Source organism: Helianthus annuus, chromosome 3 (assembly GCF_002127325.2).
Source record: "Helianthus annuus cultivar XRQ/B chromosome 3, HanXRQr2.0-SUNRISE, whole genome shotgun sequence".
Classification (NCBI taxonomy): domain Eukaryota; kingdom Viridiplantae; phylum Streptophyta; class Magnoliopsida; order Asterales; family Asteraceae; genus Helianthus; species Helianthus annuus.
In genome coordinates this window covers 26,290,154-26,362,242 of record NC_035435.2, presented here as the reverse complement: position 1 = coordinate 26,362,242, position 72,089 = coordinate 26,290,154, and the positions used below count along the sequence as shown (strand labels likewise).

General features: G+C 37.5%; 4 protein-coding genes across 8 annotated transcripts; 2 read left to right on the top strand and 2 right to left on the bottom strand.

Annotated features, from left to right (window-relative positions):
• Window positions 1–16,776: 16,776 nt before the first annotated feature.
• LOC110931341 lies at window positions 16,777–17,553 on the top strand. The gene has a single exon (XM_022174738.1). The coding sequence runs from the start codon at window positions 16,777–16,779 to the stop codon at window positions 17,551–17,553; it is 777 nt and encodes a 258-aa protein (XP_022030430.1).
• A 15,464-nt stretch (window positions 17,554–33,017) lies between these two features.
• LOC110928821 (formin-like protein 13) lies at window positions 33,018–49,313 on the top strand. Of its 5 annotated transcripts, XM_022171860.2 has the most exons (17): window positions 33,018–33,370; window positions 34,193–34,893; window positions 35,930–36,151; window positions 36,227–37,866; window positions 38,620–38,743; window positions 38,849–38,920; window positions 39,061–39,159; window positions 39,389–39,430; window positions 39,741–39,821; window positions 39,937–39,987; window positions 40,074–40,155; window positions 40,561–40,655; window positions 41,476–41,547; window positions 46,917–47,033; window positions 48,000–48,068; window positions 48,290–48,356; window positions 48,991–49,313. In XM_022171860.2, exons 1-17 carry the CDS (start codon window positions 33,298–33,300, stop codon window positions 49,173–49,175), a joined length of 3,792 nt encoding a protein of 1,263 aa, XP_022027552.1. In that variant the 5' UTR covers window positions 33,018–33,297; the 3' UTR covers window positions 49,176–49,313. The 5 variants fall into 5 exon arrangements, 3 of the variants coding, with proteins under 3 accessions (XP_022027552.1, XP_022027554.1, XP_022027557.1); XM_022171862.2 differs by lacking the exons at window positions 41,476–41,547; window positions 46,917–47,033; XR_004889281.1 differs by lacking the exons at window positions 48,000–48,068; window positions 48,290–48,356; window positions 48,991–49,313 and having other exon boundaries at window positions 40,561–40,650; window positions 46,917–46,990.
• LOC118490337 lies at window positions 44,935–46,561 on the bottom strand. The gene is made up of 2 exons (XM_035987901.1): window positions 45,360–46,561; window positions 44,935–45,180 (listed from the first exon to the last, which is right to left on the bottom strand). Exons 1-2 carry the CDS (start codon window positions 46,483–46,485, stop codon window positions 45,140–45,142), a joined length of 1,167 nt encoding a protein of 388 aa, XP_035843794.1. The 5' UTR covers window positions 46,486–46,561; the 3' UTR covers window positions 44,935–45,139.
• Window positions 49,314–58,034: 8,721 nt separating the features above from the next.
• Window positions 58,035–60,123, bottom strand: LOC110928819 (CBL-interacting serine/threonine-protein kinase 6). The gene is made up of 2 exons (XM_022171859.2): window positions 59,217–60,123; window positions 58,035–58,871 (listed from the first exon to the last, which is right to left on the bottom strand). Exons 1-2 carry the CDS (start codon window positions 59,794–59,796, stop codon window positions 58,162–58,164), a joined length of 1,290 nt encoding a protein of 429 aa, XP_022027551.1. The 5' UTR covers window positions 59,797–60,123; the 3' UTR covers window positions 58,035–58,161.
• Between the last annotated feature and the right edge of the window lie 11,966 nt (window positions 60,124–72,089).

The following is a 72,089-nucleotide window of genomic DNA, read 5'->3' as shown; positions in this document are numbered from 1 at the left end:
AATCAAAAAGTTAGAAAAGGTTTTTAAACTAAGAAAATAAAAACTAACTAAATGCTGAAAAATAAAATAAAATAAAAACAGATAGACAAGATGAATCACTTGGATCCGACTCGTGTATTAGTATAACCTTTGATTATTTTCGCACTTTTGCACTTGTTTAAGAGATTATCTTAGTTATTGTAGTAGGCCCCTCTTTTGAAGGCGACGTTACCCTCAACCCAGTAGTTTGAGTCAGCAAGGATACAATCCTAAAGGGTTGGATTATTGAAAGATAATGAATTAAGTTATTAATGCAAATTATGGTAGGCCCCGCTTTTGGCGGTGACGTTACCCTCGGCTAAGTAGTCTGAGTCAGCAGGGATACAGTCCTAAATAGTCGGGTTATAGTATTAATAGTAGTTAACTTATGAGGGGGTCAAAGAGTTCGGATCCCCGCCATCCAATACCTATGGGCATTGAAGGAGATCCTACTAAATTTGACCCAGGTCCCTTGCAGGACCTCTAAACGCTGAACAAGGGCAAGACCCTTACCAAACCATTTCCTTAACCCCCGACCAGGTAGCCAACATACCTCCATATAGACCGTGGAGATATGAATGGTGAAAATCTTTTATTTTATTTAGACAGTAAAATAATGCCAAGACACCACGGACAAACGATAAGGAAAGATCACCTTCAACATAAGTAACTAGTTGTTAAAGTCATTAATACAAAACCAAATAAAAAGTGCAAAAGATTAAAAATAAAAAGTATTATACTAAACACTTGTCTTCACCAAGTGATGTAAGAGACTTAGGCAAACATGGCCTTGATTGTCAAGAACTCTTACGATCAATCTTGGATCCCGAGATGACTCACACACTCTATGATGGACAATGGATGATGGTGGTGGATGATGGTGTTATGGTGGTGGTGGGTGGTGGATGAAGTGTGATAGAGGTGGTGTGCCAAGGGATGAGTTGAAATGAAGCCAAGCACTCCTATTTATAGGCTGAACAGAAGGCTGGGCACGGCCCCGTGTCCGATGGACACGCCCCCGTGCCCGTCTGACACTATCTCTCTTCATTAATTGTAATTCACAATTACAATTAATGCGCCTGCTGTACTTTCGCCATGCCCCCGTGCTCATTGGACACGGCCCCGTGGTAGGCAATAGAAGCTTCTATAGATTTGTCTTTTCTGCTGCTTCTTGGGCACGGCCCCGTGCTGGCTAAGCACGGGGCGTGTTCAGTCTTCTGACTTCTCTTTTTTGCTTGGGAGGATGCCGTTGAGGGGTCGGGTAATCCACTTTTGTTCCTTTTCTTGTATTTATGTTAGATTTAGCTATCTTTTTGCTTCTTTTGTGAATTTGAGCTCATTTCATCCTGAAATACAAAAGGAAGACAAAAACACTCTTTTTCCAACATTAGTACTTAAAAAGGGTTAGTTTTATGCCTCAATTGATGTAATTTATATGTTGCATTTTACACATATCACACATAAAATCAGCGATTGCGAGCTTGAAATCGGGAATAGATTGTCTTGGCTGGTAGACGTTGACTACCCAAAGTGATTCGACTATTCTCAAAGACTACGAGTACAGGTTTTGGCCTAATAGACTGTGCTCTATCACTGGCATACGGTGAATGGCACGCATCCTTTCGGTTATTCACGCGACTCGAGTCGTCGGAATCCATCAAGACTATGGTTAGAGTTTTTTTTTTTGTAAAACTAAAATAGAGAACGGAGCGAGTCATCAAGGTTCGGGTTTCATCCCAAACTTAGCGACTTCATTCCTGTTTGTGTGATAGAATCACGAGATAGAGTGGAAAATATGCGTCGAAGTATGGATTTCACTCCTGATTCAACGCAAATTCACGTGTTTATAGTAAAAATCAGTGTTGTAAAAATCGCGACTAGGCGACGATTAGTCGGCGATTAATCGCTAGTCGTCCAGCTACTGAGTAATTTTTCTTAAATCGGTCCATTAACCGACTAGGTCCGACTAGGCACGACTAGGTCCGACTAGGCCAGCCAAAAGTCGACGATTCCAGCAAAAAACCTGTATATTCCGGCCAAAACCTCTAAATGCCGGTCAGTTTCCAACCAAATCATTTGAATTCCAACAATTAATCATGTATACTTAAATAAATGAGTTGAATAAGATTTAAAACCTAGCTACTTAAAATATTTACCTATAAAAATATATATATTTATACATAAAACTGAAAATTACATATAAAAAACCCGATCCGATTAATCCCGATTAATCCCGAGTAATCCCGAGTAGTCGCTAGTCCCCACTTCACCGGCCGACTAGCGACTAGCGAGTTCTCCAACCTTGGTAAAAATGCTCGTCGAATAAGCGATCCAATCGAGAGTTTTGCGGTTTCCACACCTAGTCTCGATCTAATCACTCGTCCAAAACATTGTGCGGTGCTAGCCTTACGAAGGGCTAAGTGATAGTGCTCGACCTTAGGAAAGGTCGATGAGGTGTAGTATGTCCGTGAGTCGATCGAATAGCAGAAAATAGGCTTGCTCGGAACCCCTACCGGGTTCGCACAAGGCGGTTTGTTGGCACTTAGACTATAGACTAGGTCGTTTCTAAGACATCGACCCGGACTAGGTCGAGTCTTGCCTAATTCCCTATAGTTATGGCTCTGATACCAATCTGTCACACCCCAACCGATGGCGGAATCATCGGGGCGCGACACTAAGCGAAATAGATTGTCCAGGAAAAATCCATAACAACTAAATTACCGGAGAATTAGCATTATGTCCCATACCATAATTTATCAAACAAAACAGTTATTACAGACATAGATATCTCAAAGACAAATCATAGTTCCGACAACTCAAAATATAAATTGTTCGTTTTGTTTCTAGACTCCCCTACTTGATTCTTGAACAACAAGCATGGCACAAGCATCCTAAACACCTGTCACATACGTTAAAATAGAGGTCAATACACATAGTGTAAAGGTGAGCATACAAGTTTAGTAGTATAATAGATAACGAAAATCGGTTTACGCATAACCAGCATGTTACATGTCGAAAAGTGAAGCTAGCAGTTTATCGACAATGAAATATGCACAGACATGACTGCGAGTTGTAGAATGCGCAACACATATCACCACCGTGATACGTGAAGTAAAACCCTTAACAACCCCTGTCCACGAGAGGTGTTGAGTCCAAACTATAGTACTATCGTTGCTAAGGTGTCAGGCAACAATCACTGTGTAAACATAACATACAAGCATTCATCTAGTAACACGTATAACATGCAATAACGGTCAGCGTATAAAAGTGTTTGCGTTGTGTGTCGATTGTGATTTGAAATAGGTAACGTATGTAACACCCAAGATTGCGTAAAGCAAAAAGGGTTCGAGTATGCTCATAGATCATGTTAAATGAATAACACAGTCTTGGATTGGATTGAAGGGAGCGCTGGAAAGTTAGCCTGATTACAGAACGATAGCATAAGCGATGAACAGTGCACGAAACGGTGTCGAGTGAACAAGTGACGAAGGGTCAGATGATCGGATGACAATCCGGTCGGAGGTCGTCTGGTTGGATGGCCATTCGGTCGGAATATCATTCGTTTGGGATGGATGTGTTTGTGTATGATGACTTTGAAGTTTTCGTTGTAGCATTTTAAAATGAGAGAAGTATCTCTACATTTCAGGTCGTCCGGTCGAACGGTCGTCCGGTCGGATGGCCGTTCGCTCGGATGGCGATCCGTTCCAAGTGAGACATTTCACAAAAACAAGTTCACAGTAGGATGGTCATTCGATCGGATGGTCATCCGATCGGATGACCATTCGTTTGGATACTGACATTTATTGAAAGTTTGCAAAATGTTTAGGTATTGGGGGCCACAAGTCATCCGATCGGATTGTCGTTCGATCAGACAGTAATCCGATCAGACGGCAGTCCGTTCAGCGACCTGATCGTTTGAAACTTACAAAATTTTTATTAAGTCTGAAAAAGTTTGCGGTTTGACCGAGACGGTATGACAACGTGTTAAACAACAGAAACTCCACCAATCCAAGTCATCCGATCGGATGGGAATCACCCCGTTTGATCAGTTAACCGTTCTTGACGGTTGTTCATCTTCAACCCGCTAGGTCGGTTATCTCGTCGATAGGAATCAGTTCTCAGACTGACACTTCATTAGAGAGTGAGTGGAAGGCCTGAGTGAGCTTCGATTCTATTGGTTTTGAGTACATGAGTGTAAAGGAGTTGAAAGAAGGTTAAACCGGTTTGAAAATGTTTAGATTTAGATGAAATCGGTGTTTAAACATGTTGAAATCTCTTAGATCTGAGTTGTTCTTGGCGAAATGAGGTCACACCTTGAAGTTCATAAGAACCAATGTTTTCATAACCGGACCGGAGGTCGACCCGGTCCCCTTACGGGGTTAGAGGTCGGACCGGCCCAACCGGTTCGACCTGATTTAAGACCCGGATTACATAATAAATTATATATAAATATATATATAATATAGTATTAAAACTAAACATAACAAAGGGTCCCTGTTAACAATGAAAATTTTGAAAGTGTTCTAAATCTATTTATATATGTCTTAAAACTATATACAAATTATTTGAGTCCCTTTTACATGTGTTAATAAAACTATCGGTCCATGAAACTTCGACAATAAATTGTATATGGCCCAATTAGACCATGAAACTTCAACCCTAATATTATACTTAAGTCACTGAACAACAGCAGCCGCTACATGTATTCATGGTTTATCAAATATTCTCTCTCTAGAATTCGATCATTGATTCTTCATCACTTTCAAATGGAACTGCCGCAGTTCAATGTCGGTAATCTTTCAAGTCTGTCATTCAACTCCAACCGATGAAAGGCTTCTCGTCTTCTTTAATTTTCATCATTCAATCCCTGCAACCCATGTGATGAAGATCAATGGAGGGGACACAAACTTTGACAGATCTATTGGGCCCATGAAACTTCAACAATAATTTTCGTCATTCAATCTCTGCAACCCATTGGATGCGTTGGAGATAGTTAGAAACCTGCCCGACCCTTACTTAACGACCCGCCGGCCCGACCGCCCGGCTCCCGGCCTGACCTCCGGGTCAATGCTGAAACGGGTTAAAGGGCTGAACCGGCCCGGTGGTGTTTCCGGATCCCGGCCGGACCGGTCCGACCGGCCGGCCCGGTCCGGTTTTAAAAACACTGATAAGAACTCTTGATGACATCATCCTAGAACACCCCAAATCGGCCGATTTCATGGTGAAAAGTTAAGAGTTTATGGTGAAAATGATGAGAAAGTGTGTGCTGATTGAGAAAGTACAAGATTTGATGTAGAAACTTACAAGAATCGCGAGGAATCGAGAGAAAATAGCCCAAAAGTGTGTTGGTCGGAGGAGGAGCTGTCACATCACTGTTCAAGTGATGTGACAGGTGCTATTTATAGGTGAAGGGGAGTTAAGGTGGTGCACAGAGACGGATCGGAGGGCAGTCCGGTCGGATGGCCATCCGATCGGAGGGTCATCCGGACGGATGACCATTTGATCGAATGGTCATTCGATCGAAGGGCTCTAGCGAGTTGGTTTCTGACTTTTCGTTTCGTGCGTTGAGCATTGCGATGCGTTTAAGCGAGTGTCGATTAAGCGATGCGATAGGTTTAAATAATAGTTACACAAATAACCTAACTAACATACAATCAACATAAGTAACCTTGCATATCCAGTTTGCGATGAGATTGCGTTACGATAGAGTTGCGATTGCGTTTTCGATTAATCACCATAAAACAAATATAAACATGCACAAGTAACACATAAATAGCACACACTCATAAAACAAATTCAGAACCTATAATTCAAGTTGCGACGTGATTACGATGAGATTAGCGATAGATAGATCAGCGATTAACATGCGATTATTAACATTTACTCCACATAATACAACTAAAGTACACAAATTAAAGTAATCGATTACAAATCAAGGAGTACAATCAATAATTAAGCAAGGAGTGACAGATCGCATTTAGCAATCTTTTCTTCCTTTGACTTTGACTTCAAAGACGCGAGTTGTTACAGCCTCCCCTACTTTAGGGAATTTCATCAGGAAATTAGGCCGCAGGCGTAACGAATAGCTGTGGATACTTAGCCTTCATGTCACTTTCGAGTTCACAGGTGAACTCTGCGCCGCGTTTGCCTTCCCAGCGAACCTTCACAATGGGAATGCGTGAGCGTCTGAGCTTCTTGGTTTCTTGATCCATGATCTCGACAGGCTTTTCCACGAAGTGTAATTTTCGTCCACTTGTAGATCCTCAAGTGGTACTTGTAAATTCTGCTCGGCCAGGCACTTTCAAAGGTTCGATACATGGAAAGTCGGGTGGACGTTGCTAAGTTCCTCTGGTAGTTCGAGTCTCTAGGCCACCTTGCCAATTCTTTCCAGAATTTTAAAGGGTCCAACATATCGAGGCGCGAGCTTTCCTTTCTTGCCGAATCTGATCACACCCTTCCAAAGTGAAACCTTTAGGAGTACGTGATCGCCAACGTCAAATTCAAGGAGCTTGCGGCGTCTATCAGCGTAACTTTTCTGACGACTCCGAGCTTTCAGTAGATTGTCTCGAATTTGGAGAATTTTGTCAGTCGTTTCTTGTAGCAGCTCAGGACCGGTTATTTGTGCATCTCCAATCTCGTGCCATACAATAGGCGATCAACATTTTCTTCCATATAATGCCTCAAATGGTGCCATTTGAATGCTAGAACGATAACTGTTATTGTACGAGAATTCGACCAAAGGTAAGTGTGCATCCCAATTACCACTGAAATCTATGACACACGAGCGAAGCATGTCTTCAAGGGTACGAATCGTTCTTTCAGTCTGACCGTCGGTTTGGGGATGGAAAGCGGTACTTTGATTTAGAGTAGTACCGAGAGCAGATTGAAATGTTTCCCGAAGACGCGAGGTAAACCGACCATCGCGATCAGAGATGATATCCCGAGGCGTCCCGTGTCGACAGATGATTTCGTCAGTGTAGATCCGTGCTAATCGTTCTACCTTGCAGTCATCTCGTATCGACAGAAAATGAGCAGATTTGGTCAAACGGTCAACGATAACCCAGATGCTATCCTGACCTGAAGGTGTTCGCGGAAGTTTCGTTATAAAGTCCATGGCTATACTCTCCCATTTCCACATCGGGATCTCGGGTTCCACGAGTAAGCCAGAGGGTCTTTGTTGCTCGGACTTGACTTTCGAACAATTCAGGCACTTCGAAACATAGATTGTGATATCCTTCTTCATTCCATGCCACCAATACCGTAGACGAAGGTCATGGTACATTTTGTAAGCACTAGGAGGAGTGGAATATCGAGACTTATGTGCTTTAGTCATCAATATATCTTGAAGGTTATTGCGACTTGGAATCCAGATGTGGTCTAGATAGTAGTAGATACCGTTCGATTTGGTGACAAAATGCGATTCAGCACCACACTTCTTCATTTCCTCTCGTAAGGTATTTTCAATGAAGCAGGCATGCTGAGCGTCACGAATCAAGGCTTCGAGGTCGTGCTGGGCGTGAGTATCACGAATGCTATGCAAATAACTTCGTCTACTTAGAGCATCAGCCATAACATTTGCCATTCCAGGGTGATAACGAACCTCACAGTCGTAATCGTTGAGAAGTTCAACCCATCGGTGTTGGTACATATTTAGTTCCTTTTGGTTGAGGATGTGTTGTAGGCTCTTATGGTCGGTGAAGACCGTACACTTAGTACCGTAAGGGTAGTATCGCCGAATCTTCAACGCAAAAAACAACTGCGCCTAGCTCGAGGTCGTGGGTCGTATAGTTGTTCTCATGGATCTGGAGCTGACGAGAGGCGTATGCGATAACCTTGTCCCGTTGCATGAGAACGCAACCGAGACCAAGATTCGAGGCATCACAATAGACTACAAAGTCATCGTTTTCGTCGGGTAATGCGAGAACAGGAGCATTGCAGAGCATATGCTTCAGAGTTTGAAAGGCTTGCTCTAGTTCGGTTCCCCAAACAAAAGACTTATCCTTATGCGTTAAAGAAATAAGCGGAACAGCGACTTTAGAAAAGTCAACGATGAATCGACGGTAATAGCCCGCCAATCCGAGGAATGAGCGAACATCGGATGGTGATTTTGGAGTAACCCAACTCTTAACAGCTTCGATATTCGCGGGGTCGACGTGTATACCCTGGCTATTGACGATGTGACCGAGGAATTGAACCTCCTCTAGCCAAAATTCGCACTTGGAGAACTTGGCATAGAGTCGATTCCCTTGGAGTAATTCGAGAACCAAACATAGATGTTACGCGTGTTCGGCTTTCGATTTCGAATATATAAGGATATCATCGATAAACACGATGACGAAGCGGTCAAGAAATGGTTTACACACGCGATTCATCAAATCCATGAAAACCGCGGGTGCATTGGTTAAACCAAAGGGCATTACGACGAATTCATAGTGGCCGTATCGGGTTCGGAAAGCGGTTTTGGTTATATCTTCCTCCTGGATTCGTAACTGGTGATAGCCTGAGTGTAAATCAATCTTCGAGAAACACGTTGCGCCATGCAATTGATCAAACAAATCTTTGATTCGAGGCAGGGGATAGCGATTCTTGATAGTTAGCTTATTCAACTCCCTATAATCGATGCACATCCGGAACGATCCGTCCTTCTTTTTGACAAAAAGGACAGGCGCGCCCCACGGAGAGGTGCTAGGGAGAATGAAGCCTTTATCAAGCAATTCCTGGAGTTGATTCGAGAGTTCGCGCATTTCAGACGGAGCGAGGCGATAAGGAGATTTAGCAACAGGATTAGTTCCAGGAATGAGGTCAATACGAAAATCGATATCACGACTCGGGGGTAAACCAGGTAAACCATCAGGAAAAACTTTAGGATAATCACGAACCACAGGCACCTTATCCATTGCCTTCTTTTCCTTTTCCTCCACTACTACGATGTGTGCCAAGAAAGTTTTGTATTCCTTGCGGAGATACTTGCTTGCTTGGATACACGACATGAGTTTGAGATTCTTCGAAGGAGTTTCGCCATACACACAAAGTTGATCACCATTAGCGAGCGAGAAACGGATCATTTTATCAAAGCAAACGACCTTAGCATGATTTTCGCGAAGAAAATCCATGCCTACTGTGATATCAAAACTACCAAGCTGCATCGGGATAAGGTCGATAAGGAAGACTTGATTGTTAAGTTCAAGCGTACAATCACGGAGAACAGAACGAACAGTAACGGTTCTTCTAGTGGCAACTTCAACATCGAACGTCTTAGGGAGATGGGTGCGCTTACGATTAAGGAGCTTTTCGAATTCTAACGACACAAAACAGTTATCGGCTCCAGTATCAATTAAACACGAAATATATATACCATTTACGAGAAACGTACCATTAACCACATTGTTATCTCCTTGAGCCTGGCGGGCGTTGATGTTGAAAGCATGTCCGCGGGCTGCTGGCTGCTCCTGCTGTTGAGGCTGCTGCTGTTGATGTTGTTGCGGCTGCTGTTCTGGCTCTTGCTTCACCACTCTGTTGGGACACATGTTTGCAAAGTGGTTGGGATTACCACATGCAAAGTAGGCTCTCGCATGAGCTACAGGTGCAGGAGCTGCTTATTGGCCCTAGGGGGCAGGAAGGAGAGCTGATGGTGCAGGAGCTTGACCTTGAGCTTGAGCTGGAGCTTGGCGGGGACCAGTACGACAATTAGCAGTAAAGTGGCCGTACAGGTTGCAGTGAACACAAAATTTTCATGCAATCCCAGTAGGATGATGATAAGTATAGGCAGGGCAAAGTGGGTGAGGACCAGTATATGCACGCTTGGCCGGCGGTGCATTGGTCATATGTGCCGCTACTTGGCGGTTCTGGGGTTGCGGTTGAGCAGAGATGGCATTCATTGGCACGGCAGCTGTCCCTGCACAGTTCTTCTTGTTGTTGTTCTTTCTCTTGCGACGGGAGGACTTGGAAGCTTGCGTGGTGGTGGTGGTTTCAGCGGTGGGAGCGGCGGTAGCTTGATGGAGACTCTTCGGAGCGTTCTTGAAGTATCCGGCGAGAACTCGCTTGTCATTAATCTCGGCAACGAGTAGGTAGGTCTCTTCAATTGTTGTTGTCTTCATGGCTTGCACGAAGTCAGCAACACAATCCGGTAGAGCACGGATGTATTTCTTGATCATCATATCAGGTGTTGCCACCTGGCTTGGACAAATGATACTTAGCTGCTTAAAGCGAGCTGTCAGACCGGCGTTATCGCCACCATCCTGCTTGATGTTCCAGAACTTGTTTTCCAGCTTCTGGCGCTCGTGGGGTGGGCAGAATTCCTTCATCATGAGTTCTTTCAACTCATCCCAAGTGAGCCCATAGGCTGCGTCGTTCCCATGTTTTCGTGACAGTTCGTAGGTGTTCGGGACATCCGCTCTGGTTTAGCGTGACTTCGATTGAGTCGAACCATTGAAACATTGCGCTTGGTCCGTCTTCGCCTGTGAAGTCTTTTGGGCCACATGCCTTAAACTGCTTAAAGCTGAAAGTACCCTTAGGCGAGTCAGTCCTTGATTCCTCAGAGGACTTGCTGGCGTTTTCATTAAGCTCGCTGGCGATTTGTGGGATAACTTTAGCCATCTGCTTGGCGACTAGAGAAGCGATTCGCTTATCAGCATGATTTCGGCGTGCGGCGCGGGAGTGATGCGATCCATATGACGACATTGTCTGCAACAAACATCGCCATAGGACTCAAACACTATATAATCGAATCTCATCTCACACGCACTACTACTAAATAAAGCTTAGGAACACATCGACGTATAACACGTAGTCACACAATCATATAGGCACGTATTCCGCATAGTCACGTAAGCACATAAGCACAGAGGCACATAGTCCACGTAAGCACAGAAGCACATAGTCCACGTAAGCACATCCTCCACAATATTTTGCACGTATTCACCTATATATATATTGCACGTATTCACCTATCTTTCACGGTTGTGTAAGCGTTCGAGAGTAGCGATTGCTATTAGCAAGTAACACAGCGAGTAGTATAGCATCAACGAGTAACATAGCATGCGATTTGTTAGCGTTGTGTGGTGAGTTACGTGTGTTAGGCGGAGCAAGAAGCGTTAGATCGAAACCATCAGTATCTTAATACGCTAACAAATAAACATACAAAACCACATAAAACACATAAATTCAAATAAAAGAGATAAATCACAGAGTCAGCGGTTGTGGGCTCAGAATCAAAACACATAAAATTAGCGATTGCGAGCTTGAAATCGGGAATAGATTGTCTTGGCTGGTAGAAGTTGACTACCCAAAGTGATTCGACTATTCTCAAAGACTGCGAGTACACGTTTTGGCCTAATAGACTATGCTCTATCACTGGCATACTGATGTGTGTAAAATGCAACATATAAATTACATCAAATAAGGCATAAAACTAAGCCTTTTTTAGTACTAATGTTGGAAAAAGTGTGTTTTTGTCTTCCTTTTGAATTTACAAGGCCAAATGAGCTTAAACTAACAAAAGGAACAAATATACAGCCAAAACCAACATAAATACAAAGAAAAGGAAGAAACGTGGCATGCCCGACCCCTCGACAACATATCCCAAAGCAAAAAATAAGAACAAAGTTGAGCATGGGGTTGTGCCCAGCTGAGCACGGGCCGTGTCCAGCGGACACGGTGCCATGTCCAGGCTTCTGCAAAAAATACAAAGCTATAGAAGCTTCTATTCCCGACACGGCGGCGTGCCCAACTCAACACGGGGCCGTGGTCAACACTAAGATTCGCAGAATCTTGCAAATCTTGATAGTACAGATACACTTATGCACACGGGGTCGTGCCTAGCAGACACGAGGGCGTGTGGAGCTAATAAAGAGAAATTGTAATTAATGAAGAAAGAGAAAAGGGTGGACACGGGGCCGTGTCTTAGCTTCTGTGCAGGCTATAAATAGGGGTGCTTGGTTCACTTCAAAGACATCCCTTGGCAAACCACCTCTCTCACACTTCACCCACACTCCACCACCACCCAACACCATCATCCACCATCATCATCCGTCATCCATCCTAGAGTGTGTGTAGTAGTCTCGGGATCCAAGATTGATCATAAGAGTTCTTGACAATCAAAGGTCATGTTTGCCTAAGTCTCTTACATCACTTGGTGAAGACAAACATTTAGTGTAATACCTTTTATTTTTAATCTTTTCGCACTTTTTAATTGGTTATGTATTAATGACTTTAATAACTAGTTTCTTATGATGAAGGTGAGTCTTCCTTATCATTTGTCCGTGGTGTCTTGGCGTTATTTTACTGTCTATATAAAATAAAAGATTTACACCATTCATATCTCCACGGTCTATATGGAGATATGTTGGCTACCTGGTCGGGGGTTAAGGGAATGGTTTGGTAAGAGTCTTGCCTTGTTCAGTGTATAGATCCTGCAAGGACCTGGGTCAAGCTTAGTAGGATCTCCTTCAATACCCACTGGTATTGGATGGCGGGGGTCCGCATTTCTTGATCCCCTCATATGTAAACTACTATTAATATATTAACCCGGCTACTTAGGACTGTATCCCTGCTGACTCAAACTACATAGCCGAGGGTAACATCACCTTCAAAAGAGGGGCCTACCACATTACGCATTAATAACTTAATTAATTATCTTTCAATAATCCAACCCTTTAGGATTGTATCCTTGCTGACTCAAACTATTGGGTTGAGGGTAACGTCACCTTCAAAAGAGGGGCCTACTACAATAACTAAGATAATCTCTTAAACAAGTGCAAAAGTGCGAAAATAATCAAAGGTTATACTAATACACGAGTCGGATCCAAGTGATTCATCTTGTCTATCTGTTTTTATTTTATTTTCAGCATTTTAGTTTTTTTTCTAGTTTAAAACCTTTTTCTAAATTTTTAATTTGATTAGACGTTGAGGATAAACCGGTATTAAAAGCTCTTGTGTCCTTGGACGACCTCGGTATCTTACCAACACTATACTACGCTCACGATGGGTGCACTTGCCCATATGTGTGTTTGGTGTTAGTAAATATCGTGTTTTATAAATTTAAAACTTGACTAAAGTGGTTAAAAAGGGCTAAAAATATATATAAAAACCTATAACACCAACTACGCATCACATACGGTGAACGACACTCATCCTTTCGGTTATTCACACGACTCGAGTCATCGGAATCCATCAAGACTTTGGTGAGAGTTTTTTCGTAAAACCAAAATAGAAAACAGAGCGAGTCATCAAGGTTCGGGTTTCACCCCTAACTTAGTGACTTCATTCCTGTTTGTGTGATAGAATCACGAGATAGATAGGAAAATCTGTGTCGAAGTATGGATTTCACTCCTGATTCAACGCAAATTCTCGTGTTTATAGTAAAAATGCTCGTCGAATAAGCGATCCAATCGAGAGTTTTGCGGTTTCCACACCTGGTCTCAATCTAATCACTTGTCCAAAGCAGTGTGCGGTGCTAGACTTAGGAAAGGCTAAGTGATAGTGCTTGACCTTAGGAAAGGTCGATGAGGTGTAGTATGTCCGTGAGTCGATCGAATAGCAGAAAAAAGGCTCGCGCGGAACCCTTACTGGTTTCGCACAAGGCGGTCTGTTGGTACTTAGACTATAGACTAGGTCGTTTCTAAGACATCGACCCGGACTAGGTCGAGTCTTGCCTAATTCCCTATAGTTATGACTCTGATACCAATCTGTCACACCCCAACCGATGGCGGAATCATCAGGGCGCGGCACTGAGCGAAACAGATTGTCCAGGAGAAATCCATAACAACTAAATTACAGGATAATTTGGATTATGTCCCATACCATAATTTATCAAATAAAACAGTTATTACAGACAAAGATATCTCAAGACAAATCATAGTTCCGACAACTCAAAATATAAATTGTTCGTTTTGTTTCTAGACTCCCCTACTTGATTCTTGAACAGCAAGCATGGCACAAGCATCCTAAACACCTGTCACATACGTTAAAATAGAGGTCAATACACATAGTGTAAAGGTGAGCATACAAGTTTAGTAGTATAATAGATAACGAAAATCGGTTTACGCATAACCAACATGTAACATGTTGAAAAGTGAAACTAGCAGGTTATCGACAATGAAATATGCACAGACATGACTGCGAGTTGTAGAATGCGCAACACATATCACCACTGTGATACGTGAAGTAAAACCCTTAACAACCCCTGTCCACGACAGGTGCTGAGTCCAAACTATAGTATATCGTTGCTAAGGTGTCAGGCAACAATCACTGTGTAAACATAACATACAAGCATTCATCGAATAACACGTATAACATGCAATAACGGTTAGCGTATAAAAGTGTTTGCGTTGTGTGTCGATTGTGATTTGAAATAGGTAATGTATGTAACACCCAAAAGTGCGTAAAGCAAAAAAGGTTCGAGTATACTCACAGATCGTGTCAAATGAATAACACAGTCTTGGATTGGATTGAAGGGAGCGCTGGAAAGTTAGCTAGATTATAGAATGATAACATAAGCAATGAACAGTGCGCGAAACGGTGTCGAGTGAACAAATGACGAAGGGTCATCTGATCGGATGACAATCTGGTCGGTTATCCGGTCGGATGCCCATTCTGTCGGATTGTCATTCGTTTGGGATGGATGTTTTTGTGTATGATGACTTTGAAGTTTTCGTTGTAGCATTTTAAAATGAGAGAAGTATCTCTACCTTTCAGGTCATCCGGTCGAGTGGTCGTCTGGTCGGATGGCCGTTCGCTCGGATGGCGATCCCTTCCAAGTGAGACATTTCACAAAAACAAGTTCACAATAGGATGGTCATTCGATCGGATGGTCGTCCGATCGGATGACTATTCGTTTGGATACTGACATTTATTGAAAGTTTGCAAAATGTTTAAGTATTGGGGGCCACAAGTCATCTGATTGGATTGTCGTTCGATCAGATAGCAATCCGATCGGACGGCAGTCCGTTCAGCGACCTGATCGTTTGAAACTTACAAAATTTTTATTAAGTCTGAAAAGTTTGCGGTTTGACCGAGACGGTATGGCAACGTGTTAAACAACGGAAACTCCACCAAGTCCAAGTCATCCGATCGGCTGGGAATCACCCCGTTCGATCAATTAACTGTTCTTGACGGTTGTTCATGTTCAACCCGCTAGGTGGGTTATCTCGTCGATAGGAATCAGTTCTCAGACCGACACTTCATTAGAGAGTGAGTGGAAGGCCTGAATGAGCTCCGATTCTATCGGTTTTGAGTACATGAGTGTAAAGGAGTTGAAAGAAGGTTAAACCGGTTTGAAAATGTTTAGATTTAGGTGAAATCAGTGTTTAAACATGTTGAAATCTCTTAGATCTGAGTTGTTCTTCGCGAAATGAGGCCACACTTTGAAGTTCATAAGAACTCTTGATGACATCATCCTAGAACACCCCAAATCAGCCACTTTCATGGTGAAAAGTTAAGATTTGATGGTGAAAATGATGAGAAAGTGTGTGCTGATTGAGAAAGTACAAGATTTGAGGTAGAAACTTACAAGAATCGCGAGGAATCGAGAGAAAATAGCCCAAAAGTGTGCTAGTCGGAGGAGGAGCTGTCACATCACTGTTCAAGTGATGTGACAGGTGCTATTTATTGGTGAAGGGGAGTTAAGGTGGTGCACAGAGACGAATCGGAAGGCAGTCCGGTCGGATGGCCATCCGATCGGATGGTCATCCGGACGGATGACCATTCGATCGAATGGTCATTCGATCGAAGGGCTCCAGCAAGTTGGTTTCCGACTTTTCATTTCGTGCGTTAAGCGTTGCGATGCGTTTAAGCGAGTGTCGATTAAACGATGCGATAGGTTTAAATAATAGTTACATAAATAACCTAACTAACTTACAATCAACACAAGTAACATTGCGTATCCAGTTTGCGATGAGATTGCATTACGATAGAGTTGCGATTGCGTTTTCGATTAATCACCATAAAACAAATATAAACATGCACAAGTAACACATAAATAGCACAGACACGTAAAACAATATTGAGAACCTGCGATTCAAGTTGCGATGAGATTAGCGATAGATAGATCAGCGATTAACATGCGATTAAACTGCGATTATTAACACTTACTCCACATAATACAACTAAAGTACACAAATTAAAGTAATCGATTACAAGTCAAGGAGTACAATCAATAATTAAGCAAGGAGTGACAGATCGCATTTAGCAATCTTTTCTTCCTTTGACTTGTACTTTGACTTCGAAGACGCGGGTTGTTACATGATGGCTGTCTTCCGAGCTCGTATTTTCGCTTCTTCCTCCTGGCCTTCTCCTTGAGGAATTCAAATCGGAAGCACCAAACAACAAGAACAATTCGAATGTTTGCAGATCCCTCTGTCTGTGAAGAATGTGTTGAAATAGGGGTGAAATTAGGGTTTTTTTTTGTGTTTGTGCGTGAAGACAAATAAAATACAAATCAGATGATAAAGAAACAGTTGTGTTTTTCTTTTGATAGTTTTCAATAAAACCACTTAATGGTTTTAAATAAAATAACATTTAAATATAATTATTACTTTTTTTCCAAGTAAAGCAATATATACAAAGATATTTTAATTAAATATCACCCAGTTTATACAATACGGAATTATACCAGAGTTTCTAATTTCCTACTCTATTATTAAAACGGTGTAAAGTATAGAACCTACATTTCTACCTATAGAGAACCTGAAGTTCTCCTATGATATATATTTTATATTGCGGCTCGATTTTAAATCTATGATTCTTTCATTTGAAGATAAAATGTCGAACTTATCAAAGCTTGAATTCACCGCACTTGACATCTCGGGTAACAACTACCTCCCATGGACTCTTGATGCTAAAATTCATTTGACGGCAAATAATTTAGGGGAGACAATTATTGATAGTAATCAAACTTCACCTCAAGATAAAGCGAAAGCTATGATATTCCTCCACCATCATCTTCACGAAGATCTAAAGCGGGAATATCTAACTGTTGAGGACCCTCTTGAATTATGGACAAACATCAAAGAACGTTTTGACCACCAGAAGTTGGTCTTACTCCCCAAAGCCCGCTATGAATGGCTTCATTTACGACTGCAGGATTTTAAGTCTGTCAGTGAATATTATTCTGCCTTGTTTTGTATTACCTCTGAGTTAAAATTATGTGGTGAAAAAATAACCGATGAAGACATGCTTGAAAAAACCTTCTCAACGTTCCATGCCTCAAACATGCTCCTGTCGCAGCAATACTGGGAACGTAAATTTACTAAATATTCTGAATTGATATCATGTCTTCTGGTCGTGGAGCAAAACAACAAGTTCCTACTACAAAACCATCAATCGAGACCCGCCGGTGCAAGCCCATTCCCTGAAGCGAATGTGGCCAATTATCAAAGCGGACGAGGTAGAGGTCGCGGCCCCAGCAGAGGTCATGGTCGTGGTCGAAGACGAGGATATACATGGCATCGAGAGTCCCAGAACACTAAAAATAGCGGTGGTGAATCGAGTCGACACAATACGGGGCGACCTTCGAAAGGGAAAAGTAGCGGGAACTAAAGCAACATTTGTTATAAATGTGGGATGTCAAATCATTGGTCCCGCACATGCCGCACCCCTAAACACCTCGTTGAGGCATATCAACGCATGATGAAAGAAAAAGGAAAGAATGCTGAAACTAATCTGATTGAGGATGCACCTTCAGCCACGATATCAGACGTTCATTTGGATGCACGTGATTTCATTGAAAATGTTCGTGATGTTTAAACATATTTAATGTACCTTTTATGTTTTACTTTTCACACTGTGACCTTTGTATTTGGTTTGGTTTGAAACTCTTGCAATGTTTCATTTTACTTCTTTGCATTAACTTTTATTTTTTTTAATTTATTTCCTGAAGAAATATGCATGCTAGCTCCAGTAGAGCTATTATTGGTGATGAATGTCTGGTAGATAGCGGTAGTACTAACACTATTCTCAAAGATATAAAATTTTTCTTTGAGTTGTCTCCGGCAGAGACACCGATTGGTACTATATCTGGTGTCAGTAACCTTATCGAAGGCTCTCGCAGAGCATACATAACATTATCTTCGGGTACCAAATTAACTATTGATAATGCATTATATTCTAGTAAACCCAGAAGAAATTTACATAGCTTTAAAGATATTCGAAAAAACGGTTACCACCTAAAAAAAATATCTGAAAATAATATTGAATATCTTCAAATTACTTCAAACAAAAATGGCAAAGAAACAATTGTTGAACAATTAGAAGCCTTATCCTCTGGATTATATTGTACTAATATCAATCCTATCGAATCATACATGGTGAGTAACCAAAAGCTGTTAGATAAAGACACATTCAATATATGACATGACCGTCTAGGTCACCCTGGTAGCATAATGATGAGACGAATAATCAAAAGTGCAACTAGGCACCCTCTCAAAAACTTAATAGTTTTGCTACCACAAGACTTATCAAGTGCAGCATGCTCTCTGGGCAAACTTATAACTCGGCCCTCACAAACTAAATTGATACATGAAACCCCATCATTTTTAGAAAGAATCCAAGGGGATATTTGTTGGCCTATTCATCCTTCGTGTGGACCATTATGCTATTTCTTGGTCTTAATAGATGTATCCTCAAGGTGGTCACATGTGAGCCTTTTAGCTACTCGAAATGTAGCATTTGCCCGACTTTTAGCTCAAATCATACAATTGAGAGCCAATTTCCTCGATAATCAAATTAAAAACATCCGGATGGATAATGCGAGAGAGTTCACATCTCAAGTTTTTAATGACTATTGTATGTCAATTGGGATAAATGTTGAACATTCTGTACCTCATGATCACACACAAAACGGTTTAGCTGAATCTCTGATTAAACGATTACAAATAATCGTTAGACCACTCTTAATGAGATGTAAATTACCATCTTCTGCATGGGGTCATGCTATTTTGCATGCCGCTACACTGATTAGATTGAGACCAACTGCTGATCACGAATACTCCCCATTGCAACTGGTCTCCGGACGAGAACCAAGTTTGTCCCACCTTAGAATTTTTGGTTGTGCGGTATATGTACCAATACCGCCACCACAACGTACTACAATGGGACCCCAAAGATGACTGGGTATCTATATTGGTTTTAACTCCCCGTCCATAATTAAATATTTAGAACCAATGACGGGAGACATGTTTACAGCTCGGTATGCTGACTGTCATTTTGATGAAACAATGTTCCCAGTCTTAGGGGGAGATAAGGACAAAGAAAGACTGGTAACATAAGAAATAGCGTGGAATGCATCATCACTATCAAATCTCGACCCCCGAAGTGGTCAATGTGAATATGAAGTCCAAAAGATCATACATTTGCAAAGAATAGCGAATGAATTACCAGATGCATTCACAGACACAAATAGAGTGACAAAGTCACATGTACCAGCATCAAATGCACCTGCTCGAATTGAAGTAATCCCAGAAGCGATTACCATACAACAAAAGCGTGGGAAACCAATCGGTTCCAAAGACAAAAATCTACGGAAACGAAAAGAGCAAAGTAACGCAGTTGGTGAAAACTCACAAAAGATTATAAGTGAAACCCCGGTAGAGGTAAATGTCCCAGAAGAGACAACTATGAATCCAGAGGAAAATGAAGTTTTAGAAGAAACACCGGTACCGAGTGAAAATGAGATCTCTATTAATTATGTACAAGATAGTACAATGTGGAACCGGAATAAAACACGTGTTGATGATATATTCGCATATGCTATAGCAACGGATGTAATCAATGAAAATGATACGTACCAAAAAATTTAGAAGAGTGCATGCATAGAAATGATTGGCCACGATGGCAATAAGCCATAAATGCTGAATTGAATTCGCTCGAAAAGCGACATGTTTTCGGACCTATAGTCCAAACGCCCATAGACGTCAAACCAGTAGGTTATAAATGGGTGTTTGCAATAAAGAGAAATGAAAAGAATGAGATTATACGATATAAGGCTCGACTTGTAGCACAAGGGTTTTCCCAAATCCTAGGAGTTAATTATGAGGAAACGTATTCCCCTGTAGTGGATGCGATAACCTTTAGGTTCCTAGTCGGCCTCACAATCTCTGAAGGACTTCATATGAGACTAATGGATGCCGTCACCGCATACTTATATGGGACACTTGAAAATGACATCTACATGAAAATCCCTAAAGGATTAAAATTGCCTGAAGCATTAAAATCAACACCTTGAGAAATGTGTTCTATAAAGCTCCAGAGATCTTTATATGGTCTCAAACAATCTGGTCGTATGTGGTACAATCGACTTATTGAATATCTCGAAAAAGAAGGATACAAGTCTGATATAATTAGTCCATGTGTTTTTATAAAAAAGATCACTCTCAAATTTCACTATAATAGCCTAGTCTATGTTGATGATATCAACATCATCGGATCTCCTGAAGAGATAGAGAAAGTTGCTTAGTTGTTAAAGAAGGAATTTGAAATGAAAGATCTTGGTATGACGAAATTATGTACCGGACTACAATTTGAGTATCTGTGCAATGGCACATTTGTCCATCAATCAAACTACATCCAGAAGATGTTAGTACGTTTCAATATGGACAAAGCACATCCGTTTAGCGTACCTACGGTTGTCCGACCGCTAGATCCACACAAGGATCCTTATCGCCCTCAAGAAGAAGGCGAAGAAGTACTTGGTCCAAAAGTACAGTACATAAGCGTGATCGGTGCTCTTATGTATCTCGCAAATAACACAAGACCTGACATTGCATTTGCAGTACATGTACTAGCGAGATACAATTCGAATCCAACACGTAGACACTGGAATGGTGTAAAACATATATTCTGGTATATTTGCGGGACACAAGACTTAGGTCTTTTCTATCAGAAAGATCAAAAGTCCCAGCTTGTTGGGTATGCGGATGCCGGATATCTATCAGAACCCCACAAAGCAAAATCTCAGACAGGTTATGTATTCACATACGGTGGCACAGCAATTTCTTGTAAGTCAACTAAGCAAACACTTACAGCAACATCATCAAATCATGCTGAATTGATAACACTATATGATGTTGGTCGAGAATGTGTGTGGTTGAGATCAATGATTAATCACATACAAGAAGTATGCGGATTAGAACAGATCAAGAAGGAGCCGACAATTATTTATGAAGACAATGTTGCTTGCATAGCTCAGATCAGAGAAGGTTACATCAAGGGTGATCGAACAAAGCAAATCTCACCAAAGTTCTTCTCAACATATGACTTGCAGAAAGAAGGGGAAATTGATGTTCGCCAGATCAAGTCAAGTGAAAATTTAGCTGACCTGTTCACAAAATCTTTACCAAGAAGCAGTTTCGAGCAACTATCACACAAGATCGGTCTCCGCAGATTGAAAGATGTTTGTTGAATTCAGGGGGAGAATTATACACACTGTACTCTTTTTCCCTTAACTAAATTTTGTCCCAATGGGTTTTCTTAGTAAGGTTTTTAATGAGGCAGTACAACTGATCCAGTAGTATCAGTTTATTTATTCAGGTCCTGAAGTACATATTTAACATCATCCTGAAGTATGTTGTTAAACTGTGTATAATTCTAAATGTCTGAGGGGGAGTGTTATAAACCAGACATTTTAGGCCCAACCCATTACTTATGGACTTTAGGGTTTATAGTTATGTTTATCTATATATCGTAATGTTGAATAGAATGAAGAATTCAATTCAGTTTATCTCTATTTCTCTTTGGTTTTTCTCACTTAAACCTTTTTGTGAGTGCTCAAAATTAATTCATACGTTAATTTACGCCATGATTAACAATACCTTGAATATTGTTTCAGTGAAAGTTCTTATATATATTAAGTTACATTAGTTTGAAAATGTGTTATCTTGCAACATACTCTACATGTCACTGTGGTTGATGAATGAGATATATAAAGCCATTTTTATAAAAAAAATGTATTCTTCAAGGAGTAAAAGCCTTAATAATATGTATCAACTACGACAAGTACTTGGGTATAATTTGTTGATAGGTTTGTATGAGATATTTAAAAAAAAAAAACATGGTGGAACCAGTAATAAAATCGACAAGTACTTGGGTATAATTTGTTGATAGGTTTGTATGAGATATTTAAAAAAAAAAAAAAAAAGCATGGTGGAACCAGTAATAAAATTCATGCGTGTTTTATGTGTGACCTCTTTTGTTTTGCATTAATGTTAGCTCAATAACAGAAAGTGTTGATATGAATTCAAAACTGAATTTACACCGTACAATATTGGGTTATTGGATTTTATCACCCTTAACTATTGATCATTGGCTGCTGCCACCCCTAACTATCACTTTGACACCCGTCACCCCCCACTTAACACTAAGTGTGAAAATTCGCATATGAATTATACTAGAGGCTATGGAGGCTGGCTGAGGCCTGGTTAGGACCGGCGCCGGTCCCCCACACTGGCCCTCTGGGCTCGGCTCGGCAACATCAGCTCCCCACAGACGGATGAGACGGGCCTACTTTTCAAAAATTGAGCCGTTGTAACGGCTAGTTGTTAAATAAAAAAAAATCCACTTTTCTATAAAACACACCCATTTTCACCAATTTTTCCCCACTTTCAACTCAAAAAACTTTCATTTTTATACCATTTTCTCCCCACTTTTATAAAAAAAAAATTATCTTTTCATCCACAATGCCATCTAATTCTTGGTGGTCCTCGTCTTCGGACGAGGAAGAGGAGATGTTTTACGCAAACGCTGTGCTAAGGGCGGCGCAGATTCTTATAGAGGAGGAAGAGGAAGACGTCTCGTCTGAAAACGTTATTACCAGACGAATACAAATTAACAGAGACCGCCAAGGTTTATCATTAATAAATTTTATTATCCTTATTCCTTTGTATGTACGCTTGCATTTTGCTCCATAACATGATTATTGAAGACGAAGGTCGGACGATTTGTGAGTATGATGAGAATACATCTATCGGGAATACTGTCCCGGTAGATCTGCCACAATAGGATTTAAACTCGTTCTCGCTAACCAACGACTTCACGCATGCAAACCTTCAACAGGATTTGGTAGAACATATATGGAACAACGTAAACGTCGAGGACGGTGACGAAGACGAAGACGAAGACAAGTAGTGTGATTTTCATAAATTTTTAAATCTAGTCTTTTTTATAAATTTTAGGTAGTGTAATTTTTTTAGGTTATGTAATTTTTATTTATGTTATGTAATGGATTTTATTATCTTCTTTTATGTCTTATTTTTATTTAAATTTTTGAATAGTTTTTATAAAGTTAAACAAATAAAAAAGTTAAACATTTAAAAAGTTAAACAATAAAAGTTAAACAAATTAAATAATTTAAACAATAAAAAATTATATGAGGTATGCTCATCCTCCACCCCTCTCAAAATGCAAGGAGGCCCATCCTCCATAGGATGGTGATGTGACGTCTATGTGACGGCCCATCCTCATGGGGATGAGCCTCTCCATACCCTCTAGTCTTACCGTTAAGTCTACAAGTGTAAGTTAAAAACCATTTATAATAGCTAATAAAAAAAAGAGTTAAATGTCATTTTAGTCCCTGTTGTTTTGAGCCATTTTAACAGTTTAGTTTAAAGGTTTCATTTGTGTATGTGGGTCCAAAAAGGTTTCACTGTTGCCATTTTAGTCCACTAGGTTAACTTCATCCATTTTTTCTGTTAACGAGAAGGGCAATTCGATCATTTTAAATGTAATTCTGTTAACTAGAAGGGCAATTCGGCCATATAAAATGATCGAATTGTCTTTCTCCTTAACAGAAATAATGGATGAAGTTAACCCAGTGGACTAAAATGGCAATGTGAAACCTTTTTGGACCTACATATGAAAAAAGAAATCTTTAGACTAAACTGGTAAAATGACCCAAACCACAGAGACTAAAATCACATTTAACTCTAGAAAAAAAAATTAATAACAATAGCATAACAATGTTTATCTTTATGGTGTAAGTTGTATAATTTAGTTATTTATTGTGTTTGTGATATTTTAGCTATAAATATAACATATTTTTATCGAGTTGATCTTTTGGTCAGTTTTAATGGTTATGCATGTACCAAAGAAAAAAATGTGGATAACTTTACTAAAATACAATAATACATATCTAATGTTAAAAACTTATTTTATTAGAGTACTCAATTACAAATAAAAGGATCTAGATGGCTTCCATTTTGCTGTATTGTTTAATGGTTCTCTACTCTAATGAACATTCCCATGTACTCATATGATGATTTTGCAATGCGCCAATGTGGCAACAACAAATAGATCTTGATCGACAACCTGTTTGTTTAGTTGCATGTTGCTCTTGAACAATCATAGGGAAAGAAAATGGGGGTGGTCGGCAACATGCGTTTTTAGACGAACGTAGAGAATTAGAGATAATGTAACATTGTAAATAAAACATGTCGTCTTTAGATAAAATAAAATCATTAGGAGACGCCATGTGTCTAAAGCAAAAATATACAGCTCTAACACGAATCAAAGGTGGAGCAAAACACACTCTATAATCAATAGGTAAAGATATACCACAAATGCACCAATATGTGGGAGTAGAGAGTAAATTGAGCACATCTTTATATGGTGAGAATCCCACTATTAACTTTTTTTAACTTAACAAACTCTCCTTTTTAACATAGCCTTTCATTATATATATTTTCTTAAAGCCTCCAACCCAAACGGGCAAAAAGCCTTTCATATAATACACACATATTAGTTTTAGTCGTGGTCCGCCTTTGGCAAAGGAAGGTGGGAGATTGTCGATGGCCTACTTTCGCTGGGGCCAAAACTTTTAAACTTTTTTGATATATTTTTTTAAACAAAAGCATATTTATATATACTCTAATTTGTAACATAAATAGGCAAAAGATGGTTGTAACTTATGCTTAATGTGTTTTTGTTGCTTGTCTTTGTTGTACTCTTTGCTTAAGGGGTATGATTTTGTTTTTTCTCACCTTGGAGAGTCTTCTTGGCATCCTCATTCTCACTTTTTCTTCAAAAAGAGACATTTGATAACGCACCACCGCTACACCTCCGCTCCGCCGGTTCACCTCCAGGCGGCGTCACCCTCCACGCCGCCGGTCCTTACCCTGCTACCGTCACTCGAAACCCTACGTTTCTGGCCGCCGAAACATAGGAATTTGAGAAAGAGAAACATAGAGAGAGAGAGAGAGAGAGAGAGAGAGAGCAAATAGTGTAGAAAGACAACGTGGTGTTCGAAGGACCTAGCCGCCGCCTCCGGCGAGAGGGCGGCTAGGGTTCCGACTTCCGACGAGTCTGAACTCGCTTGCATGCTCCAATTACACACAAATCGCCAGTTTTTTCTGATCTCTAGGTAAATATCGTCGTTTCATCTTCTTTGTTTATATATGAAAGGTAGAACACATGACGTATGAGCTGATCTCTGTATATGTATTTGTTTAGTGTTCTTATTTTTTCTATTTTTTTTACAAGAATCAGAGATTTTTTTGTTGATAAAATAAGGGGTTTTTACAAGAGAGTTTATAAGTATTAGGTTGGTGGCTTTTCTTTGGGTATGCTGCTGTGATGGAATTAATTATCGTGAATTATTTTTGTGAAGAAAGACAGGCACAAGGCTGATCATAGAACAAAACAAATGTTTTTTTAAATTAGCTAATTAGTTATTAATAATTTGTTTAGGATTGGAAAGTGTGATGATTTGGGGTCTAAACTAGAGCTTTATGAAGCTTAAGTAGCGAGTTACAATGTTGTGTGATGTTTTTAAACTTGACCGGGTATGATAGTATTGAAACAGGTGGCATTCTCACTTATTTACTTATAAATGAGTTGATTTGGGCAAATTATATATTCTGACATAGAAGAACAAGAAGAAATTGGACGTTTGAGGTGCGATTCTCTGTCAGTTTTCAGCACTGAAGGATATGCTTGATCAGGTTCGCAATCCAAGATTTATATTCGTATATTTTTATCTGTTTTGGAATCCATTTTATTAGGTTTTTGATCCGTCTAGGTGAACGAAGAAATATATGCGAATTTCCAAATTACTAGAGACATGGAATTAGAAATTGTTGAGTGTTCCGAATTTGAGAGAACTTTAGTTGTTAGTGAGCCCGAGTTGATGAAGACGATGTACATGCATCAGTTTGAATTAAAAGGACTCATGGCAATGAATGGTAACAAGATATTTTCCAAATTTTTATGTTTTGTTCCTTGTAATTCATTCAGATTTACATTTGTGACTTTGAGGTGTTATGAATAGTAACTGTTGCAAGTCTATGATCTATTTTTAATTTACATTAAACACAAGCAATTAACAAAATGTAACTAAGGAACTAAGCAAAATATTAGATGATATATTTATGTTTGAAGATTTATGTTATTGTTATATGTCTACTTAATACTTGCACATTTTGGCAATGATAGTATATATTCTAAGTTCTCATGATTTGTTAATCGGTCTGATGTGTATCACGATTTCGTAGTGGGCGGGTGGTGTCTGTGTGTTGTTTTGCACGAAATGCTTTATGGTATGACAACGTTCTACGAGCTCACAGGAGAATAGCCGCGTTGCATGGTTTGATCCGTAAATTGCTCCACTGTTGTAGGTATTTTTTTTGTCCAAATCTTTTGTAGGTTTTGGAATAGATTTATTCAACATTGTTGCAAACACTGATCATCTTCCTTTAGGATGCCACCAAATATCCAACAGGTTCCATCCTAATTCTCTATGTTTTTCAATTCATCACACGAAATCCCCCTTATTTAACTCTATCTACTTATTATTTGATATTTCTTTCAACTTCTTTGCATTGAATTTCCTGTGCATTTGATCGAGGCAGCTTCAAGTCCGTAAAGAGTGTACGAGGTATATATAATTACTTTTTTATGTGTATATGCCCTAATTTTTAGGATATTTGTCTACTAATTAATTTGCAACCTAGAAGGATTAAGAGATTTGGGTTTTTAGGTATGTTTTATTCACGTTTGACAAAATGGGCCCACGTGGGAAGCACGAGGACAGTGGTGAATGGAAGTTTAAGAGCTTGGCAGACGGGTCAACTAGACCACAGTTGATAATCTTTATTTTCCTTTCAATTTAAAGGTATATTTATTGTTGTTTTGTTAATCTTTCAACTGGCATGAGAGAGAATTCCAAGTTGCAACTTTACCATATAAGCCAGATTTCAAAGTGGTGCCAAAGAGTCATTCATATGAGCATTTGAACGCATTTTATGAACAGTTTACGTGTCTTGATGTCGGCTGACTAGAAATATAAATCCAGCCCCCGCCGCATCGCGGTGGGTTGCGCTTCTAGTATATATCTAAAACCCAATAATACTTACATCCAAATATGATTTTTTAGATTCATTAACCTATTTAAATTTGGCTCATTTAAACCTATTTTTCATTTAACCTAATCAAACCTTATGTAAACCATTGGAAACTAAAATTCTAAACCCAATTTTGTTAACAAAAATCCTTTTTTGGCAGTGACTACAATGGTGAAAGGCTAATTAACTTATTAGTCATCTCAATTATTATCGTATTATAAAATCAGACACATTCTAACTTTTAGGATTTACAAATCTCGATTAAGAAAACACACAAAAAGACAATCTAGCAACCTCAAGCAATTAAGGCAAGTAAAAACACAGATAAAGTGTATTCAAGTCAACAACCATGAATGCAAACCCAATATAAGCATGTGTCTAGCGAAGCTTAGGAAACCATCATCGCTTCGACGACCATGTAAAGGCCACAATCGGAAGATAGAGAAGGAAAAAAAACTTCAAGCGACAACCAACGACGTACAGATAGTCGGAAGAAAGATCATCGCCGACAAAAATAATCGCCGGAGAAGATAACATCAAAGAGAGAGAGAGAGAGAGAGAGTAGGGGGTAGAAAGAGAGAGGGAGAGAAAGAGAGGGAAACTTTAAAAGTGAAAAGAAATGTGTTTGATATTTAAGACAAACACGTTAAAGTCAAACGGATAGAGGGACCCCAAGTGACATATCCATCAAATATCAAGGTTTAATGTAAAGATAAAAGATCAAATACAAATAAAATTAACATACAAAATAGACGAACTGAAGGTTTTGCTGGAAAAACGTGGTGGCATTTTCGTAATTATCAGTAATTATCAAAATTACTCTACAAATGATCCTGTAGATTAATTTTGATCTTCGTAGAGTAGTTTGTAAAATGTTCTTGTAGAGTAATTTTGATCTTGTAGGGTAATTATCAAAATTACTCTACAAGTGTATCAAAATTACTCTGCATCAAAATTACTTTACAAGTGAATCAAAATTACTCTGCAACTTTATTAAACAACATACAATTCAAAATTACTCTACAAATGATCTTGTAGAGTAAATTTTGATCTTGTAGAGTAATTTTGTAAAATTTTTTTAGCATTTAGTTATAGGGTTTAGCTTTATGGTTTAGTTTTTAGCATTTAGTTTGTGTGTGTGTGTGAGGGGGGGGGGGGGGGTTAGGTTTTTTGGGGTTTTTTTTTATGAGGTATAGTTTTTTGATCAAAATTACTCTACAAGAACATTTTACAAAATTACTCTACAAGATCAAAATTACTCTACAGTATCATCTGTAGAGTAATTTTGATAATTACCATACAAACAGATAATTACAAAAATGTCACCGCGTGTTTTTGTTCTTTTCATGCTATTCGTACGTTTAGTACATTAAAGTTATTTGTACAGGAACTTTACACTTAATGTAAAATACAACTGAGGGACTAAACATGTCAAAAAGAAAGTTGAAGAGTCAAAACCGGGAGCAACATTTCCTACCAACTTTGGCTTTTAGTATAAAGAATAATGTGTTTTTTTAACCATCAGTGTGTGAGTATATATGTATAAATTTTATGAAAAAAATGATGGATATAAATTAAAAATCTTTTGGGATCATGCTTAATGTGTATATTTGAACAAAACTGAAACTAAAACAATTTCCAAACACACACATATGAACACTTCTTTATGGACCATGATTGATTGTGATAGATAAACACCAACATTCTGAATGTCTTGATTGCCATACCAAGGTAAACCTGATACTAAATTGTGTTCTCTTCTATATTAATACTACCAAAAAGATACATAGCAGACAAAATAACCTTTTGAGCATGCTAGTCTATTAATGTTTTTTTTTCTTCAAATGTTTATATCGCGTACAGAATAATTAGTAGGGAAAATCAGGAGTGGACTGCGGACCCATTGTATAACCATGGGTCAATAACCCTTCAGAAAAAGAATATTTTAGTGTTTTTTATATGCTAAAATCCCGATCACCCCCTATAAAATTTTGATTAAGCCCTGATCACCTCATGAAAAAAATTATAGGCCCGTCACTAGCGAAATTAAATGGCCACTTTCATTGAAATTATAAAATAGATAAAGATGCTTTGTTTATCTATATAGGAAACTAGCTTATAACCCCGTGTATTACACGGGTTAAATGACGAAAAATGTAAATTATAAAGTTGTATATAATCCTTATTAATGAAATGACTTATTTAGATAAAATAGTAAAATAAAAGAATAGTTATATTTCGCTATTCAAAATAATTTTCTAAGTTTTCACTTCTCTGTTGAGATACTACAATCCATTTTATTATGTCTTAAAAAGAAGTAACACTAAATTAGGAAGTTGGACCATTTTTTAAGATGAAAACATATTGATAGTAACATAAATGTAAAATTGGAAAAAAATATTGAACACGTGTATTACACGGCTTAAGTAAATATAATGTTATGTACTTAATGGGAAAAAAATATGTCTTTTAAAAACCATTTAGTGTTCGCTTTAAAGATAATTTGGTACTTTATTTAGATAATCCGCTTGTGATTTTAGTCTTCTAAATTATATACTATAAGTACTTGTACATGTGATTTGATACTTTATTAGTAATTATTGTTTATATCCAAATAATATATTTTATCTTAACAAATATATATGGTTAGGGTAAAATGAAAATTTTGACAAGTTGTGAGAACTTAGAGAACTTGGCCTTACAAAAGGTTTTTTGAATTTTTTACAGGGGGTGTGAATGAGCGATTAGAGACTCATGACGTTAAATTTTTTGATTTTGGATTCAAGTGGTTAAAACTACTAAAACATAGGGACTCAAAAAGTAATTTACTATTAATTAAATTTGAAATTATACGTTTGATCTCTAACTATATTAAATAATATTATACTTATTATATTATTTGATACATTTATATTTGTTATAGATAATTATTAATTAAATTTGAATTTATACGTTTATCTCTAACTATATTAATTAATATTATATTATATTTTGTGTATAAAAATTAATATGTAATACTATTATTAAAATGGGGGAGGCAACAAAGAGTGACACGTGTACAAAAAGATTTTTGTTTATTAGTATAGGAAGATTCGTAGTACAGTATCGTAAACGAAGATAAATATAAAATATACTACTTATATATGAACTAAAGTTGATTCAAACTGGAGTCTTCAACAATGTTCTTGGCTGCAACATCTTCAACTGTAAGACTTGAACAAACTAAGATGTTAGTGGTGGTTGAGGATTTTGTGTTAAACAACATGAGTCTTTTAAAAGAATTTCGCACATCTTTTTCGACAAATGTGTATGTTTTCAAGGATACAACAATCGGAACTATATGTTTATTACTAGATATGGCTCTTCTACCTAAGGTAACACCCAACCTTATGGTGGTGTTTTTTTAAACCATGTTAGAGAGTACCCCTCTTTTAATTTGCTGCAAGGTTTCTAGTGTTGTGGTTTTCTATGCACTTTGAAAAATGAACAAAAAAGTCCATTTATATATTCACACAAGTTCAATTTGTAATAAACACAATTAAAGTGCTCATGGCCCACGGAGGCGAATTAGCGTGCTTTACAGTGCTTGGGTTCCTCTTTTGCTTCTATCTATGGAATCTGCTCTCGTCATTATTTTATGCGACACCTGGTGATGATGAGAGAAGACAGAGATCGCTAGTTCGATTCTTGAACTGAGCGAGTTTTACCTCACCGCACTATCGTGCCTCCGGGCGAGTGTTCACAGTCTTCGGGCCTAGATAAGGGTTTTCCCGGTTCAGAGGCGAGTATATCCCGATGTGATACATTACAATTTATGTACTTCAACAATATTTAGAATTTGAAAAACTTACCGCCACTTTTCCCCGAGTTTGGAGAAACATATTGCTCCACAGTTGTTACAAAATTACATATCAATCGATATAAAAATAAAATTTCAATAAATATACAATACTCTTCTAATAATCTTTTCCATAGTTGTTACAAAACGTGTTGCTCCACAGTTATTACGAAATCACAAATCTTTTCTACCTTCCTTCCACTTCCTTTCTTTTCTTTCTTTAAAAAAGACTCGGGAACACGGCTTAATCGATAAAGAATGAAATGACACTAGTAAACCCGGGACACAAAACCCAAGGGCCAAGGTTAAAACTAACCCAAAAAAGAACAAAGTACAACAAAATGGGCCTAAGACTCGATTTAAACCTAATGTCTAATCTAAAGCCCAAAGGCCAACATAGGCCCAAGTATAAAACCAACACAAAACATGATTCTGAGCGCACCAAAGAAACCATCTATAATACACAAGAGCTACACCATCTATAATCAAGGTTGGAGAACCTGCTGCTAGTCGCTAGTCGGCCGATGAGGTGGGGACTAGTGATTACTCGGGATTAATCGGATAGGGTTTTTTATATGTAATTTTTCGTTTTATATATACATATACACATTTTTTAGGTAAATATTTTATGTAGCTAGGTTTTACCTCTTACTCAACTCAATTTTTTTTAAGTATACAAGATTAATTGTCGGATTTCACATGGATTAGTTGGAAACTGGCCGAAATTTAGAGGTTTTGGCCGGAATATACAGGTTTTTTTGCGGAATCTGGCCGGAATCGCCTATTTTTGGTTGGCCGACTAGGTCCAACTAGGCCCGACTAGCGATTAATTGACTGATTAATGAAAAATTACTCAGTTACTGGCCGACTAGCGATTAATCGCCAACTAGTCACGATTTTTACAACACTGTCTATAATATACATAATCATAGTTTCTTACGTTGTAGTTTCTATCAGGAAATGTACTCAAAAGATTTGTGAAAGATGATAATCTGAACTCTTATGCAGCAAAGTATCCATACTTCACAATAACAAACGTCAAAACTCGTATATGACATGCTCTAATAGTACCCAACAAATCCAAACAAATTTATCATGATGCCTGAATAAATGAGATGACAAAAACAGATACAAAGAAAAAACTGTTCTTTTCCACTAACATTGCGGAGCTTCGTTGTTTGTCATATTCAGTGACAAAATGGCTTCAATCTCTATTGATGTGTAACATATTGGGACTTCTTTGTCTTAGACTATATGAGAGAAATCTTATTGTAATTAATTAATTCTTGATGAGTTGTTATCTGAAGAAGCAGTTTGAATATCAATATAGTGTAAGTAAGTCGAGCTGAGCTCATCTAGGCTCGAGCTTGTTTAACTTATGAGAGCTCGAGATAGGTTTGAGCTTTGTTACTAAAGCTCGTGGCTAGTTTTTCAAGCACATAACATAATATATATAATTTAGTTATTTTATCATATTTTAAAAAGGAATAACAATTGTTATATTTATACATATTTAATATTTTCAATAAAAAATATACAAATAATAGGCTCGTTTAGGCTCGCAAGCCAGCTCGAGCTCGACAAGTGAAACTCAGGACGAGCTCATTTATTAAACAAGCTCATTTTTGGGCTCGGGCTTGAGCTCGCTTAAGCTCTTCTCATTTCGAGCTTTTTTCGAGTCGATCTCGAGTAGCTCGGCTCGTTTACACCTAACAAAAATTGGAGACTAGCATTCACAATCGTTTCTCTAAAACAAAATAAAAGAAAGTTTTAGGGTCCGAATCGGAAATTAAGACAAGTTGAGGGGGGGTTAAGAAATTCGTAATTTCCGAGCGAGCAACGGCAAACTAATCTGAGAACATTCTACAGCTTTTTCATACACGCACACGTACGAACAAACAACACAGAAGCATATCGATCAAATTTTTACACTCAAATCAATCGCCATTGATCCTACACACAATCCTCATAGCTTCGTAACAAAATACAATCAGACAGAGAATCATATTCGTGTATATATTCACCTACATCGATGATTTGGTTGATTCTGACGCTACATTGCAGTTTCTAGGGTTTCATTCGCGATTTTTGAAACAGAGACGTCATCGATTGATACAAATGACGTTGTTAAAGAAATTGTGCTACAAGAAGCCGCCTGATGGACTTCTCGAGATTTCTGAACGAGTTTACGGTATTTTGTTGTTCATTCAACCGGTTTTGTTTTTCGTTTATTGAATTTATATCTATAGTTGGAGAATTTGTTTGTTTTAGGTGTTTATGATTGTTAATTAACATGAGTCATTTTAGGTTGCCAGTTGGATTAACAATTTGTTCCTGCTAACATGAGTAATTTTCGTCGAGTATATCGATATTGATATTGAAGCATATATTTATCAAATTCTAAATTAGTATGAGTGATATTTGGTGGTTAACAGTTTGTTCCTGCTAACATGAGTGTTTTTGTCGAAAGCCATAGGTATATAGAAACTGAAGCATATAATTGTCGAATTTTAAATTTACATGAGTGATTTTAGTCGAAATCCACGAGTATATAGATAATGAAGTATATACTTGTCAATTTTTGAATTAAAATGGGTGATTTTAGGTTGTCAGTTGGATTATGCTCTTTATCATGGTGGTTAAGAGTATATATACTCCTGCTATCATGCGTGATTTAAGTTGAAAGCCACTAGTATATAGAAATTGTCAAATTTTGAATTAACATGAGTGATTTAGGTTGTCAGTTGGATTATGCTTTATCATGGCGGTTAACAGTTTGGTCCTGCTAGTTAGTTTTTCATTATGCAAAGGAAACCAGTTTATCACTTTCTCAAAGTTTAATGTTAATTCAGACTCCATCCAAAAGCCAAATGTGGAAGTTTACTTACATAAATTTAGGAATGTACTTATGAACCTGCTTTAGCTTATTACTATAGTTGTTTTCAGCTTTTTATAAATCAAATGTGACATTTATGGATGGCTCTATCTAATGAATTGTCTGTTTCATGTGTAGTCTTTGACTGTTGTTTCACTACTGATGCATGGGATGAAGAAAATTACAAATGTTATGTAGGAGACATAGTAAATAACCTTAAGGATCATTATCCACACGCTTCAATTCTCGTTTTCAATTTTCGCGAAGGAGATACAAAAAGCCAGCTAGCCTCCGCTTTATCAAGTCACGATATGACCATAGTGGAATATCCTCGTCACTACGAAGGTTGCCCATTGCTCACTATGGAAGCTATCCACCATTATCTAAGATCATGTGAAAGCTGGCTTTCATTCGGGGCACAAAACGTTCTTTTAATGCATTGTGAGCGTGGTGGTTGGCCCGTTCTGGCATTCATGTTGGCTGCACTATTGATTTACGGTAAAATTTACTCCGATGAAGCCAAGACATTGGACATGGTTTATAAGCAATCCTCTAGTGAGCTATTACATTGGTTTTCAGCGTTGAATCCTAGACCCTCTCAAGTGAGGTATTTGCAATATGTATCGAGGAGAAATGTGGCTACGGAATGGCCACCGTTGGATCGAGCACTCAGTTTGGATTGTGTGATGATGACATTGATTCCCGATGTTGATGGAAACGGTGGTTGTTGTCCTGTATTCAGTATTTATGGACAAGATCCTTATATGCCTGGTGATAAAACTACCAAACTTTTGTACACGACCCCGAAGAGGAGTAAGAATGTTCGATATTACAAACAGGCATGATTTACTGCTATTCTATTTAGTACACACTACTAATTCGATACTTGACTTAGAAGTGGCAATTTTGATCTATTTACTTAGAGTAAAGCACACGGATGGTCCCTGTGGTTTACCAAAATTTTGGATTTGGTCCCTAGCTTTCCAAAAGTACATGGATGGTCCCTGTGGTTTGCACTTTGTAACGCGTTTAGTCCCTTGCCAACAAATCTAAAGGTTTGAGTAGATTCAAGTTAAGGACTAAATGTGTTACAAAGTGCAAACCATAAGGACCATCCATGTACTTTTGGAAAAAGCTGAGGACTAAATGCGTTACAAAATGCAAACCATAGGGACCATCCATGTACTTTTGGAAAACTAGGGACCAAATCCAAAATTTTGGTAAACTACGGGGATCATTCGTGTACTTTACTCATTTACTTAAGAATGGCTTGATTCAGCTATAATAGAAATGGGTTTAATGGGTCGAACATGTTAAAACTGTGAAAAGGTGCAGTTTTAATGCATGAAACCTTTTGAATCAAAATATTGGAATAGTTAGATTATTATTGAAATAATAAAGCATTTGCAGACAAATTTGATCTTGCTAATTTTTAGAGTAAAGTACACGGATGGTCCTTGTGGTATACCAAAATTTTGGATTTGGTCCCTAGCTTTCCAAAAGTACACGGATGGTCCCTATGCTTTGCACTTGGTAATGCATTTAGTCCCCAACTTTTTTTTCCCGAAGTACATGGATGGTCCCTGTGGTTTGCACTTTATAACACATTTAGCCTCTAACCTTTAGATGTGTTGGCTGGGGACTAAATGCGTTACAAAGTGCAAACCACAGGGATCATCTGTGTACTTTTGAAAAGCTAGGGACCAAATCCAAAATTTAGTAAACCACAGGGACCATCTGTGTACGTTACTGTAATTTTTATATATAAGTTAAAAAAGAGTTTAGACAAAATGTTTCGGGTCAACCCACTACCAAAACTAAAAACTTAAAAGGGGATTAACATCTCATTAATGAACTCTTTTAATTTTATTACAGGCAGACTGTGAAATTGTTATAATAGACATTGCTTGCCATATTCAAGGTGACATTGTGCTGGAGTGTATTAACTTGCATGATGATTGGGAGCATGAAAATCTAATATATCGTGCGATGTTTAATACATCATTTATCAGATCAAATATTTTGATTCTTAATCGTTATGAAATTGACGTACTGTGGGATGCTAAGTATCAGTTCCCTGATGACTTCAAGGCTGAGGTATTTTTATTGACAGTTATATTTATTTTATAGTTTACCTGATATTTGAATTTATATTTAGATTTATATATACAGTTTCTTTTCTCGGAAATGGATTCTGCAGCTTCTATAGTACCTGTGGATTCATACTTTTTTCAGAAATCAGAGGGTCTCCCTATTGAAGCATTTGATACAGTCCAAGAAATGTTTAATAGTGTGGATTGGCTAGACCCTAAAAGTGATGCTGCATTTGATAAAGATCGTATTGGACCATTAAAACATGATCCAGCGAGCCCTAAAGAGAAGCCCGTTAATTCACAAACATCATTAGATAGTTCAACAAGTTCTATCTCTTCTTCTACCCCTGAACCTGTGCATCCATACCTTCTTGGAAAGCAAGTTACTGGTGATAAAGAATCTCTGTTGACCAAGTCTGACCAGTCTTTACATAAACCGTTAGATATTGAGGTTAGAATGCGTCCTGCTGAATCAACTTCTCAAATGGGTTCTCCAACTCGGTCTATATTCGTTCAGCCTAGTCCGCGGTTAAAGAACGTTGATACTAAGGTGGGACCTTCTACATCATCTAGAGAGGAGCAATCTCCTGCACCACAAACAGCACGCACACCACGCACACCAGGCGGTTCACTAGTGTCTCCACCACCGTCTCCTCCAACTCCACCAGGAAGAGAGAAGTTAGCAATGGGCGATGGGCCCACTCCACCATGGTCGCCTACAAAAGAGACAACTAATCGACCACCATCACAACCGCTATCACCACCTCCTATAACCGCACCTACGAAAGAGAAGACTGCTCCACCGTCACAACCAGTATTACCACCTTCTACAACTGCACCCACGAAAGAGAAGAACGCTCCACCGTCACAACCAATATCACCACCCCCTACAACTGCATCTACAAAAGAGAAGACAACTCCACCACCATCACAACCGGTAGCACCACCTCCTACAACAGCACCTACAAAAGAGAAGAGCGCTCCGCCACCATTGCAACCGCTATCACCACCTCCTGTAACTGCACCTACGAAAGAGAAGACCGCTCCACCACCATCACAACCAGTATCACCACCGCCTACAACTGCACCTACGAAAGAGAAGAACGCTCCACCACCGTCACAACCGGTATCACCAACTCCTACAACTGTACCTACGAAAGAGAAGACGACTCCAGCAGCAGCACAACCACTGCCAGCGGTACCGCCATCACAACCAGTATCACCACCTCCTACAACTGCACCTACAAAAGAGAAGCCAGAAACCAAAGCTGGATCCTATACACCAACACCACCACCACCAGCGCTACCGCCACCTCCTCCAACAATATCTCTAAAAGAGATACCAACAAAGATAGGTGGTCCCACTCCACCACCACCACCGCCGCCGCCATTTGGTTCACCATCACCAGCGCCACCACCACCTCCCCCTGCTCCCAGCTCCGCATCTCCACACCCCCCACCACCCCCTCCTCCTGGGGGCGGTGTTCCACCACCACCTCCTCCTGGGGGCGGTGTTCCACCACCACCACCACCATCAAGAGGAGGGTTGCCCGGAGCTCCAGCTCCACCACCACCATTAGGAAGGGGGCGCGGTCTATCACCGGCAATGTCAAGAAACCAAAATGCAAAGAAACTTAAGCCTTTACATTGGTTAAAGTTAACAAGGGCAGTACAAGGAAGCTTGTGGGCTGAAACATCAAAATCTGGTGAAGCTGTGAAGTAAGTTCTCTTTTCACTAGGGCTGTAAACAAACTGAACAAACACGAACAAGGCCTTGTTCGTGTTCGTTCATTAAGGAATGAACATGTTCATGAACGGTTCACAAACGCTTACCGAACGAGATTTCTTGTTTGTGTTTGTTCATTAAGGAAATGAACATGTTCATGAACACTTACTTACTGAACGTAGATGAACGCAAATGAACACAAACAAACGTTATATATTCATTTAAAAATACAATCTGCATTTTTCATCAAAAAGAATACGAAGAATCTACCAAAAATAAATAAATACTTAACATAATTAACACAAAAATTAAGAAGTTTATCAAACTTTAACACAAACTGAAACTGAAATGATCAAATGAGGGATGTTGGCGGAGGCTAGTATAACTATGGTTTTAAATTTTAAAACTAAAGCCAATAAAATAAAATTATAACATAAAAAAACATTTAAATAAACAAACACAAATGAACATAAATGAACACATCACAGAATGTTCACAAACATAAACGAACGAACGCAGCCTCTGTTCATCTTCGTTTGTTTAACTTATCAAATGAAGTTTCTTTTTCGTGTTTGTTCATTTATTAAACGAATGTACAAAAATGAACTTCCCGCCAAACGGTTCACGAACTGTTCGCTGAACGTTTTGTTCGTTTACAGCAGCAGTTTTCATCTTTCTTGATGACATTTTCTACCAAGCTTGTATTCTTAATTTTTTTCATTGATTTTATGATTCACTTACATTAGGACACCAGAGATTGATATATCAGAACTTGAGAATCTATTCTCAGCTGCAAATCCCAATGCAGATAAGGGGGCTGCAAAATCAAAATCTGCAGCAAAAGCTAATAAGCCTGAAAAAGTGCAACTGGTAAAATAGTATATTAATTTTATGCTATGAACTTGTACCTTTATTCTGGTTTCTGAATATGCTCTATTTAGAAATATCATTTTGACACTTATGAACTTCTTTCAGATTGATCATCGGCGCGCATACAACTGTGAAATCATGCTCTCAAAGGTGAAGATACCATTGCATGAACTTATGGTAAGCTAAACTATTTTCATTTTCATTTTTGTTATTAAAAATTTTGTTTTTAGCTAACAAATACAAAAGCCTGAACATGTGCTTGATCTGAAAGGCTGGATACTTGACATTGATTTTTTTTTAAATTTTTTGAAACTTAGGATTATGTCCTTGCTTTAGATGAATCAGCACTGGATGCTGATCAGGTGGAAAACCTTATAAAGTTTTGTCCTACAAAAGAAGAGATGGAAACGCTAAAGGTAATATATCTTTTTATTTCTGTAAATAGTGATGGTACCCTACTATCTTGCACCTTTGACCCGTCTCTAATTCACGGGTCAATGCAAAACACAAGCTCCATATGGACTGGGAAAACTTTAGGCTTTTCAGCCAGTGTTTGCGGCCTTTAATCTTATACTTTTTTGTTTATGAGGTTAGGTATGATTCAGATAAGATAATCTGTATTTACCTTATACCTGTTAATCGCAGGGCTACAAAGGAGAGAAGGATAAATTGGGAAAATGTGAACAGGTTTGTTATTTGGCTATGAATGTGTTATTGATCGAATAGGTCAAACGGGTTCAAAGTTGCCCGAAGCATATCATACAGTAATTGACTTTCTAAGTTTTATAATATTTTATTTGTAGTAAAATATTATCTTAACGTTGTAATATTATTTATCTGTAAGCATATTTAACACGATAACTGTTTATATTATCTTTTTTTTAAAGCAAGGACAAATGGTGTTTGCAGATCAACCCATACTAAATATGACCCATGTTAGTGCAAACCTGTTATGACTTATTACCATACCTGAATGTACATTTAACTTTTTTAACAGTTCTTCATGGAGCTAATGAAAGTTCCACGTACAGAAGCTAAGCTCAGAGTTTTCTCTTTCAAGTTACAGTTTGGATCACAGGTCGAAAAACAATTACAAGCTACATATATATTTACATGCATTTCCTGCTTTTGTAGGTTCTGAATTTTGATGTAATGAAGGGTTTTTTTTTTTTTTTTTTTGATTATATATTTAGGTTTCTGATCTTAGGAAGAGCTTAAACGCAGTAAATTCAGCAGTGGATCAGGCAAATCTTTTTCTTTGTTATTTGAATCTTCAAGTCTGCAACAATTTAATCCAATTATTTTTTATTCAAAATGATGCTTTTCTCAGGTCAGGAATTCCTGTAAATTCAAGAGAGTCATGCAAACAATTCTCACTCTTGGAAATGCTTTAAACCAGGGAACCGCAAGAGGTAAGTACGTGTCAAAACGGGTGGGTCGGGTCAGGTTGAGCAAATCACCCTTATTCAAGAAATAATTTTATTTAGCAGTTAGTTTGTCAATATATGATTACACAATTTATGTTATCATAACAATAAACGAGGCATTAAAAAATGATTTATGAGGTTTTATGCATTAAAAATACACTTTGGGCAACTTTCGACTCGTGTCCTTTTAAATTAGTTCTTTTAATTTTACTTGTTTGAAGTTTGAACTGCTAGAAAAATAAATTCCTGAATCAACAAATTCATAAGTAAATGGGTCAAAAATGCCTACTCGATCAATAGAAATTTATGGATAGCTAAATGCATTATTAATGGGTACCCCTCATCAACAAGCTATTATTTTGGTTCTCAAAACTTTGGTTTTTGTTTTAGGGTCTGCTGTTGGGTTCAGATTGGATAGTCTCCTCAAACTTACAGATACCCGTGCAAGGAACACCCGAATGACTCTCATGCATTATCTTTGTAAGGTATTTTTGATCTTGAAACTTTTAAACCTAAAGCTTGTTTAAGCAAATTACTACATGGTTTTCAAGATAATGAAAATTTACTATATCACCGACCAAAACAACCCCAAACTTTCAAAATAGGACCAAAACACCCCCAAACTTTCACAAGTACACCCCTTCTTCTTTAAGTAGGTTACACATTCACTTCTAACTTATGGTAATTGATAACTTTGACCCTCCAAACTTTTCTACTTAATAACTTGACACCTCACTTTGTTTAAATTCCTTTTACGACTTTACACCGCAACATGCAACACCTTATTATACTTTTTTTATCTATGCCTGACCACGTTAATGCCCAAGTTACTTTTACGACTTTACATCGATGTCTAAGTTACTTTTACAATTTTACACAATGACTGAGACATCATCGTACACTATAACCGCAATGCTTATACGGTTTTACACGAACGTAACGTGTGTAACAAAGTAAAAAACACGTAATGTCACGTGCGGGCACCACACGTTAATGTCATCATCGTACACTATAACCGCAATGCTTATATAGGTTACACTGAGTTAGATCAGATACGTCTAAACACACGTTTTCATATGGTTAACGCATCACATAACGTGCCACCAACTATAAACAACTAAGGTGTTGCTACCGCAATGCACGACCTATGGTAGCCATCTAGTATTAATAATAATAACAATAATAATAATAATAATGATAATAATAATATTATGATAAGAATAATAATAATAATATAAAGTCCAGGTGGAAGGTTTTGTACTTGTTTTCACTTTTGTTCATGCTAGCTCTGGTGGATACCTCTAGGTGCTTGCTGACAAACTACCAGAACTTCTAGATTTTTCCAAGGATCTTAACAGTTTGGAACCTGCATCAAAGGTGATCCTTTTGGAATTCACATAATTCATATTTTTCTTTTTGACAATTTTATTCAGAATATGTAAAGGCAAAAAGTGTTTGTGGTATGAAAGTAAAGAGTAAAGTACATGGATGGTCCCTGTGGTCGACTAAAATTTTGGATTTGGTCTCTAGCTTTCCAGAAGTACACGGATGGTCCTGTGGTTTGCACTTTGTAATGCATTTAGTCCCCAACTTTTGCCAAAGGTACATGAATAGTCCCTATGGTTTGCACTTTGTAACACATTTAGTCCATAACTTCGACTTGCTGAAATCTTTAGATTTGTTAGCTGAGGACTAAATGCGTCACAAAGTGCAAACCACAAGGACCACCTGTGTACTTTCGAAAAGATAGGGACCAAATCCAAAATTTTGGTTAACCTCAGGGACCATCCGTGTACTTTACTCGAAAGTAAATTTGTCAAAGTTAATTTTTTTTTTGTTGTGAACGGATCCGTTTTGTTCGTGTACAACTGTAAAAGTCACCTTTCATTTTAAAAATAATAGAACGTAAAGATTGTATTATTGATGTTGAATAATGATTACAGGAATGTCATATATATATAGAACATAAAGATACACTTTAGTACCACTAAATATAATGATATATAAAACTAATCTGTAACTTAATTATATGGTCTATCATCCCCCCGCAAGTTGAGGGCGGGGAACGACCTGCAACTTGGACCTCAGCATTAGAAACCTTTGAGACGGTAGCGGCTTGGTGAAAACGTCGGCTATTTGATCATGTGTGGAGATAAACTTGACCTGAAGTTTTCCCTGGGCAACTTTCTCGCGAACAAAGTGATAATCACACTCAACATGTTTTGTGCGAGCATGGAACACAGGATTAGCGGACAAATACGTGGCACCTAGATTATCACACCAGAGTGTAGGTGTAATCTTAGAGATGATACCGAGTTCATGTAGAAGGGCCTCTAGCCATGTTAATTCAGCAACAGTGTCGGCTAGAGCTTTATATTCAGATTCAGTAGAAGAACGTGACACCGTACGCTGTTTCCGAGCATTCCATGATATAAGATTGGAGCCCAAGTATATGGCAAACCCCCCGGTGGACCGGCGATCATCTGGACAGCCGGCCCAATCAGCATCAGAAAAAGCTCGCAAAGTGGTGTTCCAGTTGACATCAGTGAAGGCATGAAGAGTAGAGGCAGAGTCATGACGAATAAACAGACCAAAATGAGAGGTACCTTTGAGATACCGCAGGATCCGTTTAACAGCCGACCAGTGGTTTTCTGTGGGAGTTTGCATGAACTGACACACTTTGTTTACTGCAAAAGTGATGTCAGGTCTAGATAATGATGCATACTGAAGAGCACCCACAATTTGTCGATACTTGGTTGGATCAGCAAGAAGTTGGCTGTCACCGAGGGTGAGAAGCTGAGATGTGCTCATAGGAGAAGGAACTGGTTTGCATTCGGATAACCCAGCTTTGTGAATCAAGTCAGAAATGTATTTCCGCTGAGAAAGGATTAAGTTGCTGCCATGACGAATAACCTCAATACCCAGAAAATAATGCAAGTCCCCCAGATCTTTTACCGCAAATGATGTGCCTAATGTTGCAATGACATCATTGATAGCTGTTGTGTTGTTCCCTGTAACTATAATGTCATCGACATAGACCAAAACGTAGACCAAGGTCCCACGGGCTTTAAGTATAAAAAGTGAAGGATCCGTTTTAGAACCGGTAAAGCCCATATGATGTAGGGTGCTGCTAAGACGTTCAAACCATGCTCGTGGTGCCTGTTTCAGGCCATAAAGAGATTTATGCAGCAAGCAAACATGATCGGGTTTAGAATTATCAACGAACCCCTGTGGTTGTTGTAGGTAGACAGTTTCCTTTAGATCACCGTGAAGGAAGGCATTTTGAACGTCTAACTGTCTGAGAGACCACTGATTTGTCACAGCAAGAGACAAAAGAACCCGTATCGTTGTTGCTTTGACAACAGGACTGAAGGTCTCTTGGTAATCAACACCGGGTTTTTGGTTAAAACCTTTGGCAACGAGTCTTGCTTTGTAACGAGTGACCTTTCCATGTGCATCCTTTTTGATCCTGTAAACCCATTTTGAATCAATAACATTAGTATTCGCAACACGGGGAACAAGAGACCATGTCCCGTTCCGAATAAGAGCGTCAAACTCTTCAGCCATGGCCTGGCGCCATTCCGGTGATTTGTTGGCGATAGTAAAAGAGGAAGGTTCAATAGACTCGGAAGAATTTGTAGAGACATGGTAAGCTGAAGGATCATATCGAATGGTTGGCTTAGGATTTTGGCGAAGATTAGGGGGACGAGTACGTGGTGGTGAAGAGGAAATGTGAGCTGAGGACTGTGAGGTAGTAGGAATTGAGGTGGAACAGGTTGTTTCAGGGCTGGAAAGGGTCGGTTCAGGGCTGGAATGAGTGGGTTCATGGCCTGTTGTGTGGGACAAGTTCGAGGGTTGTTGGTTATGGGTTTGATGGTGGTCCGAAGGCTGTGTTTCAGCTCTATGAGGTTCGGTTGAAGGTTGGGAAGTAGAAGTGGAAGTAGAAGTGGAAGGACAGGCTGATGGTATGGGGTAGGAAGAATAGTAGGAAGGTGATTGTGTAGGAGATGTGGGTATGAGTGGTGGTTTGAATGGAAAAATGTGTTCGTTGAAGCGAACATGACGAGCAATGTAAATCCGGTCAGATTGTAAATCTAGGCAGCGATACCCATGATGAACTGAGCTGTAGCCTAGAAAAACACACGGGGTGGACCGGAAGTCCATTTTATGATGATTATACGGGCGTAGGAAAGGGAAGCATTCACACCCAAAGACTCGTAAAAATGAGTAATCAGGTGATCGGTTGAATAAGTGTTGGAAAGGTGATTTGTTTGAGTTGATTCTTGAGGGCATGCGATTTATTAGGTAAACCGCGGTTTCAAAGGCAAACTCCCAAAAACGTTGAGGGGCATGAGAGTGAGCAAGAAGCGCCAAGCCAGTTTCAACAACATGGCGATGTCGGCGTTCGACAACACCATTTTGTTCACTCGTATGTGGACATGAGCGTTGGTGAATTATGCCAAGAGATGTTAGAAACGAAGCAAGATTACGAAATTCACCACCCCAATCAGATTGAACTCTTTTAAGTTTCGTATTGAATTGTCTTTCAACCATTTTAACAAACAATTGAAAAACAGAGAAAACATCAGATTTATTCCTTAAAGGGTAAAACCACATATAGCGTGAATGATGGTCAACACATAATAAGAAAAAGCGACAACCATTAAAGGAAATAGAGGGTGCGGGACCCCAAACATCACAATAAACCAAATCCAAAACATTGTTACTACGAAAATTTGATAGTTTTAACGACAATTTGGAGGATTTCCCCATTTGACAAGAAGAACATAAAGAAGAAGACACTTTATTGGAAACAGGTAATTGACTACTAGACATTATAGATTGAAAAACTCGAGCATTGGGATGGCCGAGGCGTTGATGCCAGATCGCTGACGGAGCTTTAGTTGCTGTGAAGGAAACATGTGGAAGGGACTTCAATTTTGGAAGATAAAGTGAGTAGAGACCTTGTTCACTTGGGCCCGTGAGTAGGATGGTATGTGTAGACTCGTCCTTCACAACAAAAAAAGAGGAATGAAATTCAAAGAAAACGTTATTATCTAAGCAAAATTGTTGAACTGATAAGAGATTTTGTTTGAGTTCGGGTACATGAAGAATATTATTGAGAGAAAAGGTTTTATTAGGAGAATAGAATTTTGAGGAACCAATATGACAAATAGGGAGAGGATTACCATCGCCAACATGAAGGAAATTGTTACCAAGATAGGCCTCAGAGTTGTCCAAACTTGCAAGGTCGGGTGTAGCATGACCATTTGCTCCTGTGTCAGGTTTCCAGAGTGAACCAGTTGTAGACCCAGCTTCAGAAAAGGCTGCATAATTTGCTTGGGGCGAGTCGCGTGTGGAAGATTGACCAGCCTTGTTAGGACATTGTGCAGGAATGTGGCCAATACCACACCGGTTACAATGACCATACACGGTGTTCTGAGTAGAGGCCCAAGCAAACTGTGGTTGACGGTTCTGGGCACCAGATGTTTGAGACTCATCACGGTTCCTGTTATAATTACCACGATAGTTGCCACGAGAATTACCACGACGGTTACCGCGATAATTGGTTGGTTGACGGTTGGTAAAGAAGGCCTGCGGCTGTTGGTTTTGGGTAAAAGCAGGGCTGATGTTATACCCTAGCTGAGCAGCCAATTGTTGTAAAGTAGCCAGTTGATTCTGTGGTGGTGCCGGGTTGGGGAGAAGGCCAGCAGTGCTGTTGGCCGTAGGTGGGGCTGAGAAAGTGGAGGCTGTGAAGGCAGTAGGAATGGCTGGTGTATGTCGAGTCATCATGAACTCATGATCACTCAGCAGGCCGTGTAATTCAGTAAAGGCAACAGGTGGTGAACGAGCAAGTAAATTGGCTTTAAGTCCGCTATATTCATCTCGTAGACCAGCAAGTGTAAGCATTACTATATCTTTGTCTTTAAAGGGCTCACCAATATTGGCCAAGGCTGTTGCATATTCCTGCACACGACTCAGATAAGAGGCAGAAGTCTCATCAGCCTTCATCTGAAGCTTCAACAGCTGCGTTTTTAGTGTGTATTCCCTGGATGAGTTATTCGGGGCGTAGGCTCTTTCAAGGGACAGCCACAAGTCACGAGATGTTACACCCTGAACATGCGAAAAACTGGATTCAGAGATGGTGGAGATGAGAATCATTCGGACGTGGGCATCATTGGAAACCCAATACAAGTGGCTGGGATTATCAACAGAAGCTGTGTCGGTGGTGGCCGCAGTTCTGGAAGGTGGGCATGGTATGGTACCATCAATGTATCCAAACAGGCCATTAGTGACTAGGAAGGGATGAATCATGTTCTTCCAGAAGCCATAGTTTGTGGGAGTTAATTTAAAGGCGAATTTATGCGAATTGTGGGCAGTTTTCTCTACAGTGGTGAAGGGTGAGAGCATCGCCATTGGAATGGTTGGTTTAGAAGATGATCAGAGGTTTAAAAAAAAGAACAGAATTGCGTGACGGCAGCAAGTTTAGAGAGAAGGAGCTGCGACGGCAGTAGGGTTTGGGTAGGGTTAGAATGGCTCTGATGCCATAATAGAACGTAAAGATTGTATTATTGATGTTGAATAATGATTACAGGAATGTCATATATATATAGAACATAAAGATACACTTTAGTACCACTAAATATAATGATATATAAAACTAATCTGTAACTTAATTATATGGTCTATCAAAAAACGGAAACTAACACATCTTCATATGTGTTGATTTTAACGATTCTCGTTAGGTACAACTGAAATATTTGGCTGAGGAAATGCAAACTATTAGCAAAGGACTTGAGAAAGTTGTCCAGGAATTGTCCACAGCTGAAAACGATGGACCCGTCTCTGAAAAATTTCGAATAGTAAGATTTAAACGGTCAATTTGGGATGTCCTTTGTTGGTTACAGGCCCGACACGTAAAATGTGGAAGATTAACTAAAAATGAAACGGGTCAAAAAGGTTAAGTGTGTCACATTTACGGCTGTAAACAAACCAAACGAACACGAACAAATTAAGTAATGAACATGTTCATTAACGGTTAACGAGATTTCTTGTTCGTGTTCGTTTATTAAGGAAATGAGCATGTTCATGAACACTTGCCCAACGTAGACGAACACAAATGAATCCAAACAAATATTCATGAACATAAATGAACGTTAGATATTCATTTAAAATACAATTTGCATTTTTCATCTGAAATATTATGAAGAATCCACAAAAAATAAATAGATACTTAACATAATTAACACAAAACTTGAGAAGGTTGTCAAACTTTAAAACAAACTGAAATTGAAATGATCTAGTGAGAGATGTTGGCGGAGGCGTATAATATAACTATGATTTCAAATTTTAAAACTAAAGCCAATCACATAAAAAATATAACATCAGAAAGCCTTTAAATGAACGAACACAAATGCACATAAATGAGCGAGCATAAATGAACACATTACCTAACATTCACGAACATACATGAACGAACACAACCTCTGTTCATGTTGCCTGTTTAACTTATTGAACGAAATTTCTTGTTTATGCTTGTTCATTTATTAAACGAACGGTCATAAATGAACTTCCCACCGAACGGTTCACGAACTATTCGCAGAACATTCGGTTCGTTTACAACCCTAGTCACATTGGTTGAACATGTTATTTTGTTGGTCATACTTTATACATTAATAGTTTATAAAACACTAACAAAAGGACATAAAGTGTTGGCGTGTAGGCCCAAACCAATAACTGACAAAATGATGGAGTTTGTAGCTTAGCGTTTTGTTTCATATTTTATGTTTAAATTGAACTTAAATTGCGTACTTTCTTATAATTCTCAGGCATTGAAGGAATTCCTTTGTTCAGCAGAAAGTGAAGCAAGGGCCTTGGCCTCACTCTACTCATTGGTGGTATGTATCAAATTTATTTCTTATTAGAGGTGGAAAATCAGTTGACTCGTTAGAGTCAAAACATGACCCAAATTGACCCTTTCACAAGTAAATGGGTTGAATTACCACTTCCATCTTTTAGATTCATAATCAGGGAGTCTAAAGATGTTTTTATCGTTCAACAAAAGTCTTATACATTCATATATACCTGTTGTAAGTTGTAACACCATGTTGTTTTATAGGGTAAAAATGTCGATGCTCTAATTCTTTACTTCGGGGAGGATCCAGCCCGTTGCCCATACGAGCATGGTAATTACTATTCAGCTAAATATGTTAACATTTTTAGGGGTGCAAACGAGACGACTGGCTCGGCTCGGTTCGAGCTTTGTTTTCAAAACTCGAGTTCGGCTCGTTGGTAGTTTCTCACGCTCGAGCTTGGCTTGTTTATTATCTATTAATTAATATATGAAATAAAAATAATATAAATAATACTTATTTAGGCTCGTGCACTCAATAGTGAAGCTCAAGCTCGCTTACCAAACAACTTATTTTTAGGTCCGGGCTTGGCTCGTAAACAAGTTTAAAGAAGCTCGGCTCGGCTCGTTTACTATACAACTTTAAATAGGGTTAAATGTTATTAAATATAATATAAACTAATATTACACTAAGGCTCGACGAGCCTGACGAGCTTCACATGCCAAGCTCGAGCTCGGGTTCGATAAACAAACGAGCTTTATTTTAGGCTGAAGCTCGGCTCGGTAAGGCACGGCTTGTTTCGAGCTTTTTCTCGATCCGCTCGGCTCGTTTGTACCCCTAAACATTTTTAATCTTTAAAAATGTAGAATACCACCCCCCCCCTGCGCGCGCGCGCGCGTGTGCGTTCATTTTTACACGCACACATCATATCACTTTGCATCAAATCCATATTATGGTTTCTTTTCAGTTGTTTCAACTTTGAGGAACTTTGTGAGATTGTTCAATCAAGCACATGAAGAAAATCTCAAGAAGATAGAGGCCGATAAGAAGAAGGCAGAGAAAGAGAAGGAATCCTCAAATGAAATGTCGAAAAATGATTCCAAAACCGAGTTAGAAAATACGAAAAAATCTTTTGTCAAAACTGTAGAATAATAAACTCTCTTTTCTTTTTATTTTTCCCACTTTATTCATTCTTTTTTAGTGGGAATAAAAAAGGCTCTGTCGCCTATACGTATATCAACCGTGTAAAGTTGTATACTATCACTGTTTCTGCTTCAACATTTTTGATCATCGTGTTTCCATCAAAGGTTAGTCTCTAAACCCTTCTCTCCTTTCACTATTTATTTCTGTTATAATTAGGGTGTTCATAAACCATTGAAACCGACCTTATCGAAGCAAATCAACCGGTTTGGCCGGTTTGAGATTTATACTGCTCACTTCACTGTTTGGAACTTGGAACTGGCCGTTTACCTTAATTATATTCATGAACTGTCTTTATCAGTTTTATAAATTTAGTACAAACTAATGATTTTTATTAAAAAAAAGGGTGGTTTAAACCTCCCAAATTGAACCGTTATGCCAACCCGACTGATTTGGTTTACCGTAGTTAGTGGTTAGACCAATTATTTTTTTTTTCAAAACCAGCTGAACCGCACCATAAACACCCCAGGCTTAAAGATCACACGTTGACTTTTGAGGTGAAACATACGACTTTCTAATTTGAAATTCACTTTTTCTGTTAACCTATTTGAATCCACTCCCACATACACACGTGTGTGTAGTATTGGCTAGTTATGAAGTTTACTATGATGTTCACACTTAGGATTCTTAGTCATTTACATTTAAATTTGATGTATTTCTGTAGCAAAGACGTGGTGGAATCGGCGCAGGATGGCAGTTTTTGTAAAATTATAGGAACCTGGATATCGAGCATGGGAGCTATACAAACTAGATCGACATGCTCTTACCTTTTTGTTTGAACACGAAAGCGCGTGTTTGGTGATAAAGGCACTTAATAAAGAGCCATTTTGGCCTGACCCTGCAATGGCAACTGTGGTTTTGTTTTTCTTCGTTTCGTCTCCACATGGTACTTGTCAATTGAGATGCAGCTTCATCGATCATTAAGCGTTGTGGCACAAGAGGAAATTAGACTCACTTTGCGGTTCGAACCGGTGAGACACGAAAACTTGTGGCTCAGACCAATTTGATTTGGCATAGCAAAGATTGGTTCCTGGATCAAGTCTGCCAATTATTCCCGGGTCGTTGTTTGCTTCGTCTCTTGGATCGTCTAGGTTTGGCCCGTCATCATAGATATTCTGATGATAATAAAAGCCAATAATCACATCAGTCATTTGCAAATATTAGTGTAATGTATATCCATAAATAGTATACGACTCGAAAGCTAATCGAGTTTGATTTTATGCTTGAGCTCAACCTCAAACTTGATAAAAGTTTAAGGGGCTGTTTGGTAGCATCTGAATGGTCATTAAGAGGCTACCTCTTAATGGAACCATTAAGAATTTTACCAATGAGAAGGTAGAAGAATGTGACATGTGATGATTTACCATTCAGAGGTTACCTCTTAACCATTCAGACTTGAGGTTACCTCTTATTCATTCAGAGGTTTTAAACCATTAAGAGGTAGCATCTGAATGGTCATACCAAACAGCCCCTAACTTGTTTATAACCCTATTTTAACTCCTTGTTTATAACCCTATTTTAACTCCTAATTTGAGTCATTTATGAACATGTTCTGAAAGAAGATACTGGAGACAACAAGTGGTGAATAATATTTTTGTATATTGAATAATTGGGAAAACCAAATCTCTTTATACACAGAATTACGATGACAGGATAAAAGATAAACCTAACTCATTATAATGATTTATCTCTAAGCAAATAATAACAAACCATCGACTATAATAAAAGAAACCGATTTTTGGACATGTGTTATTCATTGAAGGTATCCTCAAATCTATACTTATCTTATATTATATTAATTCAATAAACAATAAATTAATATTAAATCTTATCATACTTTAATAAAATATTATCCTCAAATCTAAATTGTTAATTTAACATATTTTTAAAACAAATACCTTTCTTTCCTACTTATCTTATATTAAATGTTATCCTAATTTATTAAAAAATTAACTTTTTTATTATTTGGTATACAAAATTATATTTATTCAATGTAAAACGCGATATAAATTTTTTTATTATTTACTATACAAAGTTACATTTATATAACCCGTATAGTACACGAAATTTTTAAAGATATAACTTTTTTATCATTTGCTATGTAAAATTAGATTTATTCAACACGTTTAGTACACAAGGTTTTTTAAAGATATATTTTTTTATTATTTGGTAAATTTTTCAACCTAACTATACATGGGTTTTTTAAAGATGTGACGTTTTTAGTATTCAATATACAAAATTACATTTATTTAATCTATGTAATACACATGGTATTTAAAGATATAACTCCCTTTTAGATCTATTCAACACGTGTAATATACGGGGTTTTAAGGATGTAATTTTTTATTATTTGTTAGATTTATTCAACTCGATTATACACTGGTTTTTTAAAGATACGACGTTTTTAGTATTTAGTATACAAAATTACATTTATTTAATCTGTGTAATACACATGGTTTTCAAAGATATAACTTTTTTATTATTTGATATATAAAATTACATTTATTTAACCCGTACAATATACGAGGTTCATAAAGATATAACTTTTTATTATTTAATATATAAAATTACATTTATTTAACCCGTTTAATACACGGGGTTCTAACCTAGTACTAATAATAAACCAGATATACAACATATATTTGTACACCAGATATATCATTAATATGCTCCCTCAAACTAGAGGTTTAGAGCAACTTGGAACGGAAAGTAGCAAACTAAGTGTTGAGCATCTTGGTGAGAATGTCGACAACTAAAGAGTAGTTAGAGCACAACAAACGCTCAAAGTCTGTGCTAATACCATATCCCTAAATCCTAATGAAGTGTAAGTCAATCTCAAGGTGTTTTGTACGTTGATAAAACACGATATTAATAGCAGGGTATCATCAAAATGTTCCAAAGGCGCAAAAGTATCCTTGACTCTTACATCAACTTGTTCCTTCTTTTTACAAGAAAATCTCGCCATCCTTAGATGAAGTGATGAACCCATAATAAAGGGAAGGGTAAATTACAGTTTTCGTCCTTTATGTTTGTAGCGGGTTGCAATGGATGACCTTTAACTTTAATAATTACAATCACAGTCCTTTATTTGCAAAACCTATTACACCTTAGGTCCTTTGACCCTAACCTGGTTAAAATTTTCCGTTAAGTGAGATCATGTGCAACTCATGTGAGGGCAAAACAGTCATTTAATAAAAAAAAGAATTTCAAAATTTAAAAATTATAAAACATCATCATCGTCTCCTCCCTGTACCACACCACTTCCAACTTATAGGCCGATAACACTCACAAATTAACACAACAGTAACCCAGTTTGCTTACATTAGCTGCTAATATGCTATGTCATCAAAAAAGCCAAGTCATATGTCACATCATCAAAAAAACCAAGCCAGATGCGATGTTAGCTGCCACCTCATAAAAAAAATTCAAGATGTCACGTCAACACACGAGTGCCATCTCAGCAAAAAACTAACTGGGCTAAGGTTCAGTTAGTTTGGGAGTGCTATCGGCAAATAAGTTAAAAATTGGGAGTAGTGTTGTAAAAATTGAAAATTGAGAGTGCTGTCAGCCAATTGGTGAAAGTTGAAGCTATTTAAATCCATTATCCCTTTTTCAAATTGCTACAATGTCTGTCATTGATGCTTTCTCATTACCTAGACATGCTAATTATGACCTAACAACGTTCGACCTCCATGTAATGGCCTCGCCTATGGCCACACTTGTCTGGTGAGCTAAAAAAGCCTCTACCCTCCATCACATTGATAGAGTTCAAGAAACTTAAGACTTTCTTTGAACTAAATCAAATTTGTTCAATCCTAAGTGATATCAAGAAATCCAATGTAAATGTATTAATGTGTATTAAACTTCATTTCAATAAATCTTAGAAGAATTTTTACTCATCTTTAAGCATCTTAAACTATTATCGTTTTTTAGTATATATTATCGTGTGTATTGAACTTATAAATCTTAAAAGATTTAAAGCCTTTGGAAGAATATTCCATAATCTAATTCTAATTCCCCAAAATAATCACAGCAAGAATGGTTACGCTACTCTTGTTTACTGTGGCCATGAACATCTCATTTGGTAGCGAAACCTTTTGATGTCTCGTTTTATTTTCATGTTCATTAGTTGCTTTAGATTTACGTTAAAGCAAGGATTAGAATCTAAATAGTACGTATAAAAAAAGGGATATTGGATTTTAATAATCCTAACTATTCGCCGTTGGCCGCCAACAGTCCCAACTTCAGAAATTACCACTAACAGTCCCAACTATTAACATATTGGCTTCCAATGGACCCTGACTAACAGAACCCTGACGTCGTTAGTCTCCGGTCGCCGGAAAAACATTTTTGGCTGAAAACTTCTTTTTGGTCAGAAAACTCAACTTTTTTGTCCCAAAGCTCTTTGTAACCTTATTACGGACCTTTAGAAACATTTTTCTACTAAAAGCCCCAATTATTGAGGTCGCTGAAAAACTACTTTTTCGCCAGAAAACTTCTTTTTTGCTAGAAATCTCAACTTTTTTTTCGGAAAACTCAACATTTTCGTCTCAAACCCCTTTGTAACCTTAGATTGGACTTTTAGTAACTTTTTTCTGGCCAAAAACGCTTTTCCGGTGATCGAAGACTAACGGCGTAATAGTTCTGTTAGTCAGGATCCATTGGAGACCAGTATGTTAATAGTTGGGACTGTCAGTGGTTATTTTTAGGGGTGCAAACGAGCCGAGCCGAGCCAGGCTCGAGCTCGAGCTCGATTAACTTATGAGAGCTCGGGCTCGAGCTCGGCTCGTTTGTATTTTATCAAGCTCGAGCTCGGCTCGGGCTCAGCTCGTTTATTATCTATTAATTAGTATATTAAATAAAAATAATATAAATAATAGACTTTTTAGGCTTGTGAGCTCGATAAGTAAAGCTCGGACTCGGGCTCGTTTACTAAATAATCTTATTTTTAGGTTCGAGGTCGGCTTGTAAACAAGTTTAAATAAGCTCGGCTCGGCTCGGCTCGTTTACACTAAGGCTCGACGAGCCTAACGAGCTTCACATGTGAGGCTCGAGCTCGGGCTCGATAAACAAACGAGCTTTGTTTCGAGGCTCAAACTCGGCTCGGGCTCGATAAGGCTCGACTCGTTTCGAGTTTTTTCTCGAGCCGATCTCGAGTAGCTCGTGAGCCGCTCGGCTCGTTTGCACCTTTAGTTATTTTTGAAGTTGAGACTGTTGGCGGCCAACGACGAGTAGTTGAGATTATTAAAATCCAATATTCCTATAAAAACAAAACTGGTTTAAGGATTTTTTTTTTAAATTACCATGTTACATGTTAGAGAAAAATAAACAAAAGATACTGCTATTTTTATAAATTACTGTATTACATATTGAGAAAAATAAACAAATGATGCGCTATTTTAAGAGTGTCACAAACGAGAAGAGGTTATATATGCCTCACTTTCTTTCTCTTCGCGTCAACCATTATCACGAACGCACCCCTCTCTCATTTCTCTTCATCTATTGCTGTCCTTGACCGCTTACTTCTACTACGGATCCCGACAGGTCTACCGTTGAAGATGATGTAAAACCAAAAACTGATTGAAACGAGTTCACTTCATGTGGATTGATTTCATCTCTTCCACAAGATCTGTGACTTCTAGCTGGGCGATATCTTAGGGGAGGGACATGATCTTTTTTTTTTTTTTTGTATTGGCTTTGCCAATTATTGTTCAATTATTTACTTTTATCACATTAAAATTGTAAAAGGGAGTGGGCTCCATATAAGACACGATGTAATCCAGAAAACAATAATTGCTTCCCAACCTTTTTATCTATATATCTACACCAAATGTACTCTATTGTTTCTCAAAACTACAATATATTACTAACTTTACCTCACGTTAAAAATAAGAGCCTCTACCATTCGGTCAAAGCTGTAGAATAACGCTACAGGACTTCCTGTATGATTTTCTATTAGGTTGTTCTATATGCGAACATCAAATTTATGAAGCAAACTTTGAATGTCTTTTTCATTTAATGTATCTTTTTCTTTTATAAACATTTTTTTACAAAAGGTGTTCGGTCTAATGATACTACGATGTTAGATGAGACTTTGCCTTTCAAAGTGGTGAGGGTTCATTCCTCATTGTGAATAGAAAATTGTGTAATTAAGTAGTTAAATTTACAGAGTGTGAGAGTTGTGGTTCTAAAAAAATTTATTATTATCTGTGTTTTGATATTAATTTCTAGAGTTAATTGACCGGATGGTCCATGTGGTTTTTTCCCACCTTTTCAAAATAGCATATTTGTTTTATGTGGTTTGACAAATTGTTACTCGTATAGTCCTTACAATGGGTGAGCGCTAAGTAATTCAGTTAATTGTGTGTAAAATTAGAAAAATACCCTTACCTTTATAGGCAAAAGATCAAATACAAATAATCTTAACATACTAAACATACAAATTGAAGGAAAACCCAAAAAGACAAGGTGGCATTTTTGTAATTACCACCAACTATCAAAGTTACAACCAAAAATACCTAAAAAAACACAATTTTTTTTTTTAACATTTTTTATTAAAAAATCGCTACATTTCGTTAGCAAAAAAAAAAAAAAAAAAAAAAATTGTTTTGCTGCTACTAAAAGTAGCGATTTTTTAATAAAAAATGTTAAAAAAATAAAATAAAATAATTTGTGTGTTTTTTTTTTATTTTTTTAGATTTTTTAGGTTTTTGGGGTTTAGTTTTTAGCATTTTAGCTTGGGGAGGGGGGGGGGGTTAGGTTTTTTTTTTTTGGGGGGGGGGGGTTAGGTTTTTTGGGGGGTTTAGTTTTTAGCATTTTAGCTTGGGTGGGGGGGGGGGTGGGGGGGGTTAGGTTTTTTTTTGGTTTTTGGGGGTGGTGGGGGGGGGGTTAGGTTTTTTTTTTAGGTTTTTGGGGGGTGGGGGGGGGGTTAGGTTTTTTTTTTAGGTTTTTGGGGGGTGGGGGGGGGTAGGTTTTTGGGGGGTGGGGGGGGGGAGTGGTTAGGTTTTTTTAGAGGTATTTGTAGAGTAACTTTGATAGTTATTGATAATTACAAAAATGCCACCTTGTCTTTTTGAGTTTTCCTTCAATTTGTATGTTTAGTATGTTAAGATTATTTGTACAAGAACTTTACCCTACCTTTATAAAACAATAATTAAAGATATTTTTGTAATTTTTCACACACTTAACTGAATTACTTAACACCCATTCATTGTAGGGACTATCCTAGTAAAAATTTGTCAAACCATAGGGAACATACACGCTATTTTGAAAAGGTAGGTACTAAAGGTGAAAAAATAGAAAATCACAAGGATCATCTGGCAAATAACTCTAAATTTTATCAATAACTGAGTTATATAAAAGATATTTAATTTGTTAGATGCGAATAAAACTTATATCGAGATGTAGACTAAGTTGACATCTTAAATTTAAATTTATATAAAATCATATGTTAAAATTAATAAAAATAAAGTATCATTTAATATAGGCAAATTGAAGATGGTAAAACAACTGTATAAAATTATTATACTTATACAAGTTTAGTCTCTCGCAATCTAAATTTTTATTCTTAAACAAAATTTTCAGAACAAATAGAATCTCAAGAAAAATTGGTTAGCATGTCATTGTCATTAAGCAAACATGTATTAGTTGAGTTGTTTGCATTGAATATGACTTCTAAATTAGAAGTAAACCAAACCATTCAACTTGTCACATAAAACAAACTACCCCATACTTTGTCGGGTCCTTGGCCCCTCTTGCCTATCCTTTTCTTGTATTTTCCAATCACTTTGATTATATGTTTTGAACTTTTTGTATGTATCAACCATTCAAGATTAGGTAAGTGAGAAATGAAAGGTGAAATTCTTGCATTATTAACATATCCAAATTGCTACAATATCAACCGTAGATGTTATCTCATTACCTAGTCATATTGATTATGACCTAACGACATTCGACCTCCATATAATGGCCTATAGGTCACACACGTGAATGAAAGAGACACTACCCACCATCAGATTGATAGAGTTCAAGAAACTAACTTCCGTCCCACTCAATCAAATTGGTTCAACCCCAAGTGATACAAAATACAATGTATTAACATATCAAATCAAATAGTATTAATGTGTCTTAAACTCTATTTCAACAAATCGTTAACAAATTAACAAGTATCTCAAATCAGTGGCGGATCTAACCCAAAACTTCAGGGGTATTCTTTGTATAAAAAAATAAAAATTTTACACTAGTAGACATAGTTGAAGGGTATTTTTACACTACGGAGACAGAATTACCCCTCCTTATACATTGGCTCCTCCCCTGCCTCAAATTATTGATTTGTTATCGATTGAATAATTGCAATTAAGTAAACAACAAAAATCATCATTAGATAAAAAAAGTTACATAAAGTGCATGACAAGATTCAAAACCCTACAAAAGGATACAAAGTCACATGAATAATATCCCATAATCAAATTCTAATCTCGAAATTATTACATCCAAAACATAACACATGTTGATTATGATCTTGTGACATTCCACCTCCATATAATGGACCATGGGCCACACACTCATCAAGTGAATGAAAGTGACTACCCACCATCACATTAACAAGAGTTCAAGAAACTTGACTTTTGTACAGCTAAATAAATTTGGCTCAACCCCAAGTGATACAAAAATGTATTAACAATTCAAATTGTATTTCCAACAAACTTTTAAAACAATTAATATGTTTAAGTACCTCAAATTATTATTTTATCATCAACTAAACAACAAAATTCATCATGAACCAAAAGTTAAATTAACCATACACTAGGATTTAAAGTCACATTAACAACAATATTCCATAATTAAATAAATTCTAATAACAAAATGATTCAATTAAACACATAACACATACATGATAGAATTAAATTTAAAAACACTTAACAACAATATGATTAAATCATGCAGGAAAAGAGTGACCAGCAGCAGATCTCCAAACAATATCTCTAAGAGCTGGCCTAAGCTCCTTGCTACAGAACTGATTATACTCCAATGTATCACCACTAGACTTCTTCACTTCCACCACCAGAAACGACGGCGTTACTGCGAATATCTCAGCCGCAATCCCTAACTTCCCTTTTCGACCGTTTTCACGTCCCTGCAGGCGTACACTGCTTTCGTCCCCGCTCTTTCTAACGCTAAACTTGGACGATTTAGCCACTTCCTCCAGCTTAGACACAACTGCGGTCGCAGGCTCTGTGGTTGCAAACCTCATTTCCTCCTTTTGTTCTCTCTTCTTCTCCTCAAACAACGGGGACAAATCGAACCCTTCGGATAATGAAATGATGTGAAATGCGTTGAGGGATTTCGCTTCGAGTCCTTTCGATTGTATTACTTCGTCTTCTATTGAAAACTTTGTGTTTTTAGGTGCGGATTTTTTGAACCATGGTGATTCCATGATTTTTGAGATTGTGATACGTGTGCTTGGGTTTGGATCTAACATTTTTGTGATTAAGCGGCGTGCGTCCGATGAGAACCATGGCGGACACTTGAAATCGCCACGGTAGATCTTTCGATACATCGCGACGATGTTTTCGTCTTGGAATGGTAAGAATCCGGCGAGAAGGACGTAGAGGATCACTCCACATGACCAGATATCTGCTTTCGCACCTGCAGATATATAATATATTAGTTAGAATTTATTGTAATTTTAACGTAAATTATATAAAATATTTTAGTTAAAAGGTGTAAACAAGCTGAGCTAATCCTGAGCTCAGCATTGCCTTGTTTAGGCTTTTATTTGTAAAGCTCTAACTTTGGCTTTTAACTAATTTTTCAACCTCAAGCTCGGCTCGGGCTCAACTCGTTTATTATGTATTTAATTATTTTGTTATATATTTTGATAACTATATTTAAGTATATTTCTAACTATAACTTTACATAAAGTACAATATGTACTGTTTATTTGTAAATAGCTGTCTAAATAACAATTAGAATAGATATATGCAAACATACCGTCGTATCCTTTCTTTCCGATGATCTCCGGTGCGACGTACGCTGGAGTTCCACACGTGGTGTGCAACAACCCATCCTGTCGGAGATGATCACAAAACGCGCTCAATCCAAAATCCGTCACTTTCAAATTACCTTCATCATCCAGCAACAAGTTTTCCGGCTTCAGATCTCGGTGATACACACCACGACTATGACAAAAATCAACAGCCGATATCAGCTGCTGAAAATAACTCCTAGCAACCTCTTCCCTCAACCGCCCTTTCGCAATCTTACTAAACAACTCACCGCCTCGAACAAGCTCCATAGCGAAATATATCTTGGATTTACTCGCCATAACCTCATACAACTCAACTATATTCGGATGCTTCACCATTTTCATAACCGAAATCTCTCGTTTGATCTGATCCGTCATTCCAACCTTAATAACCTTTTCTTTTCCAACAACTTTCATCGCTACGTTTGTACCCGTATGCAAGTTTTTCGCATGGTACACTTTTGCAAATGTACCATGCCCGAGCTGGCGCCCCAGCTCGTACTTGCTGTGTAAAACCCCATTGTTTTTGTCGTCACTCGCCGCCATGTGTTGTTCTAGGCAATGCTTCAGATTAATAAAAGTAAAAACAGAATAAAACAAAAACAAAATTAATCGACGCTGTCGAATTAAATTTAGAGTCGGGTGAATCTATCTGGAGATTGGTTCACCCGTCTTCTACGTGTTTTCGGTGGCAGTTTCTGCCGCCAATTGGACGTTTGGTCCTTCCTTGGTTAGACAACAACGAATCTCCTCTCATCTCTCTGCATTCCCTAAGTAGAAGATGAAGTCGCTCAAAGCTAGTTTTTGCAATTTAGGGTTTGAAGGAAATGTGGGATTTTATAGAGGGTTATGGAGGGGGGAATTACGGTTTTGTCCTTGAGATGAGAGTTTGATCTAACGGTTGTGAGTTGAGCTTTGTATCTGACAGAGTCGCTATCGGTTGGACACGTTACGAATGGTGATACGATGAATATATAGGTGATTGAATTTGCTTTTGTTTTATAGATCGAAATCATTGGTAATTTAATAATCAACAAAATATACAAAATAACTATCACATGACTGAATATACAAAATATAGATGCTAAAAATTTAAGGGTAAATTACCCTTTTCGTCCTTTATGTTTGTATCAGATTGCAATAGATAGCCTTTACCTTCAATAATTACAGTCACGGTCCTTTATTTGAAAAACCCATTACACCCTACGTCCTTTAACACTAACCTAGTTAAAATTTTCAGTTAAATTTAAACATAGTTTCACTCGTTTGTTTATGTAAAAAACCCTATCTCTACAGTTTCTCTTCAGAATAAAAGGAAAAGAAAATCCGTTATCACGGTAAACTAAAGGTGTAAACGAGTTGAGTTGCTTTTGATCTACTCGACATTAGCTTTCTAAAGAGTTGAATCGAGTTGAATTTACAAGAACTTTAGTTAAACTGTTGCTCATCTAATAAATGAGCTTTAGTTTCACTACACGTAGTGGTGGAGCCAGATTTATTTTCTTGGGGACTTAACCAAATTTTTAAAGGTGACTGGAAGGTGTTTTTGACAGTAACATAGAATAAAGGGGTTAGCTCTTTTGCTCTTATGAATGAGATGGTTCTAGCCTTTCTAGCAGTTGAGCTTGTTGAGGTTTCTGTGGTGGGTGGCTTTTGTGTAGTGACTGAGTGTTTGAGGGATTCTATCTCGTTGAATAAGGAGGCTAACTATTGGCTTAATTCTTGGTTCAGTTGGATTTGAGCTTTAGGCATACTGGTGACAATCTCCATGAGATTTGAGACCTCAACTCTAAGGTAGTGTTTGGTATATGCAGGAATGAGAGGTGGAATGAAATGGATGATTACGAGGGAATGAAGAAAAAGGTGGTTGGTCAATGGAATGGAATCACCAATTCCAAAAAGCATTCCATTCCCTCAAAATCATTTCATCCACCCCCATGTTTTTTTTTTTATTCTATCCTCTCTTGCACCATTCATCAACAACACCACAACCCACCACCTTCGCCACAATCCACCACCCACCACCGACGCCATCGCCTCACCCCGACAGCCACCGCCGCCGCTACCCACCCTCCACCGTTATCACCAACAGTCGCGACCAACCGCCAACGCCACTCGCTGCCGCCGCTCACCACCATCGTCAACGCCACCACAAACCACCAACGGCCGCCTTGTCGCCACCACCACTCGTCGTCGCCGCTGCACCGCCACTCGCCGCCACCTACCACCGCCACCTATAACCACCCACAATCACTACCACCGGCCACCCCCACCACTCACCGCTGATTTTATTACTTCTTTTTTCTTGCCTACCTAACAATACACAATAGTAATTCATTCCATTCACACATAGTAACCAAATAAGACATGGAATGGTAATGATCCATTGCATTCCCTCGTCCATTGCATTCCTTCATCCATTCCATTACCCCATACCAAACATACCCTAAGCTCTTTTTTTTAATTCTTTGAATTTTTTTAGCATCATACAATTTAATGAATTTTTTGAGCATCAAAGTGTGTATCAGGTAAGGTATTTGAACCTCTGGGACACTCTTTGATGCCCCTTGTTCTTGGTATTGGTGACCCCTAGTTGAATTTTCACTTCTTATGGTTTCTCAGGCCAATAGAAGTTTATCAGCTATTCTTGTAGTGTGGTCTTAAGTATGTTACCACTATCCTCAGAAGTGTGAAGTGTCAGTAGGCTCAACATGAGTAGTGGCAGCCACATCTGCAATCTTAGCATTTGGATTTACCTGAGTTGGATGTGCCTCTTCATCTTGTGGGCTAGGGATAGGTTCCTCATGTTCCTGACCTCTGTTTGTGGTTCAATCTCGATAATTTGTTGGTGAGATTGGTCCATTTTGTGGAACAAGGGAATTCCTTCCCTTTACAAGACTTTGGAAAAAAATTAAGAGTGGTGAAGTAGTAGGCTTTTGTTTTACAACAGGTTCCTTTTGTGAGGAATCTTGAGGAGGTTGGCTGGTTTGAGGTGATGAAGCATGATGTGAAGAAGTAACATCCGCTTCAATTTGTTGAGTTTGTGTTTTAGCCAGGTTCTCGGGCACCTTATCTTCCTGAGTAACCTTTTTGTTGGTTTTTTTATTTGGTTTTGGCTTAAATTTTGATTTTTTTTTCTTCGGGAAGTTTTGTGGTGGATTCCTCAAGGTTGGATTCTTCCAATTCATCAGCATGGGTAGTGGGCTCATGTTGTTGTTTATCCTTGTCAATCAAAATAGTTTTCTCTGGTTCCATCCTCATAAAAGTTTGAAGTTTAAAGAGATTTGATGGTAATCGGATTACCCTTTTTGAAAACATTGTCAGGTAACAACTTTTGAAGATGTGCAATCACTCGCCTAGCATTACATCAAACATTTTGTTTTAGAACTTATATTGAAACCATGTTTTTTGTAAATTATTTTTGATACTTTAAAGGTTTGCCTAGTGAAAATTTCATAGGTAGGATATTGAGTGTGTTATGGAACTTCATTCTATGTACTACTCATTCTTGAAAATCATTGCATAAGGGTATCAAAATAAGGATTTTAGGCTTGCAGAGCATTTATCCTTATCTAAAGTTTGTTTATTTATCCAACCAAGATAGCCTCTCTCGGTTAATTTAGTGTACATGAGAGATTTTTCAAATTGGTCTACCCTGTGTTAATCACCAAGCTCTAGGTTTGTTGTGAGAATCTCAGGTGTCTCTGTCACTAACTTTGTACCGATATCTAACATGATTGAGATAACCTTGCCTGAATCATCCATGATTACCTTAGCATTTTCCCATAAATCTCTTAGGGTTGTCAAATATATGGGTGATTTAACACTAAAAGCTTTAATGTAGGGTGATTAGGTTATCTAAACAATTATTTTGATGATATTGGGGATGATCGGGTGACTTTGCAAGGTAAGGTAACAAGTTATGAGTAGGTCTGATGTCCATGACAGTGATTGATGAAGAGAAATTGAATGTTTTGATGTGCTACCAAGGGTGTAATCATTAGCAGTTTTTCGATAGGTTTGAAACTTCTTTTTCTGGTTAATTTCTCCCTCATAAGTTGGTAGTTTACCATGAAGTTAAGTCAATGATAGATCCTTAAAACTAAGGATGTTTCTTATCACAATAACACTAAATCCCATTTCTCATGTAGAGATCTAAGTAATTTGTGGTTCAATGCATTGTTTGTGTAAGTTAACCAATATTAATTCACTAATTAAACCATTATGCCTTACAAAATGTTGAGTTAATGTTTCACCTTAACATGTCCAGATGTCTCATACTTGTGATTCAATATTCCCCTATTATTTTCAATTACTTTTGTTGTTCCACCAAAGGGTTCCTTCAAGGCACCCCATAACTCTTTTGCATTTGAATAGTGTAACAATCCAACATAGACCTCGTTTACTAGAGCCATAACAAGCATTGCAAATGCTTTGATATCGAGTTCAAATTTTTGGAAATCCTGTTCAGAGTAATTTCTATGATCCTTTGGTTCTTGCACGTTAGGTTTCTCAGTAGTAGGTGCAGTTGGAACATATTGTTCGTACATCACCGATCTCCAACATTCGGTGTGTTGGTTTGACATAAAATGACTCATCTGTCATTGCCAGATATTATATTCATGGCGAACGAGCATTAGAGGTTTTGTTGATGATCCATTGTTGTGAGGATCATAAGATATTGACATATTTGGTGAGTTTTAAAAAATATAAGATAACAGAAGACAAAGAGCTTTAATAGCTAAGTGACAATTTCTCAAAAATCGAAGTCAAAGTTGAATATTAATAAGTTAATTGAGCTCAGAACTTTGTTCTAAATTGACTGTTGGACCGAATTTAGAGATCTAGCTCTAATACAAATTGTTAGGATCTGAGTGTGTGTTTGTGTGTGTTTTTGCAAACTAATCAAACAGTAAATCCAAAAAATAGTGAAAGTGATTAAGATCAGTTAATACACAACAAACAATATGATAAAGGATGAAGTCATCACAAATTTCATTAAATTGAAATTGCAAAGTATAGACTGATAACTCCCCTTACCAATTGCTCTTACTCATACTTTCTATCACTAAGGGATCTGTACTCTTAGTGAAGTATACAAGTGGTAGATTGTTCAACAAGGAATAATCTATTTACAAATGAATGAAAACATTTGGTGATGTCATCATGACAGTGTCTCTAACTAGTCTAACAAAATGGATTCACAATATTCTGCTGAAGAATATAACAAACTGCTGAAAGCCTGAAACAAATAAACAATTGGTTTGGATATAACTACTGGCTTTGTGGGAACTGCTGGTGAATAACCTCACCAACAGTTTCCCCATCCAGCTCATCGGAGAAGCTCCTTTCTCTTGTCTTGATAATAGCTCTTGTATCGGTAGTTTCTAGCCGGATGTTCTATACTTGGAGAGAATCAGCAGCTTGTACTTGTCAAGTTAAATTTTATTCTTCCGCATAGTGCTAGTTAATGCCTGGAGTTTTGGCTTTTAGAATTAGCAGTTCTTTTCAGAACCCAACAAAATTATTTTTAAAGAGAGAAGTGAAAGGAAATAAAAGAAATTGAAAAAAATGTTCTTAAGTTTTATATGAAAAAGAAGTGGAAAGAAAAACAAGGAAATTTTTAATAATCGTCACTCTTAACATTCTTCCAAATGGATGTATTTGAATAAAAAAATGTCCTTCCTAATGTTTTTTTAATTTTCCTCGTAATTTCTTTTCCTTTCTTCCTATTTTGTTTCTTTACATTCGAATTCTGGAACACGAAATTGCATTAATCTTTTCTTTCTCCTACCTTTCTTTTAGCTCCTTGTTTTCCTTTCCCTTCTTGTATTTCGTTTATTAAATTCGGGAACACGACGTAAATTGATTTGATCTCATATGTATATATATCATGTATAAGGAGTAGTCATATTGACAACAACAAAAAGACACAAGGGAGCAAATGAACTAATTTAGCCTTCAAATAATACTGCTCTAAATGTCCTACTTAAATTAGTGTTTGCACTAAAATGTTATTTTGATAAGACAACTAAAACACAACTAATAACCCTCTCATTTATTGGTATGGATAAGACCCATAATAATAAAACATACACTCTTTTCTCTCATTTGCACAATCTAGTTTAGATGATTAAAAACTTCATTTTTATAATCTGTTTAAATAAAACTGGTAGAAATTTACTTGGTACAATTGCTGTTATTGTTTAAATAAAAATGTTACTAATCGATTTTAGGCTATTATAAAAATTTGATTACGTTAGTGTTACTTATATAAATCCAATTATAAGCTCTTAGTTGTTAACATTCATTATATCACATACTCTATTCAATCTTTCAACCTAGATTGAATGATTGAAAGGGTAGCTTTGCCTATTTCCAAACCTCCTTCCCCTATCAATAACTTTGGGATGATGAGATTTACTTGATACGGTTGTTTTTTAAATTAAAGCATTATTAATCGATTTTAGGTGATTAAAAGCATTTTGATTACATTAGTATTATTTACATAAATCGAATTATAAGTTCTTAATAACTTGAGTTGCTAACTTTTATTTAATTACATATTCTTAAAATATTATGGGAGAAGTTAAATTTAGAGGCCATGCTTGGTTGAAAAATAAGTCTACATTTAAATCCATTAGTTGGGTAGATTGGTGTAAATGCCCTCTGTGCATGTTGTAATTGTCTTGTTCTTTGACCCTTTGGGTCGGGGTCATGTTTTATAGTGGCGTTTTGCCCATTTGGGTCGGAGACATTTGTTATTGAAGTTAATTTTCAAAAAAAAGAAAAAAAAGATAGGCTTGGGAGTTAATTTACCTTTCTTTTCAACGGCACTGAGTTAATATGCTTGAATGCCATCCTGAGCTTCACATGGCAGAGATTAAATGCATGAGAGAGGTAGGAACCAATTTTTTTTTTTTTTTTTTTTTTTTTTTTTTTTTTTTTACGGATTAACAAACTCAATCCCTAGCATTTTTAGGGCACCCACTGGACAAACGGAGTACTCCGAGAGTAACCCGAGTCCACCATCAATTCCGGAGAAAACCCGGTAACCCACCCGCCCGTAGGCACGACAGTGAAATTACCGGTAAAACCCGTTTGGCTCAAGGATCCAACCCAGGTTTCCCTGGGTCTTCTATCATTGCCCGCCAGTGACTCACTCTGCACCAAGTGGAAGTCGAACCTGCATCTTTCAAGAGAAATGTAAACCCTCCACCACTTGATCTAGAGATCAAAACAACCAAATTCATTATTTCTGATTAAGCATTTACATAATAATTTTTTGTATGATATATAGTTAAAGTATCATTAATAATTTATAATTATTTATAAGATGTTCAGATATTTATTAAAATAAATGTAGTTATCAAACCGTAATATGCACACACGTATAATACCGAATTCGAGAATCAAACAAATAATCTTGACAACAATTATGTTTTTTTTGTTAGTTTGTGACCTGGTCCCCCTCATGTGACTGATTGGAGTGCCCAACAGTGAACAGATTGACCCTCATATTCATCACATATTCACTGTTCACGTCCATCCAAAAAACCAACTCATGGTTAACTTAATAAACAACATGAGTGGAGTATGGTATTATAAAATTGAAATATATCATCACTAAAATAATAAAAATCATTATTAATATAATAATAATAATAATAATAATAATAATAATAATAATAATAATAATAATAATAATAATAATAATTAATTTTCAGTTAAGCATAATAAAACAGTGAAAACGTGTCACTTATTACATATTTATAAGACCTACCGTACTGGGGCGTTTTTGCCCCCTGATACCGCCCCAAAACGCCGGATCACGCCGGCACCTCCACTACACGTGGGCGTGTTTGGCTCCTTTTTGGTTTAGGTGTGGTATAAAAAACGCCGGGTGGGGGGGGGGGAAGTTTGGCCAATGAGATTTTTTATTTTTTTTAATACAAAACATAATGCCCAATAATGCCACATCCTCATTACATCCATTTTAGAAAACGCTCAATAATGCCCATTGCTGACTGGGCTGCCACATGGCGTAAAACGCCCAAGGGTGAATCATGCTCACTACACATGGTCTAAATAATATGATATTGATTTTTGTGTTATTGTTCAGATAATTTAGGGTGTACAGTGTGGGCGGCAAAGAGGAGCGACAAAGTGGGTTTGCCGAGCGGGAACACTGCTACCGACCCCCTTTACCGATCGGCGAAGTTTGATGAACGGGAAAGCTTTACCGATGCGGGGAAGTTGTTTGTGAGAGTTGATTGGCAGCTTTTGATTTATATGTTTTTTTAATAATAGTTTACCTAATCCAAGTGTCTAACCATTGACAACACTTTTCAACATAGTTAAAACTCTTAAGGTTGAATGAAATAACACACTCTCATTGGTTGATTTTGAAGTTTATCACTTTCAAGTGTTTAACCACTCCTTATACCCTTAGATATCTAAGGGTGAACGGAGTGGGGGCGGTAACCCACTTGGTACCGAACCCAACTCCACCGCCAACCTTTTTACCGAGCAAATGTTACCGAAATGGGGGGCATTTTCGGTGAGTGGTCACCGATTCGGTGAGAGGGAGGGAAGGGGGAGAGAGATGGGTGTGTGGTGGGGTCTGTTCCTTCTCAACCAATCACATATTTTTTCTTTTTTTAAATAGTTTACCTAAACCCTATTAGGTAAACCACCGCCAACATTTTTGAGCATTAGCTAAACAAATTAGGTGACTTGACATGGCGCTATGTGATTGGGTGAATTGAGAGTTTACCTATTTGAAATAGGTAACCACTCCCCTCACCCTAACTATAATAAATCATAGGAAAATAAAACTTAGAGTAAAATGGCAAAATGGTCCATGAGGTTAGACCATTTTTGCCACTTCAGTTCAAAAATAAAGCTTTTTAAATATGGGTCCTTAAGATTTCATTTTTGTTGACATTTTCATCAAATTAGCAAATTGAGTTAGAATTTTCTGTTAACTTCTCCTTTTTTGTCGTTTTCCTCATTTAATTAAATTATATTATGACATAAAATGACGATTATACCTTTCATTTAAATGAGGAAACCGACAAAAGAGGGAGAAGTTAACAGAAAATTTTAACCCAGTTTGCCAATTTGATGAAAATAACAACAAAAATGAAATCTTAGAAACAGAGATGCCAAACATTTTATTTTTGGACTGTAGTGACAAAGATCTAAACTCAGAGACTATTATGACATTTTACTCTAAAACTTAAATTACTTTCCCACGACTTATTTTCATATTTAAAAACGAACAAGTAAAGTATAAAAACCTAGCAAAAACTATAATAAGAACCTAGCAAAAACTAAAAGTCTATAATAGATCAGATCAATCATATTGAAAATTGTTGAAAATTATAAATGAATAAAAACAAAAGAACATATATTTGACGTCATTAAAGCGTATATAATTCTGCAAGAGAGCAAATGAGCCCACAACTTTAAGTAGACAGTTTTTGTCACGTCCTTATCTCCCTTAATAATTTCACATGGACATACGATCTCTCAAATCGGGCTATATGCTGCCTTTAAATTATTTAATATATCTTTAACCATTCTTCATTTTATTTAAATTATTTAATATATCTTTAACCATTCTTCATTTTATATATGACCCATTTGATCTGCCACCGTTTTAAGAGAGAGGTCTAGTTGGAAACCATGAGTAGCAAAGAGATCGAAATATATCTAAAATATAACAACAAGAAAAATAGAATATTGTAGTGTTAAACTAGTGATCGTTTAAACAACAAAACTTTGTTTTTCTTATTAAATAGGATTTATCTATAAAATAATGTGTGCTTATATCAAATAAATAGAGTTCTAACTCCAAATGCACTAATGCATTTTACACATATAGGCTATGAGTGAGAGGAAAGTGTATATTGTTAGATGTGCTGAAGTGTGGTAGCAGTTCTAGACTGACTTTGTTGTGAGGTTTCCGAATGAGTAAGCAAAACTTTTTTTAGCTCACTCGGTACTGGCACATGTCTTTTAAGAGGAGGTGTCAGGTTCAAACCTATGTAAGGGGAATATTTGGTGCAAATTAGAGAGCGTAATATTTGCCGTTTCAAAAAAAAAAAAAGGTAAGCAAAACCAAAATTGTTTGTTTATTGCCAGCGAAATAGCAGGGGCGGCTCTAATAGTGTGCGAGGAGGACTTCCGCGCAAGACCCGTAATTTCGAGGGGCACGAGATTTTTTAAAAAAAAAATTGATACATATGAAATTTAAAAAAAAAATTGTAAACACATACAAATCCAATATAGAGGCCCATTATCAAATACTTTTTTATGCTTTATAATTTAGCTTACTTAACATTAGGTTTATTGGGTCCAACCCAATACTGATATGATTTTAAAAATAAAAAATAAAAAAGACACGGCTGGAAACTGAAAGGGCGGATGACTGAAGAAGACGTTGGAAACACTGAACACCAGAACCTGTATGCGCTGGAAAGTGGAAACACTGAACTGCTGACGACGGCTGGATTGCTGGAAACAGAGTAAATTATTACTTATATATTGTTGATCAAGCTATAGCTTCTTTAGAGAAACGATTTGACCAATTCAAATGGTATGAGGGGTTATTTTGTTTTTTGTTTCCATAGAAATTGAGGAATATTAAAGATTGTCACACCCAGGCTTTTGCGGAAGCGTGGGTTTATTTGGTATGACTTCTTAATACCATAGCAATTATCATAACCATGCTATATGAAAATAAAACACATGATGTTCATCCATTCATCAAGTTTTTTAAAGTAAAACACAACAACATTGTTTTAAAAAGTCGACACATAAAAAGAAATACAACCATGACATAATGAAAACATGTTCATACGATAAGACAAAAGACTTGACTAAAAACACAGTTTAAGACTTGTAACCCGTCTAGGCAAAGGTCACACTTCCTAAACTCGGATGACATCATTATTCCTACGCAGCTTGACGTGATGCATACCGTGCCAGATCCACTAATTTCCTGAAATACATGTAGTTTGAAAAATCAACAAAAGTTGAGCGAGTTCATGTAAAAGTGAGTATGTATAAACCGTTAAAGTATGTATAAAAGTCCTTGGTATGTAGCAATAAGGAAAAAGAGATCACCAATGGGTTGCAAAGCCACTGATATGTGTGAGAAAGTGCAGGGAAACTCAAACCTAGCAAATTTGTTACCGGGCTTCGGCTGGAAGACACAGTCACCTCTATGGGCCGCCCCGGCCTCACGGGTGTGGGCTCGCTACACCCAAATAGATCTATCACTCTTGTGTCCCTCGGTCCTAACAAAGAGGATTAATGGCCTCAAGTGTTGTGCCCACCCCTCACATGATCTAGTAGTATAAACCCTCCCTATGCTAACCATACCATGTATATAAATGTTTGTAATAATTGTCGCATGTATTTCACCCCCGAAGTATAAAACTGAAAACAGTAAAGAGAAAAGGGGGACATGAACTCACAGAAGTGCGTATCCAGAAACGTCAGTCTCCAACTCAATCTGCTGCGTGACGACCTACACGTACTAATGTCTATTAGACGGATGGCCGTGCCTTGGCTTAGGGTTTAACGTTCTTGGAAAAATAGTTAGGTAACTATTTCGTATTCGCACTTCTAAATTATTTTATAAGTATATTTCCTTCCCAAGGATGGGGTTTTTATACATGTACACGTTATAATTCCGAAAATATATTTTTAAGTCTCACTTGAAAAATATATTTTAATCACTTGTCTAAAATGTTTTAAATTCCAAAATATATATATTTTTCCCAAAAATATTATATTTTACTTCATTCATTTTTCAAAATAATACTTATCAAAATATACATATAAGAGTATTTTTTCAGAAATACTACATAAGTTACGTTTTAGCGTGTCGCGTTGTAACAATACTTGTGTAATTTAAATATTTATTTTGTGAGAGCGTTGGTATTATTTTGGAGTCGTAATTTCACAGTATTTTCAAGTTATATTATTTTTATCCTAAAAATAATATATCTAGTGCACACAATAAACAAACAATCACACAAGCGTTTTATTATAAAATATATATTCTAAATAGATATTTATCAAATTTTATTTACGAAAATCAACCTCCGGCACTTGGTAATCAACCTCCGGCACTTGGTATTTTTGTAATAAAAATCATGGCAAAGTTTATTTTGAAAACCAAGTTAAAAATATATATTTGTAAACGCTTGTTAGAAAAATATTTCTAAGTGTTGTAATTCTAGAAAAAATTCGCCACAGTTTCCTCTGTAAATGGAGGTGTCTATGCTTTTTAGCATATCATTTTCTTTTGTAAAATCATTCAAACAATTAACAATCAACAATATACAATCTTTGATCACCAACCTTAACAAAAATAAACATGAACCATAAACTTGTGAACTTGAAAGTTTGCAAAAATATGTAGTAAATTGCTAACATATTTAGTAGGTCTTGTTATCTTTAAAAATATGATTAGTTTCTTAAAAACTTTATTTTTAAAGAATGTGTATTTTCACAACTTCTAGTCATGATTTACAAAAATATTTCTTTGTTAAATTTTCTTTCTACACAAGTGTTCCTACACTTGTTTACCCACTAAAAATGTGTTTAGTTCATACAAGATCCGGGTTTTAATAAAACTTCTTCCTTTCACTTGGTTCTTTCGAAAAACCGCTCATAGATCTTTAGATCTACAAGTTTACAATTTTATTTTTCAAGAAAACTTTTATTTATTCAAGTTCAAGTTCATGTGTGGATGGTTTCATCATCCTTCATATCTTTAACCTTTACATCTTGCTAGTTCATGTTCTTAAACATGATCTAGC

Coding starts and splice junctions, on each gene's coding strand:
- LOC110931341 (XM_022174738.1), top strand. CDS start 16,777: ATGTCGAACTTATCAAAGCTTGAATTCACCGCACTTGACATCTCGGGT.
- LOC110928821 (XM_022171860.2), top strand. CDS start 33,298: ATGACGTTGTTAAAGAAATTGTGCTACAAGAAGCCGCCTGATGGACTT. Junction 39,160..39,388: donor AAGAGATGGAAACGCTAAAG/GTAATATATCTT, acceptor TGTTAATCGCAG/GGCTACAAAGGAGAGAAGGA. Junction 39,988..40,073: donor TAAATTCAGCAGTGGATCAG/GCAAATCTTTTT, acceptor TGCTTTTCTCAG/GTCAGGAATTCCTGTAAATT.
- LOC118490337 (XM_035987901.1), bottom strand. CDS start 46,485: ATGATTCATCCCTTCCTAGTCACTAATGGCCTGTTTGGATACATTGAT. Junction 45,181..45,359: donor TTTCCTTCATGTTGGCGATG/GTAATCCTCTCC, acceptor TTTGTTGTGAAG/GACGAGTCTACACATACCAT.
- LOC110928819 (XM_022171859.2), bottom strand. CDS start 59,796: ATGGCGGCGAGTGACGACAAAAACAATGGGGTTTTACACAGCAAGTAC. Junction 58,872..59,216: donor CGGAAAGAAAGGATACGACG/GTATGTTTGCAT, acceptor ATATATCTGCAG/GTGCGAAAGCAGATATCTGG.